This window comes from Chlorocebus sabaeus, chromosome 13, assembly GCF_047675955.1.
Source record: "Chlorocebus sabaeus isolate Y175 chromosome 13, mChlSab1.0.hap1, whole genome shotgun sequence".
NCBI lineage: Eukaryota > Metazoa > Chordata > Mammalia > Primates > Cercopithecidae > Chlorocebus > Chlorocebus sabaeus.
In genome coordinates, this window is record NC_132916.1 from 30,052,442 (window position 1) to 30,124,530 (window position 72,089).

A 72,089-nucleotide genomic window follows, 5' to 3' on the forward strand; every position below is an offset into this window, starting at 1 on the left:
GACGATAAGCCTGGTGTTTCTGCCACCACACCATCAATAAGCAGATTGTAATAGCTTTGGTTCTTCTAGCAACAGAATCTTCTTCTTTTTTTTTCTTTTTCTATTTTACTTTAAGTTCTGGGATACATGTGCAGAACGTGTAGGTTTGTTACACAGGTATACATGTGCCATGGTGGTTCGCTGCACCTGTCAATCCATCATCTAGGTTTTAAGCCCTGCATGCATTAGGTGTTTGTCCTAATGCTCTCCCTCCCCTCACCCCTACCCCCCGACAAGCCCTGGTGTGTGATACAGAATCTGTGACAATATAAACCTCTCATTCCTGGGAGGACCCTACTCCCCTACTTAGGAATGGACTTGTTATGTAGGATGTAGGTCTCCTCCATTTGGTTAAAGGATAGACAGACAGCTGATCTGAGTTGGGCCAAGCCTCAGTTCTCCCCAGTCCTCCTCATCTTTCTCTCCAGGAGGAAGAAGCTGTCCTCCTCCTGAGGTTGTGAAACTGGGAAGCTTAAGCAGCCTCTCGCTCTCATACTCACCAAGGGAGAAAGACTTTTAAAAAGATGGAGCCAAAAATGAATCATGTTTAAGCTTTTGATTCTAGCCATGTCAGAAGCTAGTTCTACTTTTGGACTGTTTAGTTATATTAACTGAGTAATTACTTTTATTGCTTAAGCTCATTTGAGTGTTTTGCTTTGTCTTTTTTGGTTTGGTCACCTTCAACCAAGAGTCCAAACCAACAGATGCCCAGTAGAAATAACAAACCTCAATATGGGTAGCTCAGAGAAGACCTCCTGAATGTACTACCTGGTTCCCTGCCCTCACCTTCCTCTTCCAGGTCCACACTCAGTGATGGCTCACTCATGCTGTGAGCAGCCTACAATCAGGTTATTTCAGGGAACTCTGGCCCCTCCTTAACCAGAATAACCAGAATGGTTTCTTCCTGCCTCTATCTTGAATTTTTGAGAGGCATGCCTTGGATCAAGTACCTAGGATATATGTTTCTGGGAGTCCCTTAGCTCTGGGAGATGGAAAGTAAGTATAGGTTGTGGCTAAGGTAGGTTGCACCCCTCAACATTCATGGAATCAGGGGGAGTGGGTGGATTCATTTATTCTTTGAAATAAACTCATGTTCATTTTACTCTTTTGCAGTCTTTCTGATAGCTTTCAGGACACAACTCAATAAAGCAGGGTCCTTCACAAGACCTCCATGAGGCCAGGAAGCCCTCTGAGAATTTGCCTATTGGGATCTTCAGTCCAGAACCCTTGGCCATGCTGCACCAGTGAAGGCTAGACCAGAAAAGGCTATGGCAAACTCTGTGCCCCTTCATGTCCCTCTCAGAGCTAAAGAGAGACAGCAAAGAGACCTAAATATGTTTTGCTTTTCCCACTTTTGACAAATAGACAGTGTTTCAAAGGAAATGGCTTATGTAAATACAATAACAAAAGCTAACATGCACATAATGAAGTTGAAAGAAAACTGTACCCTGTTTTACTACTGTAGCTTGCACAAATTGCTTCTTTGGAATGATCAATTCTGAGAAAACTGTAGCTATTTTGAGACACAAATTCCAGCCCTCCCCAATCAAACAAAGTATCTTTGATTTCTTTAAATAATGACATATATGAGGCTTGAGCCCATCCAAAGAAAAGCAAAAGCTGCCTCATTGCTCCCCAAGAACATGCGTCCCACAACCACGGTCTTCTTCCTGGCGTGTGTGCGTTTTGACTTGCATGATCTGGCCTCAAGAGCATTGCTGGCATACTGTTGTTTGTTTTACTCAGGATTAGCAGAAAATTTCTGTGGGTGTTTTACGTCACTGGAGTAGGAAGCACTGAAAAATTATACCCACTTGACTGATATTTCTGGAAAGAGAACTCTAACTTACTAGAGGAAGGGGGTGGGGTGGCCAGGAAAGAAAAGAATGAGTAAGACTCAAGAAAGCTCCATCAGGAAAGTCCCACTTGGAAAACTGAGTTGATGGAGATGAGATTTCTTGCATGAAGCAGCATTCAGCTCTACTTGGTAGGGAAATCAAAGTTCTTATTGTCTCAGAGGGGGGTGAAAAAAAAAAGTGTGGATCTCATGTCAGTGTCTACCAATTTATGGAACTGAACTTTGGCAAGCAACAGTGAGAGTTACAAAGCAGTATAATTTCCCTTTCAATAAACTACAGATTTGTATGTAATTGGGTGGAAGAGGCTGGTAGAGTTTAGTCTGGAAACATTTGGTACAAAGTTTGAGATTTTTCAGATATTCCAAAGAAGTATAACAGTCACAGAATAATGTCTAGTCCACATGTCTTTTTTTTTTAAGGCATTAAAAAAAAACTAACACTGCAATTTAAAAAATGGGCAAAAGGGTGCAATATAGTTTGTACAAGAAGAAATACAAATGTGAAGACTCAAACAAAACAAACAAGGCCCTGACCTCATTTATAATCAAAGAGGTGCAATATAAAATAATAAGGACCTTTTTTTTAATGTACTGCATGAACGAAAGATTTTTATGTAATATGTCTTCTTTGACTGGTGTCAGGAGGCAGGCACACATGTACTGATTCCAGGAAAAAAAACCATTAGGGAAAGTAATTTGCCAATATATTTTTTAAAGATATGCGCTTTGACTCCCATAAGTCTACTGCTAGGAATTTATTCCAGGAAAAATTGTGAGAGGTACACAAATATTTACATTCAGAGTCGCATTTATTAAATGTTAAAAAATGGCAAATAACTCAAATGTCTAATAATATGGGCTATGTTAATTTTTGTTTTTCTGTTTTTGGGGTTTTTTTTCTTCTGGTTTACATTCTCTCATGAAGGGCTAAATTAATTAAAGTATACTCATATAACTGAATATTATAAAAATATATAAAATTATTTTTTAATGTTATGAGAAAATCTTCAATGTAACAGTAAGAAGAAACATCTAATTATAAATTTGATTTAAAATATTATGTGATATATAAATGTACACATATATAATAAAAACAGCATATATATCTAAATTTATAGGAAATATATAGAGAGATAAGATATGGGAGGAAATAAAATTTGTTCATGGTAGTAATCACTGGGTGATAAAATTATAAATTTTTCTGAAATTATAAATCTGCAATTTTATAATGTTTGAGGTATGGGAAACCTTTTCTTAAAGCACACCTTAGATGTCTAAAAGAATATTTCCAGGCTGGGCATGATGGCTCATGCCTGTAATCCCAGCACTTTGGGAGGCCAAGGCAGGGGCATTGCTTGAGGCCAGGAGTTCAATATGCCCAAAATAATATCTCTAAGGTAACTAAGTAGCCAGACAGCCAGATAGAACCTGGCAAAAAAATTCCCCTTTAATATTTTATTGCATTCATTTTTTTAAAAGTGAGATAGATGAGTACTATGAAATAGGAAAGAGGGTATTGGACTCACAAATATGTTGTATGTGATATAAAATGTGGTTTCTTAAATAAAACATATCTGTGTACATTAATGTGACACACACATATCCCACACATGTCCCAAAAAGGATTAGACCTTCCAATGTGAAAAACAGGTAAGTTACATACATATTGCAGGAAACCTAGAAACCATTTGGTATTAAAGAAAAGTAAAAGTTTACAGAACCAGAAACATGGAATATATTTGTTTGGGCACTATATTTAACTCTGAGCTTCTTAGAAGTTAAGCCAAATGAGTAAACATAATGAGTTACACAGTTTTAATTATCTGATGAAAGGAAGAACACGAGTTCGTCTGGAAAGACAGAGTTCTTTTCCCTACTCACTTCCAGTAAACATTTCCATGTATGTCTTCATATAAGAATGTTTCATAGCAAAATGGACTTTGACAGAAGTTAAGGACATCAAATTAAAACAAAGTTCAATGAATATTTCTATAAGGAGTCAAGCTATATAGTCTTGGTATATTGTTTTTCCTAGTAAGCTCTCTTGATGCAGGAATACAATTTAAGGAATCCAAAAAGGATTCAAACTGGCTGCAAACAGACTGCTGCAGGCTGGATTTGACACACAAGATGTTTCATAAAAATTTTAATCCATTGTCAATATTTAAGATTCAGATTTTACATAAGAATCCAGCTTTCAAGTTTCATTTAAAAGACTGCATTTTCCTTTTCATTCTTTTTTCTCTAATCTTGTCTTCAAGTTTTATTTCATTAAGTTGATCTTCAATCTCTGATATCCCTTCTTCCATTTGATCGATTCGGCTACTGATACTTGTGTATGCTTCACAAAGTTCTTGGGCTGCATTTTTCAGCTCCACCAGGTCATTTATGTTCTTCTCTAAACTGGTTATTCTAGTTAGCAGTTCCTGTAACCTTTTATCAAGGTTCTTAGCTTCCTTGCATTGGGTTAGAACATGCTCCTTTAGCTTGGAGGAGTTTGTTATTACCCACCTTCTGAAGCCTGAATGAAGCTGGAAAACATCATTCTCAGCAAACCAACACAGGCACAGAAAAACAAACACCACATGTTCTCACTCATAAGTGGGAGTTGAACAATGAGAACACATGGACACAGGGAGGGGAACATCACACACCAGTGCCTGTTGTGGGGTGGGGGACTAGGGGAGGATAGCATTAGGAGAAATACCTAGTGTAGAGAAACACCTAGTGTAGATGGGTGCAGCAAATCATGATGGCCAGTGTATACCTATGTAACAAACCTGCATATTCTGCACATGTATCCCAGAACTTAAACTATAATAATAAAAAAGACTGCCTATATATATACATATATATATATTTTTTTTTTTTTTTCTGGAAAATTGAAATCACTTTCTGCATAGCCTTTGGCTGGCCTTGAGCAGCCACTGACTCCTGAGAAGGGTCATTTATGCATCATGGTCTCTGTCAGGAGGCTTCCTGCAATTGCCATATTGGCCTGGCCCCTGCAGACTTGTGCATGTGGGAGCCTAAATCTAGAAGAATGAATAGAGAGCATACTTTTTGGATGATATCTTTCTGATATAAATTGTTTCATTTTGACTGGATCTAGATGGCAGTCAATTTAACATTAAACTCTCAAATGGTACATTGAAAGGCAACATAATTGATTCCATGAACCAGAAAAAGTTCATGAAATAGCATGCCTGGAGCTACGATCTGATTCACCCGGGCACCAATGAAGCGATTGTCTCGAAGAAGTCGTGTGTTTAAGTCTGAAAGGCTTTGGAATTCCCACTTCCCCTGAAGATCCAGGTGGTTGGCACACAATCAGCCAAGCCTCCATTACTCCCTTTTCTCTTTTCCTCTGCCTCCTTTCCTCTGACTGTTCCCAGCACTGTCAGGAAGCATTTGTCTGAGTCTTCCCAGTTGCGGTGATGACTTGCACTGGCCCATATGCACTCTCACCAGTTCTCCCACCCTGCCCCCACACAAACACTGTGATTCATGTCATAAACTTGTAGAAAGACAAATGGGAATTCAGAGTTCAATTGGTGGCACAGAAATGAGAGGTGTTAGCTAATCCACACAGAGACAGCCACAAAAAAAAAAAAAGTAGCCTTGACCATCTTAGCCAATGTTATATCCAGCCAAGTCTCCAGCACAAAGAAGGAGAAATTTGCCTACTAGACCATCTTTGGTGATAGCAAGAAGGAGACATTCTCTTTAGTCAAGCAATCTGAGGTAGACACTGTTGGTTGCATGGTCAGTAGCCATTGCTTCTTTCTTGTTCATGGTTTTATGGGTCAGGAATTTGAGAAGCGTGGCTGGAGAGTTCTTGCTTGGGATTTCTCATGTGGTTATGGACAGATGTTGGCTGGGGCTGCTGTGATCTGAAGACTGGACATCCAAGACAGCTCATTCATGTGGCTGGAGTTGACGTTGGCTGTTGGCTGAGAGTTCAGCTGGAGCTGTCAATTAGAGAGTCTACATGTGGCCTCTCCAGCGTGGCAGTCTCAGAATAGACAGACTTCTTTCATGGCAACTGTCTTCCTCAAAGTGAGCACCCCAGAAGAACCAGTCAGAAGATGCAAGACCTTTTATACTTTTTATATCCAAGCCTTAGGAGTCACACAGAATCACTGCCACCGTGCTTTGTTAGTTAAAGCAGTCCCAAGCACATTCTAATTTCAGCAGGTGGAACCCAAGTCTTGCTTCTCCAAGGGAGAGGGTCAAAGAATTTGTAGACAAGTTTTAAATCATTCAAAAAAAAAAAAAAAAGGTGTAAATCTTCAAAGACAAATTGTGATGCATCCACACATTGTACTCTTCAAAAATAGGTCTGCATTCACAAAGTCAATGCTGTTCACTTTAATGCAAGAATAATCCATCCTGAATTTGCCAATTTTATGAGGGACTGTACGTGAAAGACTTCATTATCTGCCACTTCACTTTACTCATTATTTTTTACTGCTCATGGAGTAGTCTGGTTCTTTCTCAGGCTGGCCCAGTTTTCTCTATTCCTCATTTCTAGTCCCTCTTGCTTTTATTCTCTCTGTTTCTCTCCCTCTCCAACTTCAGCTGACTTTTCCTGCCCAGTATCTCCACATACACACAACTGAATTCTGAGATAGCCACCCCATTACCCTGACATTTACCCATCTGAGACTGAGGGCATTCTCTGGGTTTCAGTTCCATATTCCAGGATCCAAGCATCTTATTGGTTCAGAATGAAAGGACATATGTGCTGCTTAGACAGACCTGTTAGAGCAGACCCTTTGAGAAAGGGCATGGAAATTTAGGGATGCTGAGCTATTCTATTTGAGTAGCAGAAAACTACTTAATCCATCATATAAAAGGGTTCTAGTAACACAAAGTAACTCTTCCCCAAATCAGCATTCCCTTCACTGTGGCTTTCTACGACCTTTGACAAAAACAAAAAGTTGAATTTGTAGTCCACTTGCACACTACCTTCTGCATCTACATCTTCTGGTGATCTGCACAGGTAGCAATGCTTCAGTGTCCCTGCTTCCCTCACTTGCAAAGTTTGCTGATTCCAGACACAAGCTCCCAATTCTTACCAGAACACAACATTTCTACTCATGCAAAACCAATCCCAAACATCACTTACTCCAGAAATATAATTGCAAACAAACGGGGAGGTGGATGGCTGGACTCAGATATTCTTCCGCTGAAAGCAGAATGATCCTCTCTAGGGCCCCACTGCCTACGACCCATACATTCACTATTGACCACACCAATTTACAGGTGTCTCTCTTGTGGCAAAGTCCCCATTTGCCATTTCCTTACATTTGTATTTTTGTGTTTGTTTTTAGAAAGCAAAATGGAAAACAAAAATTAATCTAGCCTATATAATTCCATTTCCAGCATACAACTGTCCTAGGCCTGTGCAGCTAGGCCACTTAGTCATGGACGTTCACAGGATTTAGGAGCTTGGTTTTAAGTATATCATTATATAGGTGCTTGGGAAATCCATAAATCCTTTACTGCTTCTATCAAATAAAAAAAAAGTTGATGCAGGTCATCCTTGATTGTAGATGAAAAGGATGTTGCAGTAGCAGTAGTTAAGGATATATGTGGGTTTTGGTGGGATGGAGGGAAGGTGCTAGCTATTATGAACAAGAAATTGAAGATACCTTGTATCTGCTTCCTCTTAATGAAGAGGGGAAGAGATCACATAAGAATGCTGGCAATTTCAAAGAAGTGAGATACAGAAGTTTTAGAATCTGAAGATTATCAGCTGCCAAGTCTCAAGTTAAAAAAAAAAAAAAAAAAGAAGTGTCATAGTCAAAACAAGACCTAAAGAGTTACTGGGACGAGGATAGGGTATTTAATCCAAATGATTAACCTGTAAATATCTGTGATACCACTGAGCAATCCAAATCTGAAACATCTGAGCAGACAGTAGTAACACATTTTTCTCTCTTTATCAGATTATAAATCATTGTGCCCTGCTCTAATACTTTTCGATCAAGAGACTCAAATTGTTTATCTTCTATAATTTGGAGGTAACTTTAAACTAAAACTTTAACTTAGACTTATATAATCTCACAAGCAAGAGTGAAAGAAATCAAGGCAAGTCCAATATCCTCTATTTTCAACTCTTTTATTCCTTCCTCCCTTATAAATGAAATGTACACAGACAAGTCTTTACTATTAATCACATCTTTAAGAGGGATCCAGTTAACTAACAGCAAAGGTAAAGTTCTAAGGATCAGATACTTTGCAAGACATGCAGTCGTGGTTGAAGTGAAGTGGGGTTATCCCTGTTTCTACCTCTTTTTTGTGTTTGGTGAACCCAAAAGAACACCTGAATTTAACTTAACCAATTTCTTTACTTTATTGTGTCTTTAATTTCCTTCCAAAGATGGAAAAATTTTACTGACTAAATAGAATGAAGGATATCCCCTTTTTCCTATAAGCAAGACATTTTTAACACTCGATTATATCATGTTTTGATATATTATTGCTAATTTTCTTATATTCTCTCTCTCTGTCTCTCTCTCTCTCTCTCTCTCTCTCTACATATATATATATATATATATATAAATAAAATAATTTTTTTTTTTTTTTTTTGAGATGGAGTCTTGCTCTATCTCCCAGGTTGGAGTGCAATGGTACAACCTTGGCTCACTGCAACCTCTGCCTCCCAGATTCAAGCAATTCTCATGCCTCAGGCTCCTGAGTAGCTGGGATTACAGGCACTTGCCAGCACGCCTGGCTGATTTTTGTATTTATAGTAGAGACAGGGTTTTGCCATGTTGGCCAGGCTGGTTTTGAACTCCTGACCTCAGGTGATCCGCCTGCCTCAGCCTCCCAAAGTGCTGGGATTACAGGCGTGAGCCACCACGCCCAGCTTATATATTTTTTCAATCTCTTATTTCATTGGTGCATAGAGAAAACCAGTTAGTATATTTTGTCTCTTGGATTTTCTTCTGGAAAACACAATGTACTTCACCACCCCCTCTCCCCTCTGCCCCATTATATTCTTTTATTTCTGTAATGAATCTTTTGAATAATCCAGGTTTGTTGGGGATTACTGGGAGCTTTGGAAGCATCTGTCACATTCTTCAGCTTGTTGTACCTTTCCCTTGAGATAAGCCAGGGAACACATGATCTACCACATGAGCAAGCCACCAAGAAGAGGTGGCCTTAGGAACAGGATTGGCTAAAGGCATGTAACAATATGGACAAATAATGTGTAAGTAATACACAAAAGGTTCAAGTTTCATCTTAATGCAGGTACAAAGAGAGGTGGAAATAAGCATATAGTTGTCAAGAGTTCAAATCCTATGGTCAAAATCATCTGAGTTCAAATCTCAGTTGTGGGATCCTGGATACAACAAATAATCTCTTCTGGCCTCAGTGAAGTAGGAAAGCAAAAATTGGTACTCCATAACACTATAATATAAATCAAGTAAAATAAACTAGCACATTTCCTGTGCACAGTAAGCATTTTTCAGTGTATGCTGCTGTTACGTTATAAAAGGCAAAGTGAAATAATGGTTCAATTGTTCAAACAAAAATAGTAGGAACAAATAAAAAGTAGTAATATGTCATTCATGAAGATACTTTTCTCCAACCACCTTCCTCTTTCAAAGAGCACTGTGAACATTGTCTCAACTGCAAATATGATCTTTCTCTAAAAGATCAGTGTCCATTTGGCATAAGCATTGGATTGTGCCAGTATGACAACTTTCCTTGACTGCCACGTGCCTCTGCAGCTCACTGCCATATTCCTTTGCTCCTCTTCACAGGAAAATTTCTTAAAACAATCTTCTATGTACAGTGACTCCATTTACTCCCCTCCCATATTCTTCAGCCCATTTTCACCAGGTTCTCATCAGCACCATTCATTACAAACCTCTCATCGCAGTCAGCAGTGGCCTCCCATATGCCAAAGCTAACGTTCACTCTTCTGCCTTCTTCTGACTTATCTCTCAGCAGCACTGGACAAGTCCAATCCCTTCTTTCTTGGCCTTCCTCACTTTGTTAGGGCACCTTCTCTTTTGGTCTCGTCTCACCTCCCTGGCCAGTCCTTCTCAGACCACTTTGTCATTCTTCCTAGAGTTCAGTCCCCAGACTCCTTCTCTTCCATCTGTATTCACCCCCTCAGTGACATCTTCTAGTCCCATGGCTTTATATACCTGTCTATAACTTATGGCTTCCAATTTATATCTCCAACATTGGCCACACTGCTACCATCCAGATTTATGTGTCTGTTTTCCAAATGGATGTCTTCATCTAGTCATCTAATAGAAGCTCCAGACTTAAAATGTTCACAACTGCACATTTGATGTGGGTAAGAGCACATTACTCTACTCTTACCCAAAATAAGAGAAAGCTTTCACTTCCTTCAGTCTCATTCGTCTCAGCAAATGGCAGTTCTACCACTATCTTTCCAGTTGCTCAGGCCAAAGTCTTCAAATGGTCCTTGACTTTACCATGTCTAGTACATCTTATATCAAATCCTTCAGCAAATCCTGAAGGTCTCGCCTTCAAGCTAAACCCAGAATCCAGTCACTTCTCATCTCTTACCTCTATCACCCTCGTCCAGACCATCAAAGTCTCTAGGCCTTACTTTAGCTTCCCAACTGTATTCTCTGCTCCTATCTTTGCCCCAACAACCTCTTCTCTTGCGGCAGCCAGACAAAAGTGTTAAAGCAAGTCAGATCAATCCTCTGTTCAAAAACATCCAGTGGGCTTTCTTTTCCACTCAGAGCAAATGATCTGGCTCTGGCCACCTCTGCAAAATCAGTTTCTCACAGTTGTTCCCTCCTTGCCCACTTTGTTGTCTCCACTGGGCCATTGTAACAGCCCCCCAGTTTCTCTGCTTCCAGTCTATTTCCCTAGCCCCACATCTGCCTCTGATCTCCCTGATCTCCTTTCTGTTTCTCAAATACTCTAAGCCCTCCCTTCATTACAGGTTTTTTGCATTTGCTGTTCCCTCTGCCTAGAAAAGTCTTCCCTTAGATAATCCCATTTGACTTGTACCCTTCCTCCCTTGGGCCTCCGCCCAAACATCACCTTATTAGGAAGACTTTCCCTGACCATCCTAAATACAAAATCAGCTGCTACACTTCGTATGTTTGTACCCCAAGCCTCATAAAATTTGATCCCCAATGTTGGGCCTATAGTGAGGCATTTGAGTCATGAGGGTGAATCCCTCATGAATGGCTTGGTGCCATCCTCACTGTAGTGAGTGAGTTCTCACTCTGTAAGTTCCCTGGAGAACTGATATGAAGAAGAGCCTGGCACCTCCCTCCTCTCTCTCTTGCTTCCACTCTCACCATGTGATCTCCGCACATGCTGGCTCTCATTCATCTTCTACCGCGAGTGAAAGCAGCCTGAAGTCCTCACCAGAAAAAGATGCTGGTGCCGTGCTTCTCATACAGCCTGCAGAACCCTGAGCCAAATAAATCTTTTTTCTTTTTATTTTACCCAACCTTGGCTATTCCCTTATAGCAACACTAAATGGGCTAAGATATCACCCCCAACTTCTCTGTATCCTTTTAACTCACTTTATTTTTCTTCTTAGCAGATGTCAACACTAGACATGCTATAAGTGTTTGTTGTTTGTTTATGGCCATTTGCCCCACTGAAATGTAAGCTCCATGAAGGCAGGGACTTAATTTTAATTATTGATTTAGCACAGTACCTGAAATAGTGCCAGGCTGACAGGAAATGATCAGTTATTATTTGCTGAATGAATAAATGAATGAATGAATTGGTCTACTCAATACATAGTTGGTGGTAGGCCACTAAAAGGTTTTGAAAGTTAAAGGAGTAGATCCGACTTGTGCGAGTTGGAAAAATATATAGTGAAAAATCAGTGAAATTAGATTACTGTTTAATTGATACCATTAGAAGCAGATTTTTCCATTGCTGACATTTCCAGTGGAATAATCACCTCCTCATTGACTAAAACCTACCACCAGGCTGAGTCACATGGGACATGCTGCTGAGCCAGTTTTTCTCCTGTGTGCCTGAATGACTCAGGGTGCCAATGACAGTGTTGGTTTTATGTCCCTGGAACTCCACTTGGAAGTTCAGAATCAATTGTCAAGTCCATTCAAGTGTGTCTTGCTCAACCTGGTTAACTTGAAACTGTTTGTTCCTTGAACAAGATTGCTGTTTTATCTTTTGTCATCCACTTGCTGTGTGACTAATTTGAACGTTAACATTTTTAATCAAAAACCCTTTTTACTAAACAAAACCATTTGAAAGACTTTCACAATGTCTGGATATAATATTTTTTAGGAAAAAAAGGCAACTTAAAACTTGCTAATTATAAACTAAATATACATGATTTTAATTGAGTGTCAGGAGTCCAAACCTATTAGTTTAGCATAAGAACATCTTACCAAATGCTAAGTATTGTCGCATGCTGTTTGAATGTGTGCCTCACATACTAATGAACCACATATTAAACTTCTAAGGCATGAAAATTTCCTTTCCCCTACTCCCCGACGTGAAGCAAAATGAGTGAGGTGCCCAACCTGATAAAGAAGGAACGACTTTTATGATTATTGGCTATCATTCTTTTGTTTTAGAAAAATATTTTTGTTTTACTATTTAAAATGGGCTTGTCACTATTTTTGCACTGGATTTAGAAATCCATATTGGCACTAAAGGACTAGACGTAAATCTTTAGGATAAAAGGATTAAAGACTTAGTATCTCTAAATATTCTAAGGAAAACAAACAAAAAGAAAACAAGTGAAGAAAATGGCTTACATTGTCATGATCAAGTAGAAAAGAAAAACGGGCCTGGATGGCCTTGGGAAATGGTGTAAAATTGCATGCAAACTACTCTTGTATGTTTTTGGCCTTGCCTAAGAAAAATGACCAGCCTGTTCAATTCTCACTTCCAGAGACAAGGAAAGGTAGTAAGGAGCTTGGGATACCCAAGGAAACTTCTGAAGGCAGTAACTTCAGGTAGTTTCTTCAGTTTCTCCCAATCTGAAATATTGGTTTGCCACTTCCTGGAACATTTGCTTTCATATGTAAAACTTACAAAACTTATTTTAAAATTAGATCACTATTGACAACAATGAGCAAAGAACTGGACATAGTAATGCAGAGAGCTATTTTTGTTTGTTTGTTTGTTTGTTTTTGAGACGGAGTCTGGCTCTGTTACCCAGGTTGGAGTGCAGTGGCGTGATCTCAGCTCACTGCAACCTGTGCCTTCTGGGTTCACGCCATTCTCCTGCCTCAGCCTCCGCAGTAACTGGGACTACAGGCGCCTGCCACCATGTCTGGCTAATTTTTTGTATTTTTAGTAGAGACGGGGTTTCACCATGTTAGCCAGGATGGTCTCAATCTCCTGACCTCGTGATCCGCCTGCCTCGGCCTCCCAAAGTGCTGGGATTACAGGCGTGAGCCACCATGCCCGGCAGAGAGCTATGTTAAGCTCCTCTACAATATTAAGAAAAACTGTAACCTCCATTATGACCACTTTAAAGGGTGCCATCCAGTGATATTCAACTCTCTGGGTGGGTCAGCAGTTCCCTTTCAGGTAGTCAATTTATTTTTTTAATTCATTGATGGTATCAGTACAACGTATCACAATCTCCCTCCTACTTAGTCATAGAATCTTACAACTGCAAGGCTCACCAACTCCAACCACATTCATTCAACAAGAAGGTACTGATCAGCTACAGTGTAGTGCATTGGATACTTGGGGATCCAAAGACACAGTCCAAAAACCTCACGGGACTTTCAGTCTGCTGGATAAAACCTTTATCACGGTGCTACTGGAATCAAGGAAAAATATTATTACAATTGCAAAGATGGAGCCATAAAATGCTGCATGTGGCTTTAGAGGGAGAAGGTGCAGTAAGGCTAGGGAAAGCTTCCCAAAAGACTGACTCTTAAGTCTTTAAGAATGAGTAGGAGGTGAGCTGGCAGTAAGGATCTAGAGGTTGGGGAGAAAGACAAGGAAATGGAAAACATCTGAGCTCTGCTGTCCAGTACCATAGCTACTAGCCACTGTGCATATTTAAATTAATTAAAATCAAATAAAATACAAATTTTAGTTTCTCATTTGCACTAGCCACATTCCAAGCACTCAATAACCACATGTGGCTAGTGTTTATTGTATCAGACCATGCAAATATAGAACATTTCTAACATCATAGAAAGTTCTCTTGGACAGCACTGACTCTGAACAAAAAGAACAACAAAAGCAGAGAGACCTAAGAGCGAATGTTGGTATGAATAACTGCAGGTGGTTAAGTACAGCTGGAGAACAGAGTACCTAGAGAGGGAGAATGACAGCACAGCAGGGGCCATCCCAGGCCATCCTCCCATTGACTTCCTTTGCTGATATCACAAAACTTAGGAGGATTCAAGTCTTGGCAAATTCTGTCTCTCATTATCAACCAGTCATTATGGCACTGAAAAGCTGCATGGCTGAAACCTTTGAACAAGCATCTTTGCTTCACCAATTGTGTTTATGAAACCATATGTCTTATGGAAACGAAGGCAACTTACCACATCATGAATTCATTACTTTCCTTTGAAAAAAGGAGATTGAATGTTTTATATGGGCATCTTATCCCTCTTTTTATGTTTTATATATTTAAAAAAAATCCGTGTAACATTTTGCACTTACAAAAACTGGGGTTTTTTGTACATATAAATACTTTTGGTTCTTCAGCACACAGATTTTGGTAGAGCCAAGTATTGGATGAAGGAAAACAGGATCATGCTATTATGAATTCAAGAATGATTATAGGCAAGCTCCATTCAACCTCACCAACCATTTTTCCTCAAGTAATTAAAAAAGGATCACAATGAGGCTTTAAAAAAAACTTGAAGTTTAATAATAATAAATAAATTAAAAAATATATATATATATATATTGGTAAATTAAGAAATACACAAGATTACATCAATACTTTAGGATTCTCTATGCTACAGCTCTTGAGTTCCTTAGCAGACCACATGGAGGGTATGCGGGTATACAAGGGACTGGGGTCCCAAAACCTTTTCAAGCTGTTTCTTCATCTATAACACACTGTTGAAATGTCCTCTGTAGAGATGTGGCAGATACTAAGTGAGCTAATACATGGAGAGCACTTAGCCTATAGGATCTCTCTGTCTGTTTGTGGGGGAGAGTAGTGAGGATGGGGACAGCCATCCATCAAGTCATGCATATGTTTGACGGTGCTACAAACTTGTTCCAATACTTCTTCTGGAAATGACGTTTCCTGAGATGGGTTCTAAGATCCTTTACATAAAAAAATGCACATCGGCCGGGCGCAGTGGCTCACGCCTGCAATCCCAGCACTTTGGGAGGCTGAGGCGAGTGGATCACGAGGTCAGGAGATCGAGACCATCCTGGCTAACACGGTGAAACCCCGTCTCTACTAAAAATACAAAAAATTAGCCAGACGTGGTGGCAGGCACCTGTAGTCCCAGCTACTTGGGAGGCTGAGGCAGGAGAATGGCATGAACCCAGGAGACGGAGCTTGCACTCAGCTGAGGTCACGCCACTGCACTCCAGCCTGGGTGACAGAGCGAGACTCCGTCTCAAAAAAAAAAAAAAAAAAAGCACATCAGAGATTATGAAGTAACTAAACCACACACAAAAAATAACTCACATATATGCCAGACACTGACACTATATGACTTTTATGAAATGGGTGTTTATCATGGAGCTTCCCACGCTTTCTCATTCACAATATGCTTAACAACTCAGTAATTTATTTTTACAGGACTCTAAACCAAAATATAGGCTAACATTTTCATTTATTAAAGTAGTTATGGCCAAACAACATGCAAGGTCCAACAGATGTTATTGTGTTTCGTAAGAAAATTGAAAATATCCCACTACATCCCTGTGACTTCACTGTAGCACTCTAGCACACCCCCGTACACATTTGGGAGCCTTGAGTTTAGCATGTTATACTTTACAAAGCACTTTCACAGCTACTACCTTACTTATCTTCACTGCAACTACTGTGAGACACTATGTAGATGAGAAAATTGCACAGCCTGGCCAACAAAGCAAGATCCCATCTCTACAAAAACTTAAAAATAAGAAAATAAAAGTTTAAAAAATTAGCAAGGCATGGTGGTATGCATCTGTAGTCCTAGCTACTCAGGCAGCTGTGACAGAGGATGGCTTGAGCCCAGAAGTTTGAGGCTGCAGTGAGTTATGATTGTGCCATTGCATCTAGCCTGGGCAACACAGTGGGACCCCATCTCAGAAAAAAAAGTGACTACAACAGAGTGCATTTTAAGGTTTTATGGCTAAGAAGTTGCAAGTCAAGACACAAGTTTATTGGGATCTGACTCTAAACAATCCTCCTCCTGTTCTGTATGCTGTTTCTTCCTCTACTCATAAAGTCAATAGCATCTTTTATTAATCTTCATTGTTTTACAGTATTATTCCCTTAGTAAAGTGAGATATGCAAGAAATATTTCCATGTTATGATGCTCCTTTCAAATTTATATTTCAATTCCTTGACTAAACAGTTATTCCAAAATACTTTTTATAGTAGCTGAACCTACACACACACACACACACACACACCCCACAAAAAACTATTTCAGCAAGTGTGTGCATGCTGTAGAATAAAGCAAGGTACAGTAGTCCCCTATTATCTGTGAGGGATATGTTCCAGTAACTCCAGGGGTTGCCTGAAACTGAGGATAGTACTTGATTCCTTTATATAATGTGCTATGTTCTTTCCCATATATACATACATATGATAAAGTTTAATTTATAAATTAGGCACAATAAAAGATGAATAATAATGATGAATTATAAAACAGCAATTATAACAACGCACTATAATAGAAGTTATATGAATGTACTGTCTGTCTGTCTGTCTCTCTTTCTCTCTCTCTCTCTCTCAAGTTCTCATTGTACTCTACCTTGGGTAACTGAAAGCATGCAAAGTGAAAGCTCGGATAAGGGGATATTACTGTGCAAGAGTTCAGATAGTAGAAAAGCTGTCATGCAAACAACAGAATGATAAATAATAGCTAACAGTTCTTGAAATATTAATTTGTGACAGGTATCTTACTAAATGGATTACAAAATTTAAGCCTTTCTAATAATTCTGTGGTGTAGGTATTATTATTATCCACTTGTTAAAGGTGAGAAACTTGAGGATCAGAGGGAATAACTTAACCAATATGCAACTGAAAAAAAAAATTAGAATAGTCAAAACAATCTTGAAAAAAAAAACACTTTGGAGGACTCATAAAACCTGATTTCAAGATTTGCTATAAATTTTTACTATACTGTAATCAAGACAGTGTGATACTGGCAAGAAGCCAGACATGTAGATTAATGGAACAGGAGAGAGTCCATAAATAAATCTACAAAGGTCCCAATTTCAACCGAAGTGCCAAGGTAATTGAATACATAAAGCTTAATCTTTTCAACAAATAGTGATGAAATATCTATATGCAAAATAAAGCAAAAAACCCAACCCACACCTGGCATCTGAAACTATAAAACCTCTAGAAAAAAATAGAAAATCTTTCTGACCTTGGCAGACAAAATTTCTTAGAACACAAAAAGCAAACTTCATAAAAGAAAAATTATAAATTAGATTCTATAAAAAATTTGAAACACAGTTGAAAAAAATGAAAAGACAAGTCACAGACTAGAAGAAAATACTTGGAACACATACCTGATAAAGAACATGCATTCAGAATTTATAAAGAATTCTCTAAACTCAACAATAGAAAAACAAAAATCCCAACATTAAAAATGGGCAAAATATTTGAACAGACAATTCACCAAAGAAAATATAGAGATAGGAACTAAGCATACACAAAAATGCTCAAAATCATTTGTCATTAGGGAAATGCCAGTTAAAACCACAATAACTCACATTATTAGAATGGCTAAAAAAAAATTTTAATGGACAAAACTGAGCACTGGTAAAGATGTAGAGCAACTGGAACTCCCATACATTGCTGGTGGGAATGCAAAACAGTGCAACCACTTTGGAAAACAGTTTTCCAGCTTCTTGTACCGTTAAACATATACTCACTATGCAATCCCAGAGCCCCACTCGTATGCATTTACCCCTACCAAAACGAAAATACGTCTATACAAAGGCAAATGTTCACAGAAGCTTGACTCATAATCACCAACAAGTTGGAAACAACCCAAGGTCATTCAACTTGTAAGTGGATAAACAAATCATATTTCATCCGTACAACAGAATACTATTCAGCTATACAAATGAAGAAATAACTGATATTAACAGGGTGTCACTTCAGTAACAGTTTTTTAACCTTCATTTCTTACAGTCAGTTCTTCAAAGCATCCTTGCTGCCATTATATTTGTCATCATACTATTAAGTAGATTGCAACCTGCATCTTTATAATCACTTATATTTTCCAGAACAAATAGGCTAGTTGCCTGAATTGTATTGTATAAGTGTTCTAGTCTCCAGGACAGGATTCAGATGATGCACCGTAATCATCAGCAACACATTCACAAATTCCAGTCCACCAGGCTGATGGCATCCTTTAGGTATTGATTTTTGCAAGTTTTTATTTCAGAAGATGAACTTATCTTAGATGTATCTTCAAATTGGAATGCCATCTTACTGTAACCCTAAATGTTGGAAAAAAGTATGAGATGGAGTCCCTGCCACTGTCTAATCAGGGGGACAGAATTCATAACTTATCTCAGAAGAAATCAATTTCAGGTCATTTTATTCTTTGTGATAAAGTTGATTGATTAAATAATTTAATTGCTATTATTTTAATACCATGTTATATGAGTAAATTGGTATTTCAGATACAAATTATTCTATTTAATATGAGTCCAATTTTTCATGAGTAAAAGATGGACTATGTGGTATATATGATTTATGATCCATATAGCTCAGAATACTCTAGCCTCTTTTTACAAAAATAAAAGTATAATTTTCTATCAAAATCCACTTGAAGTAGATTATTATTTTGGTGGCACCCAATGAATCACTCCTCCTGGGATGCTGGGATGCATGTCTTTGTGTACTTCCCTCCCACGATGACTCTGGAAATGGTCATGTGAGTAGCAGAGGCTTGGTAAGTGCTCGCATACTGGGCTTTGTCCACTTGAAATTCCTCACTGTGGGAATTCTATTTTTTTTTTTTTTTTTTTGCTACCCAGACACCGTGATGTCATGAAGCTCAAGAAGCCACACAGAAAGGCACAAATAGAAAAGAACCCTTCTCTTCTTTCTTCCTGCCATCTTCATCCAGTCATGGTAGTGAACCAGATTGGACCATTCAGACAACAGTGCCCTAACACAGCTGTTTTAAAACTTCTTGGTCTCAAGACTTCTCTCCACTCTTAAAATCTATTAATGATGTCAATTTTTTGTTTATATAAATCACTTCTAGTGAAGACTATATTAGAAATTAAAACAGAATTTTAAAATATATATTTATTAATTAAAATAATTTTAAAACCATTACATAATATTAGTACCATTTTAATTAATATTTAATATTTTATATGTTAATATTAATAACAACTATATTTCTAGCAAATGAGCTTAGTGAGGACAGGGGTATTGGTTCATGGTTTTTGCAAATCTCTTTAAAGTCTGGCTTAATAGAAAACAGCAAGATTCTCATAATCCACTTAATGCATTCAATCTGTTGCAATATCACCTAAAACTTAGGCTCCAGAAAACTCTACTGTACACTCATGGAATAATGGAAGTGAAAAAAAGCAAATAATGTCTTAGTCTTGTTAAGAAATAGCTTTGGTTCTGAGGAACCACATGTTTTGAGAACCATGGCAATGGAATAGACTTCCAGGAAGGAGCCCAGGTGCCAGAATGGTTTCCTTTGGGGTAGAGCACAGCCCTCTGCCAACCTAGCACACTCATTAAGTACTACATTAAGGAATATCCTGGGGTCTCTATTGCAGGAATGTATCCCTACTAGGATCTTGAGAGAGAGGACTTCTCCCCAAGCATGGAAGCCAGGCCCTATTTAGCCGATTCAAAACCCAGATCCATCCCTTGGTCTCTCACTGTCTGATTTCTTGTTTCATGCCCAAATGACCATCACGTAAGCCAGAGAAAGCTCCTTTCCACCACGGAACCCACTCCTGGCTTCTTTAAGCTGCAGAGTCCAGATCAAACCCATCTCCAGCTCACAAAAAAGGAAGAATTCACAGCTCTGTCCCAAACAAGAACCTTTTTCTCTGAGGCTTTATCCTCTGCCCTAATATTAAGGTCTGGTCTCCCCCACAACTCATGATAACCATTACCCTTATCCACAAGGGTGTGATCAGACCCTTAAGCCTGCAAAAGACAGTCACTCAACAATTGACACCAATATATTACCCAAAGTTCAAGTTACACAGTCTTTACCATAGTCACTGTGTCAAATATCCACAGAGATACATAATCACAGCATTGACAAAGGCTAAACTAGTGATACAGACCATTTATTCTGTGCTATCAGACTGTAGTGATGGCAAAGATAAAGTGACACGTTTGTTTTTCATGACATTGAAGGAACTTAGTGTACCTAGAACAACATTTGTGTAAAGAAATAGAACAGAGTCATAGAATGGAATGTAATGGAATGGAATAGACCAGACCAGAGTGCAATCTGTATCTAGGTTCAAAATGGTGCTATTTTTACTAGCACTGACCTTGGGGAATGTGCTTAAACCTCTGCTACTCAGTGTCTTCATCTATAAAGTGGGGATAATAAGTTCTACCACATAGGGTTATGAGGGTTTAGTGGGTTAATACTTTTAAGGCGCTTAAAACAGTGCCTGGGACATACTGTAAGTATTTGTAAATATATTATACTGTGTGTGTGTGTGTGTGTGTGTGTGTGTGTGTGTGTTTGTGTGTGTGTGTGTGTAAACTGGGTTGTGATCAAAGTTTGGAAAAACTCAAAGCTAAAGGAGGTGAGACACAAACCTAACTTCAATAGACAGAAAGGACACAACTAAGCCAAAGAACCATGTGCGGCGGGGGGGCACTTTCTAGGGTAGGAAGCACAGAATGTGGGGATCTGGGTTTAAGCCTCTCCTTCCACAGTCTGGGGAGCTAGCAAGATGTGGGAGGGGAACGTTAAAGAGGAGAGAAAGTTGTTGTTTTACCTTATGTAGAATTCTTTTGTACTCAAATCCCCTTTATCAGGACCCAGATGTTTTAAAAATGATGCCAAGCTGTGATAAAAACAGACGCACATGCAGGAAACAGAGCACATCCAGCAAGGAAGACTGTTGGGTAATTCAGTTTATTAACGACACGTTCTATGTGGTAACTATTTGCAGATGATCATTAAAATATATCCCCGACAGTCATTTCTTTTGGTTGTTATTGTTTTCAAAGTTTCATCTCTAAAATCTCTTAAAACCACTTGCCCAGCTGGGCTGAAAACAACTTACAATCCAACAATTATTTAACCCTAAGCGGGCATGAGGAGGAAGGACAACATGGTTTGAAGGTTTCCGCTCCTATATGTTGGAACCCAGCACAAAGAGGGATGCCTGCTACTTCCACAAACCTGCACAAATAAGATCACTCTGAATTGGTTATGCCCATCTAACTTAGATCATTGGACAAAATCTTGAACCCAATAATCTTGACATGAGAGCTCACCTGATGATGCTTTATTGATGATATATTACTATTCAATGACCTGACTTACTCCTGCACAGGAGCAGGACTGGCAGGGAGGTGGGGGTAATCAAGGTGGAGGCAATCAAGGTGGAGGCTGATTATATTCAACTGTATTAATCTCAGTGGCAGTGAAAGGGTCCTTCATTTGAATCAATTAAAAAAAAACCTGCAGGGAAGAATGAGACCTTAAGGAGTCTTAAAATTTCATCAGTCAAGCAGGCTGTCTTGAGGTAGGTAATATGCTATTATCAGCCCCCAGTCTATAGATGAACCAACCAAACCAAAAGAGATTAAGCAACTTGGATGGTGATGCTAATAAAAGAGAAGGGAATGTAGTGACCAAACCCAAGAATCCCAGAGTATTCTCGGTGCTGTACTGCTTGGGGCTTTCCTCATCTCCATTTCTATTATTCGAGAATATAGTGTGTGTTACAAGTCAGGTATCAGATGTGTAAATAGGTATTGTGCCTGAACGAAATATGTCCCGATGACCTGTAGGACTGGATTGTCTGAATTACAGTCCTTCCGACTGAATCCAGTTGTCGTGATGTAAGCATAAACTCACTCCACGTTTCATGCATAAGCTTAACAATAACAGAAAATACTTTCCTTCAGATTGCCTGGTGATTAAGGTAGTGGACATCGACCAAACTCAACGCTCAGGGAGGACAAACAACAGGTTTGTCAACATTATACTTCACAGAGTGTCAGTCACGAGGTTTTCACGGAGAAGCCAGTTGGTTTGTTTGTTTTTTTAAATGACAAATTTTCATGTAGTTAGGAAGGGGTGTGCCCATTCAGAGCTGTGACTATGACACCAGGAAGCGGAGCATTAGAGTGAAACCCATGAGACAATGACCTTAAGTACAGGTGGTTGCCACAGTGTCTATTATTAGGATCAGTGAAATACAGTCAGAAGTCATGTTGCAAGATGGCAGGATGGAAGGCCAGTTTCCCCTGACAAAGGGCAAAGGCATGCTATAAACACTTGCATGAACAAACAGCCTTAGCAGCAACCACAACCAGGAGAAAAATCAGAGGACATTTTCCACAACAAAAGCAGTATTGTTTTCCTGCGGTCACTCTGAAATTCATCCTTTGTTGCAGAAGACGCTGAGGCTCCATCATGGAACTGTGGCATCCCACCCAGCATTCTCCCTGTGGGCCGAAGCAGTGGGATAAATTGATTCACAGTGAACTGTTCCTTCTGACTAGGAATCCCACATCTTCCGTTCAATAGGAAAAGAGTTCTCCAAAGAACAATGAGGTATCGTGGGCCATTGCCGATAAAGCAGACGTGGTACATCCAATTCTCTCAGGGGCTGGGACCCTGGCTGACCTAAGCCAGGACGACTACCTCTGGGCTCCCATTTCCTCATCTTCATGGTGGGGTGCCCCATGCTGGTCCTTAGTAATGATAGTTTTACTATATAGACGCATATAGCACTTCCATAAGGCATCTTCTAATTTTTTATTTTTTAAGGTATGGAAGCCAAAACCTGTTTGCTAAGGGAAATGGAAAGCTTGCAAGAAAACACATTTTGGTTGTGTAACAGACACGGACAATGCCAGACAACTGTCTGGGTTCATGTAAAGTCAGAGGGGGAATTACACAAACAGGGATAACAGGGAATCTCGGCGAAGCCTCCTGCCGGAGAGGCCTCCATCATTCTATGACTCTATAAATGCTCTCTCCCCACCCGCTCCCGCCCCCAGTGGGGAGGTGAGTCATCTCTGCCGTTTCACCAAGGTGTGCCTGGACTGATTTTTGCCTTCTCGGTATCAAAGTACATGTGATTCAAGAACATTTGTTAATTCAACAAGGTTGTGTATGAGTCTCTTAAGCTCTCTGGCACAATGGGATGGCGCATAAAAAAGTAATACTATTATAATTTAGTAAGCTCTAACAACATGCTAGACACTGAGGGTATAAAAGGTGAATAAGACCTGGACCCAGGTTTCAAGGGGCTCAAGATCTAGTGAGAAGCCTGACAGATGAACAGATCACACAGGGTCAACGCTGCACTAGAGGTAGCCGCAGAGTGTGCAGAAGACACAAGACATTGCCTGCATTCCAAACGCATGTTTATGCCATTTCTGCCATCTGCTTTTGGACCGGCAGAAATTCTTGAGAAAAGCATGTGGTTTTCAGAGGGTCCCCACCCTATTCCCCTTTACCTGGTCAGGTAAAAATGAAAGAAAATAATACAGGTGGGGTTCTGAGTGACACAATTTGCTGTAAGTTCAGTTAAGCTAGGAAAGCTCATTTCTAAAGAACTTCCTGTAAACAAGATCCGTGACTGTCTCCAGCTCATGATGAATAAATGAAATAATTGATCGCAACAGACACGTTGCCTCAAAGAAAGTGTCTCACACAACAATATGTCTTTTATTTTTCCTGTTCTGGGGTGTGGTTAGGTTGACTTTCCCTTGGTTAGGGGACTTTTGGGTCTGACTACAAAAGGTTAAGTGCAGTTGCAAAGTTGAAAGGCCCCAGCCAGGAAGTATTTGCTATTTGATAGGTAAAAGGAAAATCCCTTGATGTTACAAAATTAAAACAAAACAAACAAACAAAAAAACAAAACAAAAACCTGGGTGAAAACATTTTTAGCTCATGAGCTTGAATTTTAAATCTCGTGATGATCTCCCCCTTTCCCATCCTTTCTCATCCGCAGATATTGTATAACATACAATTACAATAGAAGATACTATGTGCTGCTTTACTTGCCACCTCGTTTCCAATCCAGAATACTGGATGCATTTTGTGAAACAAAGCCATAGGAATACAGAAATGCTCATTTCATTCTCCTTTTAAGCGTCAGCCATTGAGACCTTCCAAGTACTTACAGATGGAGGTATTGAACTCTGCAAAATGGTTTTCTCTGCTATGATTTCTTTGCTATGTTTTCATCTGCTTAGAAGGATGAAAACTCACCACTTTCCTTCTCTCTCGGATTTTCATAGATAAATTCAAAAACTCAATCTGAAAATGAGCTTTCAAATTTAAACCTGAACCTCTCCAGTAGAAAAAAGGTAGGGCCAGAAGAAGACAGACCTGGGAGAGGAGGAGAGACCTTCCCATTCCCAGTATTCTCCCAAATTCAGTTCACTGGCATTCCTTTTTCTTCTTACTCAATTTTAATTTTTAATTTTTTGGGTACATAGTAGGTGCCTATATTTATGCAGTACATGAGATGTTTTGATACAGGCATGCAATGTGTAATAATCCAATCAAGGAGAATGGGGTATCCATCCCCTCAAGCATTTATCCCTTGTGTTACAAACAATCCAATTATACTCTTTTAGTTATTTTGAAATGTACAATTAAATCATTAATGACTATCATCACCTTGGTGTGCTACTAAATTGTAGGTCTTATTCATTGTTTCTAACTAATTTTTTTTGTATCCTTGACACTTCTTTTTCTGAAAAAATAAATCAGTTAGTTACAGGTGATGAAATTACGAAAGTGATAAAGATACAATGACCAACAGTCCTTTTCAAATTGGGGCAGAAGTAGAAGAAAGAAGGAGGTGGGAACACCTCAGGTTTGTTACTGCTGACTCTACAGTTGCTTTATTGTGTGCGCTCAAGAATAATGAGAAAGGACAGTGGGGGGAAATGTGACAAATTGGAAAATAATAAGAACTAATGCATTACGAAGTGCTTGCTCCACCCCAGCACACTTCTAGCACTCCATACTTATTAACTCATTTACTTCCCACAACCCTGTGAGACTAGGAGGATTATTAACCACACTTTACATGAGGAAATGAAGCACCGAGAGGTCAAGTAACCTACAAAAGACACACAGCTAGCAAGCTTATCTGGCTGTAGCGTGTGTATTTGGCAGTGTGGCTCCAGAATCTGTTTTTGGTTTTGTTTGTTAAACACTAGCCAGCATTGCCTCTTTATATTTTAGCACCTATTTCACAAGAAATTATCAAGTTGAATATGCATAGCAGCACGAAGAGGGAAATTAGCAGGGAGAGTCAAGGAAGTTAAAACAGGAAGTGGCTGAGGCAAGAAGCACCACCAATTAAGGACTCAGGGGCTGGTCACAGATTGTCCAGAGCTGCCCATTCAGATAGTCAGGAAACAACCTCGAGACAGAGCTTCCAAGATCTTATTTTCTCCGAGCTGGAAAGCAACACGGTGTGTCCCCAGGGAGTCTCCTTTGGGAAATCAGCCATCTGCATAGGGTGGCCTGTCCTGCTCCAGGCTCCCTAAGTCACACTTCTTGAGCTCAGGAGCTGGATGATCCCGGAGCTTGCCAGTTCCCCCCCTGCCTTCAGCTTTTGCTATTGGACCATTTCTTCCAGAGCAGCACCCACATCAGAATCTGCACTGAGCCCCTCTGCTTCTCTTTCCACCGTTCTTATGTTTGCTCTCCTGGGAATACATGTGCTTCTCACTTCACGGAACAACCCACTGTCAGCTTTGGAAAGGGCCTGGGTGATGATCCAGTTAGGGGTGGGGGTTATTGAAAAGGACCATGCGCCCAGTTCGGGGAGGGAGAGCACAGGATATTCTGGTATTTCTCAAAAAGGGGTGTCTTTTTTTAATGTTCAGAGACGATACTCTAGTTCCATTCTTTCATTGGGTAGCCAGGAGGCTGCAACCTGGATCAGGGAAATGACTTAAGAGTGGGTCATAGAGCTAGTAAGAGGCAGTTGGTAAACTCAGACCCAGATCGGCTGCCCTGGGGCTCACTGCACCTGTGCCCACCACTCACTGAAGGGCAGTGCCCTCATCCTCCATGGCCTCTTATTCCTCCTGGACCTGTATGGAGACAGTCATCAGGGAGTGTTTCTGTCGAATTCTGCCTTCAACCTTCACTCTCTTAGACCATAAATCCCCTTTTAACAGGTGAAAGATCAAAAGTTGCTGATCTCACCCTTTGCCAGATGCTTATTTCTAGCTTGCTTTTCTGTTCCACCCCCGACCTGGCTACAAATCTTCCTCCTGTAGTCTTCCTCTCATTGTCCTCTCCATTTCTCTCTGCATTGGATGTTTTGCATCTAGCTCTTGTGAGCTCTCAGGCTGCTCATGGGGATGTAGGTTGGACCTATGTTCACTGCACCTGCTTCTTCACTGCTGGCTTTTCACAGCCTGCCTTTGGGGGTCTGATCTCACACCCTACTTTCCATTGTCCAAGAAGTTAATGGGTGGGCTGTGTGCTAATGCAGTGTCCCTGCTGGTGGCCCATGAAGTCCAAGCCGGCTGCATTCTGCATCTAGCCATCCGGCCCCTCAACACCTACATGGAATAAGTAAGCAGTTTGTCTAAATGTTCTCCCCAGACTCTTCCCTCACAGGCCCATGTAGATCTACCTTCAACTCTCCTGTTTCCTTCCCTACAGAGACGTTGAGACACAAAGGAGCTTCCACAGCCAGCATTTCATTCAAAACAAGATGCTAACAACCACCCTTTAATCAATACTTGCTATGTGACAGGAGTCTTGATAGGTTCTTTGCATATGTGATCTCGACCTTCATAAGAAACCTGTGAGAGGGGATTATTATCAGTATTTTGCAGATAAGGAAGCTGAGCGATTTTAAGCAATTTGTCCTCTCCCAGATATAAAATGCTGAAGTTGGGGCTGAAACCTAGGTCTGTTGTGGACAACACTGCCCAACCTCTTTCCACCACAGCATCCATATATTTGGCCTGATGTTGTATTTCGTTCTAATATCAGGCATTATCCTGGGAGAGCCTTCTGGTGAATTAATGTGTCATACTATTTCAATATGGGGATCTGTTTCCTTTACCTCTCAGGGGCATCTATTCTGCTCACACGTCTTGCCCTGAGTGGTACTCTGCCATGCCCTGCCGCCCTTCACACCCAGCAAGGTTCTCCTTTCCTCTGCTAGCTTGGGCCTTCCTTCTTTTGTTCTTCAGTTTGTCTAGAGGAAGTCATTAAAACTGGCCCAAGACTAGGCACTTCCTTCTCTGTTCTTGCTCTCCCCTCTCTCCCCACTGCGTCTTGTTTTCTTCACTGATGGGGTTGTCCCAAGCCTTTTTCTTCCTCTTTGAGCTTGAAATTCAGGCTCTCTCCTCAGGTACTTCAGTGCAAAATCAGCTCCTGGAAGCTGTTGCTCTGGCTCATGATCAGCACCACAGCTTGCCTTTTTGCCTGCTGGTTTCTATTCTGCCATCATTGAACAATATTTGCTGGACAATTCTCCTTCCAATTAAACCTCTCCTGTCCCTCCCAGGCAACAGACAACTTAGCTTGAATCTCACTGCTAGTAGTTGGTGGGACCAGCAGTGTGGGCAACGGTTTTCAGGCAGGAGTAGGGCTGAGACTTCATCAAAAGCAACCAGGCTTGTTAAGAACAGAACACTGACCAGAATCTCAACGTGAGACAGAGTAGGGATCTTCTAAGGGTCTAGTAGTGTATCCATTACACCAGAAGTTCTCAAACTTCTCTTCAAAAGTGGAACTGAGTTGGTGTTTTACTAAAATAAGATAATAGCGATCTTCTAACTTACAGAGGGAGGAAAGAAAGGCAGAATTTTATCACTTTTATTTGTTTCACTAAATTTTCTAAACTTTGATGGTATCTTCTACTGTTTATCTGAAAAAAATTAATAATTCACATCAAAATACCAGAATTTACAAATATATCTTTAAATATTTGATGGCATCTTACTTTTTTGACTATTTTGCATGTATGCATATATAATTAAATGACAGTTTCTACTGGTAAAATTACTACTTCCTGCAATGGAATTTGTTATATCGATATGTAATTTCATGATTTTCCCATCAGAACCATGACTACATTTCCTAAAGGGAATGGTGGCTGGGGGAGAGGCACCTAAGCCTTCTGCTTCCTCATTAGATCATTCAAATGCATGATCAGCCTTGGGCGGTTTGGAGCAGAGAACCTTCCCTGGCTGCCACGGGTATGAAGCTTCCTCTGTGTTGCAAGCGAAGGATCTACCCAGGGTGGGAGGAGACACCCTGGAGGAGCCAATGTAGGGAGAGGAACCCAGAGCTGGCTCCCTGCAGACAGTGCCACTCCTCCTGCACTGTTACCCCTTCTGCTCCAAGTTTTGATTTACCTCGTGCTCGATGCCTTCTCTACCTTTTATTCCATGAGGTTTCCCCAGATGAGGATTTCATTCAGCTCCCACTCATTGAAATGCTGGGCTGTTCTCAAAAGAGGAAGAGGTGGCATGTCGCTGTGATGGGCCAGCACTCTGCGCCTTACAGTTTGAAATCTCCTACTCACGTTCCATGATGCCAACACCTCTGGCATAAAAGTGGAAAGAGCAAATAACAGTTGCCTGGGCACACAGAGTGTTTTGATGTTTTGTGGGTAGACTTCTTTAGTGAGTTACAATGATATTGAAAACATTCACAAAATAACCACCTTTTCTTGCAGTCAATAGTGAAACAGCAAAGGCCTCTGGCAGATTTCAAGGCTGAGGTTTCCAGGTATGTTTTATTCACGTGCAAATCTGACCACACCTGCCATCTGTCACCAGGCAGGAAAGGAACATGATGAAGTGGTACCCAGGAATGCTCCCCATTTAGGCCTCCATTACTAGGTTCCCCCTGTCTTGCAGAAATACCCAACTTGTTTGCAAACCTACTTGATAGCAAATTGTCTCTTCTTCCGGTGGTATGAAAAATGAGAAAGGTCACCCACTGATTTCAGTAGTGAAACTTCTGCTCATGGAAGGCCAGGCGTGTGGTGTGGCGGGCAGCACGCAGACAAGCAGGAAGCCATGTGTCATGAAATTACTTGTCCTTCACGAAGCCGGAGGTGCGTGGTCACTTGCCTTGAGGGGCAGTGTACTCTCTGCCCAACTAACTCAGCAACGTCTTCCTGAAAATCTGAAGCAAGGCCTGTGATGGATGCTGTCTCTCCTATAGGGCTAAGAGAGCAGCTTAATTTGGTTGGAGGAAGAAGAGAGCAAGGGTCTGAGAACAGAGCATGGCCAGAGCACGCTCTGGTGTGCATGAGAACTAACTAGTGTGATGCTCACAGCATCTCCTCCCCCAGTTCTAACTTCACTGATAGGGGCCAAAGTCTTGGAATTTTGCAAAGCAAACCCAGCAGGTTGGCATGGGCAACCAGCACTGAGAGCCACTCTCCTGGTGCCCTGATCTCTTGGACACTTTGCTCAAAGCCTCACTCAGAAGCATGGGGGCCCTGTTAAGAGCAACACAAAAGCACCTCCTGTCACTCATTTGGCGGCAGAGACCGTGTCCCCGATGCCTCATATTAGACATGTGCTCTCGGTACAGTGCAGCCCTTCAGGAAGATGAAGCCTGGATTGTGAGAAAGCATCAACTCAGCCACTCACTGGGCTGGTGCACAGTATACGACACAAAAGACCTTCAGCTCAGAGACTCAGAGCGAAAGCTCACAGTCCCCAGGCAAGTTGCTTAACCTCTCTGGTCTCATCATCCTCACTATAAAATAGAGTGCAGGACACACAAGACAATCTCCAAACTCCTTCCAGTTTAACAATGTGTAAGTTGATGGTGTTTCATCCCATGCATCTGATCATTTCAATCTGTACTAACCTGTTCTTTCCATCTACAAAATAGAAATGAAATACATCATCTTCAGAAAGACTGATGTATAAATACTTAGTTTTAAGTGCCAAAAGATTTTAAAGTTCTCTTTGTAGCTACATTTCATCTTGCATGTAAAAGTTGAAGTGAATCAAGTCTGGTCAAGGCTTACATTAGAGAAAGACTCAGCCCTGCTTTGACATGCCTAAGAATGGCATGTTCTGAGGAAGGGATATGTGGCCAGGGCACATTTCATTTCTCTTTTTGAGTCTTAAGGAAGGTATATGAACACTGATTTTGAAAGAACCTGTTAAGCTCTTCCTGATGTAATTCTCCCGAGAAATTGATAAAGAATATGAACTTCCTACGGCAGATTTCAAGGCTGGGGTTTCCAGGTATGTTTTATTCATGTGCAAATCTGACCACACCTGCCATCTGTCACCAGGCAGGAAAGGAACATGATGAAGCCCTAGGAATTTAAAATTTGCAAAAGTGAAACTGTTAGTTTTCCTTCCTGTCTATGGACATGGATTTCCTTTCTGAGTCATTTCTTCGTAGAAAGAGTAATTAGCTTTATTACTAACATTACCTCTGTTACTACCTTTGTGCAAACTATTAACAGCTGGCTCTATCACTTAACAGTATTTCGAGTACTTGAAACACTCGTGATTGATAAACTGACAGATGGATAGATAGATATACACAGGTATGTATATGCACGTGTGTATATATATGGTTTTAAACGTGCACACGCAAACACCATCATCATCATCAGCAGCAGCTATTCGTTTTATAGAACACCTGCCACAATCCCTGCCCTTGTGGAGCTTGCAATTTAACGAAAGAGAAAATTCACCATCAAAAGAGGTGAATAGCCCAGTAGAGCATAAACTGGCAGTTCTCAAAGTATGGTTCAGAGGCCTCTGGGGGACACTGAGACTCTCCCAGGGAGTCTACCAAGGAAAAAATATTTTTATAATAATACTTAATGATATATAATTATGTTGTTTGCTTTTAATTTGCATTTCTCACGAGTGTATGGTGAACTTTTCTAGAGGTGACATGATCTGTGTTATTGCATTGAATGCAGAAGCAGACCAGGAGTCCAGCTTTCTCTTATGAAGCCATAATTATTAGGCTATTTTCATTTACTAAAAGTGAAAAAAGAATGCCACTCTTCTCACTCATATTTTGGTTTTGAAATATTTTTTCATTTCAAATATGTTACAACATTAATATGCCATGAGCTTGTTTTTTAATGAATTAATAAAAGTATAGGCTATCGGCCTATTAAATTACAAGTTCTTGAAAGATCTTTGCCTACTTTACCTTTGTGTCCTAAAAACTGATAAATGAATGAATGAATGCTGAATGCCAAAATAACTCTTTAGACATAAACTGTATAGGAGTCCAAAGGAAACACCTATCCTGAGGAAATTTGATGAAGAAAGTGAGATTTGAGGTGGAGCTTAAAGACAGGGGAAGGCTTCCACCAGGAAAATAAAACTAGAATGGACCCTTCCAATGGGGAAATAACACGATCAAAGGCACAGAATTAGGAATTTTTAAAGTGTACTAAAAAAATCCATAGAAAGATTAATGCTAAAACGGGCATTAGTAAGATTCCTATGAGGAGGTGCAAATGAGCAGAAAAAGAAATCTGGACATTTGGATCAAGTTTTCTTTGTAGACTTAATTTGAAGAAATGGTCATATAAAGCCTGATGGTTCCTGATGATGAGGAAAGAAGTATTAACATTCTGTAGCTGACTTCCTACTGTGGATACTTGGCACTGAAGGTAAAAACTAAGCCAGAATTTAGTAGGGAGGGGTAATAAATGAAAGTCACTTCCTACACAGATCAAGTCAACTCTGGTCTCGTGTTAAAAGGCTAAATGTTTAGCTAGCAAATACCTCACACACTTTCCTAAAAATAACAAGTTTGGGTGTTGAGGTGTTTATAGTTTTTTTTAAATTGCATTTTGATTTTGTAAAAACTTGATTAAAACAAAGTCACTAGATGTCATAAAAATGACATCTAAATTTTTTTTAAATCTCACAAAATAATTATTTGAAACAAACACGTTAGGCATTTCAAAGTAATTTTTTCTACTAAGTGAGCACCTCTACTTTATAAATTATATAAAGAATAATATTTTATTCATATAAATTATTCATATAAGAATTATATAAGAATAATGTTTTCCTAAGCGATACACCACAGTTTCCATTACCACACAAAGTTTTACAAAAGTCTTCATTCTGAAGATTCAAAATATTTAAAACTGGTCAAATATTTAAAACCGTATAAATAATTCTATAGAACAGTCAGGTTTGATTAAAATGTAATTTCTTTCAGCATGTTTCCAACACATTACTAGTTGGCCAAAAACAAAAAACAAAGCAAAAAACAGAAAGCAGAAAAGGCTAACAAACTCCGTGGAGTAGATTTGAAAGTTAAATAGGTAGAGCCATGATCTCAATTTGAGAAATGAGGAGGTGGGATGAACATATCACTCCTAGTGGCAGCCATTATCCAAGCAACTAATCTGCTAATCTGTCTAGTATGTTCTATTTGTTTTGTGCTTGTTTTGATAAAGTAACAACAACAATAAATGAGGATGGAGTTGTTTAGGTGAAATATGAACCCGTATGGAAATAGATGCACATTTGCTACCAGTAGCTGAATAATAGAGTTATGAACTTGTGAGTTTTCTTTAGCATATTTTATACATAGGAAATAGTCATTGCATATTTAACAATTAAGGAAAACATTTCCTGCACAGCATCATACATTATAGACATTTTCTTATAAACAACTAATCAAAACACTATTTTGTTAGAGGCCCTGAATCCATAAAGAAAAATAAGCTTATAAAGTCATTTGTCCTATAATCCCCTCAATGTAATGGAATCTTTTCTCTAAGTTTTCATGGAGTGCTTCTTTTTAATTTTAAGTAACCATACATATTTTATAAGCAAACATATGCTATTTTTCTAAACCAAAAGACTTTGAAAGTTTTTCCTAGATTAAAACGACAACAACTCTGCATCTCTGCACTGGCATCCATCTGTGTTGGTATGTGTTGTACACACACACACACACACACACACACACAAAACCATGACACACAGGCGGCAGAGGGAGGCTGAAAAGATCCATGGATGGAGAATCAGAAACCTAAGGAGTGTGTTATGATTCTGTTTACCTAATTGTGAGACATGAGCAAAGTCACTTAAATTTTCCTGAACCCCAATTTTCTTTTTCATAAATTCTTTCTAATAATAACATCTCTGCCTGCCTCAGCAGATCAGGAGATATTTCAAAAAGATGACATGTGGGAAAATACTTTGTATGAAGATATGATTTTCACAAATATTTAAGCACATTTCTTATGCTGTAAAGGCTCAGTTTCAATAACAACTATCTTTGTTAAGCAAAAGCTGAGTTATGAAACTAAAAGTACAACTTTCCAAATGATGTGGGATTTCCTGTTCTGTGTTTTGCAGGGCCTTGTCCCAGATGGGCAACTATTTATTACCATATGACCAAGCCAAGCCTTGATTACAGTTATTAGGGCATGAAAATATTGGCAGAGCCAAGGTCCCTGTTGTGAAAGATAAGGAGCATGAAAATCTAAAAAGTCATGGCCATGATCCTTCACTCGTGGGTTCTAATAGCTACGGAGGCTGAGGGCAATTTCAAAAAAAAAAAAAAAGAATAGAGCTAAAAATAGAAGGTTAAATATTACCTTATTGATGAATGTACCAACTAGACTTCCCTGCTGGTATTAGGAGGTCATGCTGAGGCCTGGACTTTGTTGCAATCGCAGGGCTGACCCAAGGCAAGAGAGAAGGAAAGCAAGTTCTCCTCCCTGTGGCACCACCCCTTTGTGCTGTTAGGCTCAATTTCAGGTGCCTGCCTGCTCCATTGCCCTGGCCCAATACCTGTGTGATGCCCAAGGCCTGAGATGGAACCTCCCTCTAGAACCTTGCCCCTCTCAATGCTTTCAGACTTATCTTCACTCTCAAAGGCTTTCTCATGTCTGTGAAATTGCTGCTTTTGGAGGCAGGTTTGCTGTGTCTTCTACAGGTGACAGTCAGTTGATCAATTGAATCCAAGGGGCTCACACTGAAATGACCAGCAGGGCCAGGCAGAAAAAGTAAACGGTAAAATGGGCCAGGTGGGGTCTGTCACCCTGGAGAGTGCCTGAACCACTGCATGGGAACAGTGACCTCTGAGCTTCAGCTAGGTGTGACCTTATAGAAACAGAGATCCCAATGTGGCCAGAAATTTTCATGAAAAACTGGAAATCTAAATTTTTATTTAAGATCTTGACTTTATATGTGTTGCCAATTAAATCAAAGTTATGTTCTTAGTTTTTAAATATGAGTTTGTTTTAAACTGGAAGTAGACAAAATAAAACATATCCACAGGTCATATTCAGCCAACAGGCAGCCACATTTTCACCTCTTATTTAATGGGTGCAAAAGGGAGAAATGCTAAAGGACAGTTCACATATATGCCTTATGGGAACAGCCTGTTGATGACCCATATTTCTTTGTTGTAAATCAAAAGGATCCAAGGATCCAAGAGTCTCACGCTGAAATGACTACACACTGCCTGATGCCTGCAGTCATGTCAGTGGGAGACCCTTGGATACAATCCATCAGTTGAATGTTATCTGTAGGAGGCACAGGAAACCTGCACCCAGAAGCAGCAATTTCACAGATGCAAGAAACCCTTTGAGAGTGCAGGGAAGTTTGAATCTAGTTCAGACTAGATTGGAGGAAAAAGTGATGCATGGCACCTGTGCAGAGGAGGAAAAATTGCTGGAACTGGGTCCTAGAAACTCCCTCTCATCTGCTCTACTGACAAATCCAGCTAACCCTGCCCTGAAATGTCCTTTTGCACTGTAGCGACAGCAGACACCTATTGTTGCCCCACAGACGCTTCCAGTCCCTCCCCCTGGCTTTCTGACAGTCTAGAGTCTCCAGTGAAGGGAGAAGAATGTACACCAGAGGGCAGGAAGTAGACACACAAGCCCAATGCCCAGAGGAGGAAGTCATTTGCCCAGATAGGTCATTTGGCAAGTTGTTAACAAAAGATTGACATAGAGTTCATTTCCAGCTAATCCAAAAGATCGTCACTAATTCAGAGAATCCTATTTAACCTAGGAGGGACTTGGAGATCATCTTCCCTTGCCTCCCCAGTTTTCAGATGGGAAGATCAATACCTAGGGAGTCTTCTAAACTCAATAATATCAACACCACCTGCATTGTTTACTGTCCAGGACCAATGCATCTGGAAAATGTTTTCCTACCACCCAGCCTCCTCCATGTAAGTGCAGTTTGCTATACATGGCAGACCAGGCACTTCTCAGAAACGGGAAGGTCAAGTGATATTATCAGTGGTCAATATATTACTCTATTGCTGACTATAATATGAACACCCAATAATTGTCTCCATTTCAACCAGGAAACTGGTTGGGTGTGACAAATGTGCCCTTGTTACTCAAGAGGTCTTTGGGAAGCTTTGCTCTGCCATTCATGGCTTTTGAAAACCAAAAAATGACTCAGTTGGAGTTGATTGAATTACCTTACAGAAACCACCTTTGAGGGCCAGGCATGGTGGCTCACGCCTGTAATCCCAGCACGCTGGGAGGCGGAGGTGGGCGGATCACCTGAGGTCGGGAGTTCGAGACCAGCCTGACCAACATGGAGAAACCCTGTCTCTACTAAAAATACAAAAATTAGCCTGGAATGGTTGTGCATGGCTGTAATCCCAGCTACTCGGGAGACTGAGGTAGGAGAATTGCTTGAACCCAGGAGATGGAGGTTGCGGTGAGCTGAGATTGTGCCATTGCACTCTAGCCTGTGCAACAAGAGCAAAACTCCATCTCAAAAAGAAAGAAAGAAAGAAAGAAAGAAAGAAACTCCTTTGAAACCAGTGAGCCTGTGAATGGCAAATAGGAACTCCAGCAGTCTGGAAGGAGGCAGGAACAGGCTTTCCCTAAAGAGAGCCAGTCTGTCTGCGGCCATGGAGAAAGCAAGGTCTAAAGTTCAGGGACCAGTTCATGAGATCTGCCTGGCAGTGTTGCTGCGGCTGGGGAAGGAGCCACTCTTCTTATGCAATGGGAAGCAGGCTTACAACACAAGCTACCAGGAGTGGCTTCCAGTGAAAGCGACCTGCGCTCTGCAGTGGCTGTCAGCCATGGGAACTGGTTTCACAGTCAGGTCCTGCTGTGTTGGCATCATGCTTCATGAGGAGGGCTTTATAGATCTTTCATTATTATTCCAGAAAGAAAGATTATTAATCAGGTCAGCACCAGTCCTCCCATTTAATCACTGGAGAAACTGGGGTGAGCATTTGCCAGTTCTAGCTCCATTCTAAGGTGAGTAACTTTGAAGCATCCTGCCTGGGATGCTGTGACCCAGCCCCCTGGGCACAGCCAGGGTTCCCTAAATTGTGGCGAATGGTAAAACGTAACAAGCAAGGGAGACACACTCCAGATCTGGAAGGAGTTCATCTTTCGGTTTGGGGGAATTTTTTTGTTTGTTTTTTTGTTTTTTGTTTTTTTGTTTTTTTGGTGCTGGGAAAAGGGAAGGGAACTGGGGTGGTCTCTACTATTTCAGAAATGTAGATTTTTTACCTTAAATTGTGTCAACCCAGAATATTTTTGCATTTTTAAAAATTATCATGGGGCTATATTCTGCATTATGAACAATTTCCAAGTGTGACTTCAACTGGAAACTTTATTAGCTCATTCAGGCATGACTTGTGTCACTTAAACTGCTTCTTCAGTGCAGGAAACAAACGTACTTTCAGGGGTGCACTGCGTCTAACACGCACAGGAGCTCTTAATTCTGCCCACAAGGAACTGGCCTATTACTTATTATCACATGCTTAAAAGGAAGGTAGCAACTATTCAGGTCAAGTTTTGCAGTGAAGAAAAATAAAATGTGACTTGCCCTATAGAATAAAACTCTTCACATTTGTATCATAGACATCTAAAAAGCATTTTCACACAGCACAAACATAATAATTTTTACAAAAGCATTTACTTAACATAAACTAAAGTAAAATGCTTGCTTAATCTAAAAAAGCATTTTCATACAGCTAATATAATGCTCACAACCATCCTTGTTTTACAGATGAAGCACCCGAGCCTCCGGGGTGGAAAGTAACTTGCCCATAGCTTCTCAAATGCTCATGTGAGAGCCTGAACAGTCCTCAACTCCAGTGCTCCTTCCTCCTCACCTCCACTTCCCCAATTAAAGAGGGAGTCAGGTTTTTTCCAACTAGTACTCATCTCTAATTATGAGACAAAATGCCCTCATCCCCCTTTCCCCAACAAGATCTTCTTCCCCTGCTCTGAATTTTTGGTGAAATCATAATTCCATGATGATACATCTTCTTTCTTCACTACTCTCTCCCCAACCAAGTACGGGGCCTGTCTCCTATTGCAACGGACATTTGTGAAAGGAAGGATAGAAGAGAAGAAAGAAAAAAGAGGGGCAGGGAGAGAGGGAAGACATCTTTTCTCACTACCCCAGCAACTAACCAACCCTAAGTGTTTTGAAGCACTTAATAGGTGCTCTGTATTCTGCTAGAATATAAGAGAGGTGTCAATCAGCGATCCCACCCTAAGGAAAATTATAATATAGCAAAAAGATAACAAAAAATGGATCAAGTAGAGAAGAAAACAATGTGAGACAGACCATTCGATGGGGCGATGAGAGCTGGAGAGAGGAGAGGAGGGAGCCAGGGGAAGGCACGGCAGGGAGGGGCTCTGGGGCAACATGAGGCTGCCTGGGTCCTGCCTAGGGCACAGAAGAAAGTGCAGAAGTGTAGGCTGACACAGGATCAACTTGATTCCCTGTGTTTTACGTGCTCTGCGTGAGAAAGGCTGAGAACCCCAGAAGGTGACACTTGCTGCTCTGTAGGCATGAAGCGACTCCGTGAGTCATTGCCAGAATGTCAAAGGGATTTCTTAGTCAGGAAGCAGTCTCTGCCTTGTTGTTTATGATCAACAACTTAGACAAACAGAAGTCTAAAGAGAAAACAGGCCAGCACTGAGTCCCGGCCCCTCAGACCAGGCCGTACCCCATTTACTGTAATTGCCCTTGGCCACACCCAGCCTCTCGCCAGTGCAGTGAAGCCTGAGACTCCTGGACCTACGACCCTGCTCTTTGCCCAACATTTCACTCAAGGGGAATTGACTGACACTGATCCAAAGCACAATGCACATACTATGATATGTTCAAATAATAATAGTAACTTGTGGAGTGGATTTGTCATTTCCAGGTAAAATATACAAAAAGCTCCATCCACAACACACCACGTAATTCCCATTAGGCAGAATATGACAGGCATCGCTTGAAATTTAAAATGACATTCTGCATTGGAGGAAAGGTAGCTTTCATGATTTCGACAGAAACAGTTTTAACAGATAATGTTTATCTCCTGTTGGACAAACTTGTGTCCTTGAGTAAACGACTTCGTATTTTTGGCCTCAATTTTCTCATGAGTGTAGTGCTTAAGCAGGGGGTAGGAATAATCTCTACGCTTCCTTCCAGCTTTGAGAGTCAGTGAATCTAATCTCTGTATATCCCTGAAGTAGAAAACAACACTAAAAGCCGTGTAATCTACTCATGAAGAGCATTCAGGTCCCTGAATATTTGGAATGACCAGTAAGCAACATCAGCCTGCTTCTCAGAACTCTCAAATGGTAGACCATTATCTCTTTCCTTATAACTGAGATCAGTCAAAAGACCTGGAGAGTTCGCAATGCTGTGGGAGGGTTATTTTAGTAGTGTTTGTTTTCCTGAAGTATTATCAAGTCATTTTTGCCCTAAAAAAATCGTCATATAATTCTGCAACCAAACGTTCAAAGTATCGGCAAAGAAAGAGACAGAGAGAGACAGAGAGAGAGACCCAGTCATGAAACTAGAAGACAGATTTTAAGCCCACTTATTACTCAGATGACCTTTGGTTCTCAATCTTCAGGACCTCAAAAGACTTTCTCTCTTAAAAGGGGGAAGGAGGCAAGAAGAGTGCCTTACATGTCTAGCTCACAGGTTTGCCTGAGGGAGACAGGAGATAGTTGGTGTAAAAGTGCTTCATAAAACTTAACGTGTTCTACAAATGAAAGGGATATTTTTTATTGCAAACCATTGTTCTTGTGACTGGAGGAAGCTGGATCTATAAGCACAGTAATCGCTTAAACATGTGTTATAAACTTAAGCCTAAAAGTTAATGCCTTTAGCAAAGGAAACATTATTTTTATTATTACCATTATGGAGAGGACAAAGAGAATTCAGTGTTAATCTGAAGGAAACTCACCGTGGGAGCTCCACCCTGTAAGGATTATTAAACTTGTGACAACACAGGTAACCAGACAACTACAGCACCTCCTACTTTGAAGCAACACTGGTGATGATGGCATAACTCACCCTTTCCTTAGTATCGGGTGCAGCTGGCACCAAGAACAACACCCATGCCCAGGTGACAACTGCGCCAACCTGGTTCAGCATCTCACTTCCTCATCAAGAGCAATCCCAGGACAGAGACCTGGAATGCCAGGGTGAAATCTCTACCCGAGGGTCTTGGTCGGCCAAGGAGATCTGCAGAAGAGCTGAATTCAACAGCTATTTGCTCTCCCAGACCAGAAGGGAATTTTTCCACACAGAAAGGAATACCTCTGTCATCTGAATTGGAATACTCATGACAAGTAGCCTGAAGAGTCATCAGTCAAAAACAAGGGTTGGGCTGGGTTACTCTTGACTTTCTGCATGTCTTGCAGGGCAGAACTTTTCCTGAAAATCCTGATGTTCAGATGTTTACAATTACAGGCAATGAGGCTCAAAGAGCCAGCCTCATGGATCACTTGTGTTTTATTTTTGGTTTTGTTTTCATTAGATGCAACACTGAGCTGAGCCATGAGCCTTCCAGGGAGTTGCACAACCTCAGCTTTTAGAGATTGTGTTTCATGGTCACGGAAAAAAAAATAATTGGATTTAATAGGTTTTCACAATCATATTATCTACTTAACCTTCCAAGATCATTACTCATTTAATTGTTAAGCCCCAAGGAAAGATCATAGGGTAGGGGTTATGCTAGTCAGTCATTACAATTTGAGAGAAAAGCAGATTCTTCACGATTGATGTAAAATCTGTATGGAATATCAAACGTTTTAAGTGTTCTGATTTAAACCCCTTTTATTTGAAAGAATTGGGCTCCTTTGATACTTGTTCTCATTACAGAATGAAAACTTGCATGTTACATATGATGCTTATGTTTTTGCACATAAATATATATTTACATGTGATATTGATATATCTGCTTATGCATAGATTATATAGGTCTAAAATGACAAAATACAAGCCTCAAGCTGTGGGTGACAGGTTTTTTGTCTGTTACTCTGTTGTATACCTTTGCACTCTCATCCCTTATAGGAGAGGAACTACAACTAGGGATTTTAGGGTCATTAGAACACTGTGTCCCCTTCCCCAGGGTGGATAGCACACAGAACACACAGTATATATAGGATAAGGATGCTTCAGTCCTGTAGGGAGTAAATTCTTTGCTTAGCTCTTAGAATACCACAACAGGTCAATCAGGTTGTAAGAAGCTTTAATTAGCTGTTCTACAAATTAGAGCATTCTTCAAGCTCAAAAAGATGTTTTCCATCTTGACACCATCTAAAGGAAAATCTTGAACGAAAGCCTCACTCTCAATCTGGTTCATATTCTCTCATTTACTTCTATGGGATTAAAGCAAAACAAAAGCACTTTTTAAACTCCCTATACAGAGTGTACTATAATTGGATTCCTTGTTCCTGTTCCAAGCCAAAGCACTGGCTCTGCATCATTTCTGCCAAGTTTTTTCTCCACGCTGCAATGTCCTTGTTTGTGTTCTCTCCCAGTGTTCCAGGTTCTACTGTCAACCCAGCTCAGGCTGTCCCACATCCTCCCACAGAGGTCTTGCTTTGTTTTGAGAAAGGCTCAACAGAAGGAGGAAGTTCCATGTGCGTATCCATGGTGCAACTGAAACGCCACCCCAGGAAGACTAAGGCCTCACGGTGGGTGACAGCCAAGGTGACAGCTGAAGATGAGGCTGGCTGAGGGAGGACAATCCCACCAAAGTGTAGCAGACACCAGCAGCCTCTCTAGGCTCCCAACAGTCCTAAGGCTGAAGAGGACTTTCCACATCTAGGCCTGACAGCTTTCCCTAGTAGGTCTGCACAAAGCCTACAAAGAAAGTCTTAGACCTTAGGTTTCCCTGCAATGACTTTCTGCAGTAGGTGGAGGAAGGGAAGAAAAAACCTATCTCCGTGGAAAAACCACCTTATAAGTCTTTCTATAAATTGCAGTAGAACAAAGGAAAAGTATATGTTCCTGATTAACCATTTCTTTCAGAGGGATGTGGAAGAGTAGGAAGCAGTATTGTAATAAAATCAAAACCTTATTTATTCTATGAAGATTACAAATCCATTTGACATTAGATAATTCCTTAATGAGGTGGTCAAAACAAAAACAAGTTGGTTAAATTACTGTTCTAATTTTCAAAAGAATGCTTTCAGTGAAAAATTTCTCTATGAACACATAATACGGTTGGTGTTTTGTTACTTGGTTGATACAACTGAAAGAGCACACCAGAAGATTCTGTACACCCACATCAACGGTCACTGCAATGGCTGAGGATAACCACAGTGTGTTCCAATCATCATCTCCACCCTACCCCTCTCCACTCTCCCCACTCTGGCCTATGGCCAATACTGGCCTAGTTCACTTTCTTTGTCGCTTTTCCAAAAGCAACCGACTTTTCTCAGTGTGCCTCCCAGAGCATCATTCCAAGTATTACTCCTGATCCTCTCATCAGTGTCCCAGTAACAGAGTCATAACCAAGAGATCTCATCAGGACTACCTGCTCCAGGGCACAGGCCAGGCTGAGGTTGGCAGAGACACCCTATAGAGGCCCAGAGCTTCAGGGGCTTCTAGAACCACTCTCCCCTCCTGAGGCCCCCACAAGAGGGGAACACTTTCCATCTCTGTACCCACCACCCTCATTCACATTCACATGAAATGTTTTGGAACCATTTAACTTCTACTCCCCCGACTAGTACCTAAGCAAGACAAAAATTGACTTTAATAACATGGGCATTCATTAAAAAAAAAAAAAATCTATTGAGAACCTACTCTGAAAAGCACTGTGCTAGGTGCTAAGGATACAGAAATGAAGACAAGTAGATCAAGGTGGTGGGTGTTAACCATAGTCACTAAGGTCATGCCAGTTCCTTTGTTCTGACTCTGATCATTACTAAACTCTTAGTTTTATATGGGCTTTAAAACACTTAGACAGCCTGATCTCACTTGATCTTCATGACAATCTTGTTGGAAAAGGATTGTTCACTGGTAGATGAAGAAACTGAGGCTTAAGAGGTGGTGAGTGATTTAACCCCAAGTCACACAGCTAGTAAGTGGTAAGATTGGGAATGATACTTGAAATTTTTAACTATAAATCCACTGCTTGCTGCATGCATCATCCAGCCTCTTTAAGGTCAAGGTGAGAAGTATTTTTCCAAGAAATATTCTGATGGTAACACAGCAACAAACAAGTCTTGAACACCTACCATATGCAAAACCTGTCTGGCCTCTGGGAAGAACATGTCACAATACAAAGATGAATGCAATATTGTCCCTACTCAAGGGAGTTAAGTGAAGGTGAGAAAAGTCACTGGCTGTGAACAACTAATTCAAGAAGTTCATGATGTGGGGGAAAGGGAAAGAGAAAGTATTGTGTGGAGGTCGGAACCTAAAGGATCCAGACTGAACTCTGGCATTATGTTTTGGAGCTGCTATCTTTATAGCTCTTCCCAACTACTCTCAGGCCAAAAAACAGAAAGCAAATATATGGTTTTCCATGCAGACTTTTCTACAGTAGGGAAAGTGTGCAGTCCCACTGACACACATAATCTGACTTATAAGAATTACCTCCTAAATTAATAAGTTAAAAGAGTATTTTAACAACAATGAAAAAAAGTCTTTGAAATTTGGCAACTGTGTATGAGTCCTCAAGAACCTAAAACTTCCAGAGAAGTGATAAAGTGAAGTGTTTTTACCTGTAAAGCTAAAAAGTGGATTTTGGACCATCATGATCATCTATGAAATTCTACATAAAATAGTCACCTCATCTCACTTTGGACATCTATTCAGCTTTGAAACTTCACAGAGGGAAGCAGGACAAACTGAGGTCGCTGTCGTTTCTTCTGGAGGATCAGGAAGAATTCAATGAGAGTTGACATTGGCCATCCTGGATGGCTGAGAAAGTTCTGCTCACAGCCAGTGGCAGCAAATCTGGCAAGAAAAGAGCTCTAGGGCAAGTCAAATGCTCCTTAACACAGGAATATCAGGATAGCTATTGAGCCAGAAGGAGGGTCAAAATGTATTCCCCTCATATGGGATTAGATTGTGCTGCTTCTGCAGACAACCAGTGCTTTCTTTATGTAGGAATATTGTCCCTGTGAAAACTCAGCCATGCTGTTCTGTTCCCTGCTTGAAAGGCCAAACAGGAAACAGGGTACCCCACCAACTCAGAGCCCACCCTGACCTCTCCTGGCTGTGAAACCCAAATGAAGCCTCCATTAGTGTCTGGCATATGCTGAAGACAATGGAGTGGCAAGGTACCTGAAGACAGGTGCTGTACTTCCTACAGAAGAGGAAGCTAGAACCTACATCCTGGGAGGTTTAAGAAGGGGAACAGTGTGAGGAGAAAGAAGACTGAGGAGAGGGAATGAAAGAGAGGAGGAGATATGTGACAACCACTTTTGGAAACCGTCGTACCCTTGCGTAGTAGAGGGATCAGGACGTTTCTGATCATGTTCTACTGACCTGCTCTGCTAGGTGTACTAGATCTTTGAGTAAAGCACTGTGCTTACCTGCTTCTCTGTACAGAGATCTAAAAAAGAGAGTCAGCTTTCCCTATGGATTATCAGGAGTATCATCACTGGCTATTAGTCTTTGATTTATTTTTAAGCTACCCAGGATTCATTTAAAGCATTTATTTTATGCTTAAATTAATCATAGTTACTTTCTGTTGCTTGCAACCAAAGGATTCTAGCTAGTCTCTCCCTAATTTTTCCAACATTACACTTCTAAACTCACCTAGATCAGGATCTACATTCTTCTTGCCTTCTTGTTACAGTGAAAGGAGCATCCTCTCTCAATTCCTTGGTGGACTCTAGCCACTACCTACTTCCACACTTTCAGGAACCTCATTCCTTGGGTTACCTTCTCTTTTCTGCATCATCAGTCTCTCCCTGCCTCCTAGATCACTCCCACTCCTTGCTCCTACATTCCCCATAATCACCACTTCTTCTCTCTACTTCACTTCATAGCCACTCTTCTGTAGAGAGATGTCTAGACGTGCTGCTTCCACTTCCTCACTTCCCAAGTCTCTCTTCAACCCACTCTTGTCTGGCTTTTACCTATAACACGCCACTGACACTGAAACCACTCTCACAAGGTTACCGGTGGCCTCCGCATTGCCAAGTCCTTTGGATATTTTCCTGTTCTTGTCTTATGAGGCTTTTTGGTGGTACTGACCTAGTTGGCCACCCCCTCCTTCTTGAGGGCTCTCCTTGTTTCATGAGCAGGCTGATCTTGCTGAGAACAGCAGCCATGGGAGCTGTGAGAGCCGGGGAGCCAGGAGACCCAGTGGAGGTAGGATAGAACCTCATCCCATTCTTAAGAGAGCAGAACGTGTGGTCTTGTTGAATATTTCAGATCGTTGCACTCGCCTAAGTAAAATCTTTCATTGACATCCCACTATTTGGAGTGAAATCCATACCCTTTAAAATATCCTCAAGGAAAACCCCAAGGAAACTGGCCCTATCTACATCCCCAACATCAAAGGTATTCTCTTGATTTAACCAATATCCCACATATTCGTTTTAAAACAGGAAGAGGTGCTAAAGAGTTGTTTTCTTCTGGTTTTGTTTTTGTTTTTGTTTTTGTTTTGAGCTACATAAAGCCATTGTCGTACTTAAAATAGAAAGCAAGGGACAGAAATGTTATCAGCAATTGAATCAAACAAATATTTATTCAGAACTGTCTATCACTACCAAAAAGATTTGGGACAGCGCAGGCCCATTCTCATCCTGGGAGTTTGCTGGTCTTTCAAGCAAACAAAACCATAACCACCTTCTTATTACTCAGTGCTTTTTTTTGGTATTGTCTCACTATCCACAGTCACCACAACCAAAGATAACATAGAAAGCCTGTCCTGACTTGTAATATATTGGGTAGACAACATCTCATAGAGTCTAATGTTTTATCCATGTAAATTAAGATGAAGTTTAAGCCAGTGGGTGAAATTGTTAGATGCCTAAGAAATGTGATGAAGTAATTGACTGGAACTAAAAACAACAGTTAGCATTAATGCCAGACTTGTCTTTCCCTTTTTCCTCATGCTATGAGTTTTTGAGATGTGACTGCAATCCTGAAAGTATATACTTCTGGTTTATTTCACATTTTTGCCTTGCACCATTACTCCCAGGGATAAATCAACATCCGTGATGAGATTCATACAGGAACTACCCCACCACCTCAGTTTGTATTGTTTTCATGTACAGCACAGACTATGTCCTTTTGAAAAGTTTGTAAGCAAAATTGCAAACTGCCTTGTTTGGTTCTGTCTCTTGGTAGAGATACCCACATACTCATAGATCAAGAAAAGAGTGGCTTTCTTTATGACATGGAGCTAAAAAAAAAAAGAAAAAGAAAAAGAAAAAGAAGAAGAAGAAGAAAACAGTGCTTTCTATGAGGTAAGTAGGTGGACCAAGGGTAGTGGTTTTCAAAGACCAACAGAATTAAAATCTCTAGCTTTCTAATCTCCTGTTTTTGCCTCCTGTTTGCAATGGTCTGTGTTGGGGACCAAGATGGATGACCTTTTTCTGGACAGGCATCACTTGACAAAGTTAACCCAGCCAAATATTCATCTGGATTTTATCAACTTGATGTGGTTAGGAAAATAAAAGTGATTTCAAGAACAAAGTACAAAGTCACACAATAACTCCCTTTTTAAATAAAAATAGATTTTTTAAAACTAAATGACATTTTTTCATCTTCTCTTTTTTCTCTTGAGTTAATTTGCTTTGTTATTTTATCTTCTTCCAACATCTTCTTCCCCATCATCTGGGTGTAACTGAATTGAAAGATTCTTTCTTGGTTCCTTTTTCTGAAGAAGGTGCATGTAGATGTGACTGGCCTAGGACAGTCTGAAACAGGCACAGAGCCTGCTAGATCATTGGCATTGCTACATTATAACAATTTGCCTTCAAGTAACTTGAGCTTTAGCTTTAGTAACTGAGTGAGTCAGAGGAGATCAGAAAGAGATTCAGCAGTATTCACTATAGTCAGTCAAAAAATGAATCAGTAGGAATTTGCTAAAAATCCCTAGGAGTTCGGCAATCATTTTAGCACTATAAGATTTATAGAAGAAAAACAGCTGACCCCTTCTTCACAAAGCTTGTGACCTAGGAGAGGAAACATGATCAATGGCAAATTTTCTTCATCTTCTTCACCAGGTCAGTTATCAGTTACGTGTTCTTAGGAAAATTTACCACTATTGAACCTTAAGATAGGCAGAGATTTAAAATCAGCACATGTCCCTATATAAATGTAAGGATCTGGTTTCCTAGGGCCTGCTATTTAATTACCAGCACACAGGCAGCACTTACAATTTTCCAACGTCTCCCTATTCCCTTATGTTTTCTATTATTTGAATGTTGGTCTCTCTTCCCACCTTGGGGGATGGTGGTAGGTGGGAGTGCGAAGATTCCCTTTGATTGTTGGAATGACTGTAGCCATCACCAACTAGACTTCAACATGGCACCTGACACATATTGGCACTCAAAGAGCAACTGTTTGTTTTAAAATTTGAAACTAAGAAAGAGTAATGAACAGTATGGAGGCCTCAACACCCGGATGCAGGGGAATGATGGGAAAATGCAGTGTTTAAGAAAAATGCGCCAATTGAGAGTATGAGATCCGATTGGAGGGCGGGAGGCTGGAGTCAGGCAGGTTAGCCAGGAAGGGGCTGAAAACAACCTGTCCCTGAGATGATGAGAGCCCAGATTAGAAAGTGGAAAGAAGCTCAAGAAAGTAAGAGAGGCTTAGGGGAAAAAATCAGAACTTGATGATTATCAGGCACGATGAAAAAGACTTTGGAGCAACCAATGATAAACACAAAAGAAACATTAGAGATGACTTCAAAGCTTTGGGTGGGAATGACCGTGAGACAGGGGCACCATGGCAAAAATGAGAAAGTGGGAAAAGGAACTGGTTTTGTGGGGGAGATGATGAGCTCAATTAGAGACTGTTGGTTGAGTCTGAGGTGATGGGAAGACTTTCAAGTGAAAATGACCAGTGGGCAGTCAGAGATATGGGAATAAACCTTGAGCAAAGGACAGGACATGAGCTGTAAATCTGTGAGTCATCAGCCCTCGTGTTTGCAGCCATGAGAACAGAGTTGACCTCTAAACATGGTGGTGTCCAGCAAGAAGCATGGAGGACCAAGGACTGAATCTTGGGTAAGAGGGGGCATGAAGAAGGGATCAAGAGACATGTGGAAAGCTTCAGAAGACTTGGAAGGTTAGCAGGAAACCAAGAATAGTGTAAGGGCAGAAAGATGAAAGAATTAATAATTTCCGAGAAGAAGGGGGTGGAAAATACAGTGAGAGCTGCAGAAGTCAGAATGACCTTGGGAGTTACAGTGGCAACTGGTGACTTCTAGGGGTCAATTTGGGTAAACAGTTGGGGGTGAAAATCAGATTTCAAGGAGTTAAAGAGGGATGAGGAAGAGAGGAAACAGTGACAGAGAATATGAACCACATATTCAAAAATATTTATTAGTGAATTAGAAATAGAATCATGGCTAGAGAGGACAAAAATATACACTTAATATCTGTGGGGAATTTTTTAGAAAATATTTTATCATATTTTATTTGTTAAAAGTGATATTTAATTCCTACATCTTATCTGACATGGCAAGTAGATGCTCACATGGACTTTTATGATCCTTAAAGTAGAGCATAATACTCCTTCCTCCTTATACACATACAAATACACACACACACCCCAAACATATATACATTATAAAAGTTCACAGACCCCTTCCCACGTCACAAGGAGTGAACTTCCCAGTATTTTGGCTCCAAGATAAAATCAGACTGGAACTTGCCTCAAATGGGCTATGTCGACCTCTAATGACATCAAGGCTGGGTAGCACCAACTGCCCAGGGCTGCATGCCCTTCACAAGAATGCTCTTATTTGGGCATTTCATCTTGGCCTTTTGCTGTAGTGTTTGCAGTGAACTTCATGTTCAGTGTTAATGTTTATTCTTTAGCCTAGCCATATTAGGAGTTTTTCGAAAAATGGCTAATTCTGTCATTCTTGAGTGGTCAATCGTACCATGGTTTCAACAGAGTCCTAGAGAAGACTGAGAAACCTAAAGGACAAGCTGCTAAGCCTGTGCCAAAAACAGCAAGAGTGCTCTGATGAAATTCCTCACGGTTCACACAACTGTCATTTGCCTAAAGACCAACCTGCCTCCTGTCACCCTGCCTTACTTTGTCCAAAAACATAAGTACCCTACACCTTTCCAAAGTTAAGGAAAATGTGACATGTGAATCTGGAATATGTATGTACTGTGTAAGTATGTAATATTATTTCAAATCTGGTACCCATAATGTTGCCTGACACTAAGCCAAATTTATATTTGAATATAGAATATAAACTTCCATAAGTTTAGCTTGGAAAATAAAAACAATTTTCCCAAAACGTGAGAATAGTAAAAACAGATGTCCTCGGATAAGAAAACAGAATGAATCCGTAATTTTTATTTCAGTAGTTAAAATAAAAACTATTTACTACATCATAACATATACACAGAAAAGTATACAAATTGTAAGTTTAGAACTTAATGAGTTTTCACAAAAGGAATACCTCCATGTAGCCGGTACCTAACTCAGGAAATAAAATCAGCCCTTTGAGAACCACCTCTCATGGCCCTTCCCACTCACTACCGCCCTGCAAAGGACATCATTACCCCAACTTCTAAAATCGAGTATTAGTTTTGCCTGTTTTTAAGTTTTATAGAAATGGCACATTAATCTATATATTATTCAGTGTCTGGCTTATTTCACTCAACCTTCTGTTTGTGAGATCCAGATTCATCCATGTTGTTGTAGTTTGTCATAGTTTGCTCATTGTATAAATATACTGCAATTTTATTTATTCATTCCTCTGTTGATGGCCATTTGAGTTGTTTCCAGTCTGGGGCTATTGTGAATAGTCCTGCTGGGAACATTTTTGTATGCCTTTGATGCACATATGCATCTGTTTCTCTTGGGTATAAACGTAGAAGTGGAATTGCTGGGCCACAGACTCATCTTGGGGAGATGGTGCCAAACAGCTCCAAGGTGCTGTACATATTTAGCCTCTCGCCAGAATGTATTTGAGTTATAATTGCTCCATATCATCTCCAGTACTTGGTATTGTCAGGTGTTTTAGGCTTTTTGTTTGTTTTGTGTTTGCCCATCTGATGGGTTTGGCATTTTTTTAAAGTTTCTGCAGAGACTACAGTACAGGGAACAGCACAGTCATTCCTAGTCTAAATTAGTCTAAATGAATAATACCAACATTGAGAGCTCCCCATTTTAAGAATTTATCATTATGAAAATTATCTTTTCTAATATCTAAAACTTATTTTGCACTTCCATTGAGTGAGAGTTTTGCTGAGTCTTTAGTTTAAAAGTCATAAAGATCAGACTGCTAGAGTCCCTCAGCCTTCCTTTCAGAAGTCATAAAAAGCAAACAAAAGATAGGAAGAAGGAAGGGAGGAGAGGAAGGAAGAAAGGGAGAAAGGAAGAAAAAGGAAGGGAAATAGTGAGGGAAAGAAGGAAGGCATGATTGATTCTCACTAGCCAAAGTGATCTCATGAACGTGACTGTTTTCAACAGAAAAGAGAAAGGGACAGATTCTACAGGAAAATATTTGATTGACTTTAATTCCCTCACAAGTATATATTCTTTGGGGATGATCATGTAAAAAACTAAATAAATAACACACACATGTACATATTTATATACATGGAAAATAAGGTATAGATATACATGAAGTAAAACATTGACATCTACAAGAGGATATTCCAGACTGAACGTCTTTCCAACATGTTGAATGTTGCTTGGTTTGGAGGATGGTTGCTGGGAATGCCCCTGAAGTGCCTGTCATCTTCACAGTCATCTCTTGAATTAGTCATGCACGACTCCTCAAAAAGAACCCCCAAAAACTGAGGAGCAAAGACAAAGGGAAAAGGGACGAACCACCTGTTACCTAGTCCTTCACTTGGTTTCACACCCAGTGTAGATACCTCGTAGAAGCCAATTCTAAAGCCAAGCCTCTAAGAAGACTGTCAAATCACTGTTGCTGTGTCTCCTGGAGCTCCAAAGTGCAGGAGGATTGAACAAATGGGCTCCTCCTCAATCCTCCCAGGCCATGCTGCTTTCACCCTATCACAACCTTGTAGTCCACCTAGTGTCAGAGCCTTGGTGTGCCTATATGTATCCCTTAAAAGGTTGTGGAATTCAGAAGCAGAGAGCCCCGGTCTTACTTATCTTTTGAGTCAGCCAGAGTCACAAGTGCCTTGCAGGCCCAGAACAATGCCCAAGAAAACGTATTAAATTGCACTGACCCCCAAGCCAACTCTGTATACACTGAGAAAGGTGGGCTGTCTATAAGTTAAAGCAGGTAAGTGTTGTTTCTACAATGTAGAACCATTTAGATCATGTTCCTATCATTTTGGATACTTTCACCCTTCTAACTTGTGCATGCACCCACGCCTGCATACACACACACAGACACACACACACACACAACCTTCCTTCCTCTCCCACACTCTCCCTGTCTTACAAAATGTGCATAAGCACTGCAAAATCACTCTGCTTTCACTGATTAATCACAGCCTGGCTAACTTCACACCATTAAGAATGAAAGTACAGCTGGAAATGGTGTGGTGGAAAGGCTAAGACCAGCAGAAGCAGCAGATAATTCCACTTCTATTGGGCCACTACCCGGCTGTGTGACCCCTGCCTTTTGGGCCTCACTTTTCTCCTGCTGTCGATGGACTCTGAGTTTCCTTCAATGATATTGCACAAAGGTGCATGCATGTCTCCATAATTCCTCAGAAGGAGGAGCTTCCATTGATTGTCTCCCAGTTTGTACCAGGACACTGTCAAAGCCAGAGCAATATCTGATTTTCTGTTTGCGCAGAGTGCAAGTTGGTTTATTAAATAAAAGTGTGGTGGGACCGCTTCCTGTCTGTTTTGGCAACAAGACACTTGGAAATAAGAACACAATAACTGGACTTTCAGCGCTCAACACTCACTCTTCCTTTTCAAACTGAGACTACCTTGATAATTTTGGGAGGGAAAGGAGACCCTTCAAACAAGGGCAACAGATTGCACAGTAGAAACCCAGCAGGTAAAGAATTGTATAACTAATTCAGCAATTCTTTGTATAGCTGAAATACCATAATTTCCCAAATTACTTTCTTTCACATTGCCACACATGAGAGCAGTTGAGGTCTTGGCTTTCTCTTAACCCCAAACAGGTTACATCTTCACAAGTCTAAGGAGATTTTCACCTTGAAACTGTCTGATCCACCATGAGGTCTGTAGTTATCCCCTGTATGTGAGACTGTTTGCCTTTCCTCCAAAAGCCAAGACCAAAGATGTCACTCTGGGCAGGCAAGACATATTTAGTAAAGTTTATTTTTTCCATTGCAAAGTAAAACCCAGGATGTGGAGGCTGATGGACTGTGGACCAAATAAAAAATCAGTGGAACTGGTTTCCTTCCCAAAAGCATGAGTTTACAGGTGTGCTTGGAAGTTTTAACAAGATACCTGGTGGGAATTCCAAAGCGCTTCCTCTTTTGGAAGAGTAAAGGAGAGAATTAATTCTGGCTCCTAAGATCAGGACTGAGACTCTTATCAGAACATGACTTTTTGGGAGTGCTCTCTAATTCCAGGCTGAACACTGCCAAGTACCAGATGTTCAGAGTGGTAAACCGTTGGAGTTCTCTGCAAAATCTGTTCATCTAATTGCCCTTGGGTGGTGGTTGTCGCTGCTGCTCTCCTGCTCCCACCCCAATACCATGTGGTTTTTTTTTTAAGGTTAAAGTTCAGCCCTAGCTAAAGCTGCATTCAGAGAGTGGGAGTCAATGTCTGGCCACAGAGCAGAAGGAGGTGGGGAGGGTGACTTTCTCTGCAGTTCTGTGTCCTAGATTTTCTGAAATGATTACATTCTGAGGACTCAGAGGCAGCTCACACTTTCAAGTCTGAATGCTGACTCATGTCCTCCCCTTCAGGGCAACGGAAAGGAAGGGTGGAGTTGGAGGATCTGGGGCTGTAGGGTAGGAGCAGGCAGAGGGTTGGTGGGGAGCAGAAAGAGGGAGTGAGGACACTCGCAAGTCTCTGCTCAACAAAATCCTTCTGACTTTCTTCAAGACTCAAGAAACCTGCCAGTGGAGCCTATGCAACTGCCCAGATGGCACTCTTTTCTGTTTTGTTTTTTTTAGCCCACTCCTTTCTTCGTCTTCCTTTGAGACCTTCAGGACCTACAGAGTTAGTTAAGAGGCGGAGGAATGTCAAGTGAAATGAGTCAAATAAATGGAGGAAAACAACAATAACAAAAACTCCGCCTATAACTTAGGGTAATTTAGAAAGGAACCTTTGCTGACCCCTAAAGGGGCCATTTCCTCTAGTGACTTCGATGGGTTCACAAAAGTTTGGGTCATTCACTCAGCTGGCCGTTCACAGGACCTTTGAGGAGCTTAATCTTTTAGCTAGTCAGCAGTTTGATAGTGTCATTTATCTGGCCATTGACAGGAGTTCACACACTCTCGCTCGTCTCAACCGCTAGCCAAGTTCCTCTATCAGGAAAGTCACCTGTGGTGGGCCCAGAAACCAATATACCTCCAGTGACCCAGGACAGGTTTAAACCCAGCTTTTTTGTTGTTTTTGTTTTTGGTTTTTGTTTGTTTGCTTGTTTGTTTTTGAGATGGGGTCTCACTGTCACCCAGGCTGGAGTGCAGCAGTGTGATCTCAGCTCACTGGAACCTCCGCCCCCTGAGTTCAAGTGATTCTCATGTCTCAGCCTCCAAAGTAGCTAGGATTACAAGCATGTGCCAACATGCCTGGCTAATTTTGTATTTTTAGTAAAGATGGGGTTTTGCCATTTGGCAAGACTGGTCTCAAACTTCTGGCCTCAAGCAATCCGCCTGCCTCGGCCTTCCAAAGTGCGGGGATTACAGGTGTGAGCCACCATACCCGGTCAAAATCCAGCATTTTATGTTACACTTCTGGTGTACACAGATATGTCTTCCACAGAATTGCTGGCTAACAATTTTTTAGTGGTTTTCTTGAATCAGATAATCACTTTGTGACCACTGACTCATTTGTTCAATGAAAATCCATGCCTACCAAGTGTCAGACCCTTAATAGGAGCTGAGGATATATGGAGCTCTTCTCTACTGGGGAGTCAGAAAATAAGCGCTGACGTTCACACACATCCACACACAAATGCATACATTTAAATCACACATTACGGTGGGTGTTGTGCAGGAGATGAACAGGCTGCAGTGGTAGAACTGAAAGATGAGGTACAGTCTGCTATGTAAAGAAAAAATGATCAACTCCACAGATTAAAGTGCGGAGATGGGGTCTCTCATCTTTAAACCCCTGTGCCCAGCCCAGTGGGCACGCAGTGGACATTAATTGTGGGGCCCTAAGCTTCACCCCCATCACTACAGATGCTCTCGGGGTTGACATTCAGTCAGAGGGCACTGGCTGTCCCAGTTGTTCAGCTACTACTGCTTGGTGACTCTGAAATACCCCGCCTCACCCACTCCCGAGATCTCCTCTCACTCCATCCCCAAGACCTACCCTACAAACTTAGCAACTGAAGGGGAAAGCAGTCTCCAGCAGGTCTGGAGCTGTCCTGTCCTGGCTGTTAAATATTTCAACTGTTAAATGATCCAGCCCTTAGAAGTGGGGGAGGGTTGTGTGTTAGTGTGTGCGTGCGTGTGTGCGTGTATTTGAGAGGGAGAGAGAGAGAACGTACATGCCCAGCTGGCTTAGAAACAGCCTGCTGCCTTAGAGAAATTGCTAGGATTTTGACAGTACTGTCCCTTTTACAGTTTCATGACCATATCAAATAGTCTCTGTAATACCTCCTCCTGCCAAGTTCTGGAACAGAATGGTAGAGAAATTAAACAGACATGGTTTATGCCCTTTAATATTAACATATACACCCTGGAATACTATGCAGCCATAAAAAGGAATTAGATCATGTGCTTTGTAGGGACATGGATGGAGCTGGGAGCCATTATTCTTAGCAAATTAACACAGGAACAGAAAACCAAATACCACATGTTCTCACTTATAGGTGGGAGCTGAACAATGAGAACACATGGACACAAGGAGGGGAACCACACACCTGGGGTGGGGGGTTAGGGGCGGGAGAGCTTTAGGAAAAATAGCTAATGCATGCTGGGCTTAATACCTAGGCAATGGGTTGATGGGTGCAGCAAACCACCATGGCGCACGTTTACCTATGTAACAAACCTGCACATCCTGCACATGTACCCCCAAAATAAAAATATAAATAAAAATTATAAAAAATGCTACAGACCTAAAATGAATAACATAGCCCATGTGCAAAAAGTGGCATTGGGTATGAGGAGATAAGACATTTGTATTATGTTAGCAAGTTTATTCTGGGCAAGGACAGTCATATCAAAGTTGATGGCTTCTTCCTCAGAACCCTATTTGACATTGTGGTATCTGCTTATGATAAGTCAGCCATACAGTCAAACTCTTCAACTGTAGGTACAGGGAGAAGCAGGAATAGAAAAAGACCTATGAAATTATCCTTCTCCTATAGAAACATAAAACACATGTGTCCATGTTTAATATTAAAAGCACGACTATTAAAGTAACAGAAAAATACTTCCTAAAGTTTAGGGGCTTGAGATATAATTCAGAGTAAATTTGTGGAGATCTATAAAAAATCACAAGTAAACCATCTTGCTCTCTCTGACCAATAACTACTGAACTGAAGTCTGGTTTTTCTTTTTTTGATTTAAGAAAGTTCTTTCCAGTCACTGCTATTTCTTTCCGCTCTCATCCAGAGCATCACAATTCCTTTGGACCTCAAGAACGCCTGGGACCTGCCAGTCCTCCCCAGCTCTGCAGCCTCTCCTGGGCCTCCCTGGTGGAAAGGAAAATCTCTTGCCTTTCATGGGGCTTAGCTGAACCCCATTCCTGCTTAGTCCCTTGGCAGAAGGAGAAAAACAACAATCACAACAAACCACAAGATTGTAGCCATAATGTGCATTGTTCCTGGTGGCATCTTTCTTAACAGGGAAAAAAACAACAATGAACTTCTCTTCTTCTACAGTCCATCTCTCCAGTTTTGCAGAAGCCAACTCTGCCTTTAAGGCTGGAGTTCTCGGTATGAAGCTGAGAACGAGTCCACCTGGAGTAGCAGGAACGAGCCATCTAGTGGGGCCCGTCTAGCCTGGAAATAGCTGTTGGTGGCACTCTGCCCCTCCCTATTGTATGTGTTTTCATCGCATTGATCTTGCCTTCCCTAGTCCTGTTTCTTTTTCTCTTCCTCTGCCTAGGCTTCCACCCCCTAATAGGACTGAGTGATTCAGTTACTTCAGTTAATTTCAATTCAACTCGTATTATTAGGTATGAGAATCTCTGTGAAAGCACTGTGTAACAGGTGAAGTGTTTTACAAATACAAGCTTTAACTAAGCACTAATTATCTTATCTATCTGGGGTGTAGGTAGGAGAGATGAATACAAAAATGATAAAAAGGCTTGGCCCTAGAGTTCCAGGATCCTGACATCTAATAGAGGAGATGGAAGACGCTTAAGAAAAATATGAGGACTGAGGCAAGAATTACAGACTGCGGGTCATGACAGTGTTCTTCCAAACCTACCGTAGAGGAGGGAGTATTTGAACAGACCTAGAAAGATGTGTGAGACTTCTGTTGGCAGAAACAGTGCGGACGTTGGAAAAAACACAAGATACATGATGCCTCTCTTTCTCAGGGAGTCATATACCACAATAGAAGTGGATCCCTTCCAAAAAGAAAGGGATCCCACTAGACCAGTGATAATCCTGAGGCAGAAAAGATGAACGAGGACCCTGGTCATTTAACCATATCTTCAATCTTCCACAACATTAAATGTAAGAATTAAATGTCCAAGCTACATCTCCGTTTTGGAAGACGTCAAGTTACACTTGACATACTTGGATAAATATGACAAAAATTCACTTGCGCACAGAAAGGTGCCAAGTCCCCTTCAGCCTGGTGAGGACTTGAAGAGATGAAGTTTCTTTGAGCCGTAGAGAATAGTCTGGAAGTGGGGGTAGGAGGTGGCATTCTTTTCCAGCCAAAGGTACAAACACCCTCTTAAAAAGAAAGGTGCATTTAGAAGGAATGTGGTCCCCATACATCACCTGTGATTAGCTTTTGGGCAACTTTCATGGACAGGAAGGCTTCCATTCAGGAGCAGACAATTCACTCAATTACCCTGAGGGTCTTAGGTCACCCCCTGAGAATGGGAACAATGTCCCTCAGACCTGCTGAGGAAACTCAATCAACCAACTCAGGTGTGCAATGAAGCGTTTGAAGAGTCATTGAAGGTGCTATTTACTCTCATTGGGTTTTTTTTCTTTCTTTCTTTTTTGGATGGAGGTAGATAACATGTCTTTTACTAGAACCTTCATCTGGGAGATTTTTTGTTTTTCTGTTTGTGGCTTTTACCAGTTCTGTATTCAAAGACCAACACAAAACCCCTATTTACTTTCTGTCCTGGAAAATGCTATCAGCTCTGTGTGGAGCACTTCCTAGAAAGCCCTCCCCTCCCCACTCCCCTAGCAGGGCTCTTCAGTTTGGCTTCAGGAGGATGTTTACCTCTCACACTTAACGTCGAGGTTCAAATCTGGCCAACCTTTTACCAGCCTTGAACACATAAAACCACAGTCTTCCAAGAGGGGCAGTGGGCTCTCCTGGGTGCATTTCAATGATTTCTACCCGCTAACTTTTGCATTTGGAAAATTGCAGAGAACCAGATTATCATGCCATTTGAGACAATTTTGTCAGCTGTGATTTTCCTAAAGTAGGAATCCATATTCAAATATGAGAGCAAGAGGAAATTTTAGCCTAGACGTTAAAGAAAAAAATGAAAAGGGGTGAATAATCTTAGAATTGCAGCAAAGTTTTAGCCTTTCAAAGGGAAAGTGAGGACAAAACTATATCTAATCAAATTCTCACATTGTAAAGAATCTTCTGATTATTCTTTTTTCCCCTCTTTTACACGCATCCAAAATCACTGCTTCTTTGGTGAAGTTTAAAAACGGAATATTTCTGACATATGCTCTCACTGAGTGATTAAAAATGGAAGCCAGAGGGGGAAATACTCTCTGATTTGCACTCAAGCAAAACTAGCCACCAAGGTACATGAAAGAATAGTGAGTGAAATAAATCTCTGTAAGAAGTAACAGAAAGGGAGTGAAAGGTGGGCACTTCTAAAACTTCTCTAGATCAGCAACTCAGTGGGTTTAGCTGGCTAGATTTGCAAACATAGAACCAAAAAGACAGCAGGATCAGACGGCATGGGCAAGTGTTTTGGTGCCAGAAGACCTTGCAGAGAGAGAAGGTTTGTCATCATTTTCAAGGAGTGAGGGGAGGGCAGAGAGAAAAAAGACAACCCTTCTGGTATCCACCCACACAGAAAATTTTTGTACTTCTTACCATGGAAATATTAACTTAGAGGAAGGGAACAGACCCTTGGGGACTTCCATCCTAAAACCTTTCTGAAAGGGTAATGCCCAGAAGCACGTCCGAAGGAAGAGACTGGCAAATGAATTTGTACAGAAACACCAGCAGGATCAGGACACCCGACTTTCCTGCACAAGCTGAACTTACTCACCAGGGAGTCAGACTGCTCACTCTCTCACCTTGTGCAACACAGCCATCCTGGCCTCTCCCAGTCCAGGACCCACTTGTGCAGTCCTTGGCAGAGCCCACGATCTACTGAAACAACACATCGCTGTGTCTATTCCTACTCAAAACACGCAAACTCCCTCAGCATCCTTCGGCGTTCATCTTAGTGCCCATACTTAACATCCTCTTTAAGAGGGGGAGGGATAGCATTAGGAGATACACCTAATGTACATGACGAGTTAATGGGTGCAGCACACCAACATGGCACATGTATACATATGTAACAAACCTGCACGTTGTGTACATGTACCCTAGAACTTAAAGTATAATAAAAATAATAATAATAAAAAAATAAAGTGATGGTGAAGAGAAAAAAAAAATCCTATTTGAATCCCCTGAGGACAGGCACCAGGCACTAGATCCACTTGGGGACCCTGATTATTCTGAGTTAAAATCCCTTCACCATAAAATAAATCTCCAAATTCCTCTTTCTAATGTATCATGAACCAGCACCAGTTGGATGGGTAGCTTTGGAAGACTGCTAAAAAACTTTCCCTACTGGCAATATCTCCCTATTCCTTCTTCCTTCAAAGAGGGGAATTCATAATAGCATTTGCATAAAATTATATGGAAAATATTAAATTCAGGATCCATTCCTTTTGCATTGCAAACACCACCACATTCACAGTAGGTTGACGACTGTTTGTACTGTTAGAACACTCTGCCAGTATAGTGATGTATTTTCTTCAGGCCCCAGGTGTCCATATGCTCCAAGTTTATAGTAAAGTGAGAGACTGGAAAAGAACTCACAAAATATGTACTCCTTCCCCAGTTCCAGGACCGCTCAAGTGCATGGTACTGCACAATCATTTAAACGTTCACTTACACATGGAGATGAACAACTTTTGCTATTGTAGCAAAATTTCATAATGCTTTGAAAAGAGATTTGTTCTAAAATGAAAAGCACTAAAGAAATACAAAGAAAAATATTTTTTCCTGTTGAGGAGTTAGGTGAGAATGTTTCAAGTCCTGAGTTGCAAGACCAGCTTTGCCTCTCACTAACTATCGCGGAAGTTTTTCTGGATACAAAGATTTCATCTGAAACATGAAGTAGGTGAACTAACAGATTTTGAAGGCTCCTTTCACAACTAAAAGTTCATGACCAATGTCTTCATTTAAACACTCACTTATCCACAGCCACTCAAACTACCCTCTCTCTATTACCCAGCCCACTGCAGCCACGGCTGTGGCAAGTACCCAAGCCCAGAGGGGCTCCCAGCTGCTGAGCACTGGGACTTGCTCCAAAATCACATTAAGCTGGCTCTCGTATTTTTAGTTGCCTGCCTCTCTTCTTCCCCCTGTTAGTACAGATTACCCGGAGTTAACTCTCTAGTTGATTCGGCCAAAACTCACCTGGCTGTACAGTGTGGGTGGTTTGCCACACATACAACAATAGGACATTAAAACATCAAAGAGCCCTTGAAACTATCAAGACGAGTGGCCTCCATATAAGAAGATCCAGTAGAATTTAGGGAAAATATTGGATCACTTGTTTCTTTACTTTAACATATGTCTTTTAAACTTCTATTTTAGGGGTGTGTTTTTTATTGTACATAATATATTAGATCTTTACAGATGCGTATTTATAAAATAGTATACATCCATTAAGCATACATGCTAAGTTTCGTTGTTGTTGTTACTTATAGGAGTATGTAATCAAAAACTAAATTCAAACACTAATCATCTAAGACAGCGGTCCCCAACCCCCAGGCCACAGACCAGTACTGGTCCATGGCCTCTTAGAAACTGGGCCACACAGGTGGGCGGCGGGCAAGGGAGCATTCCTGCCTCAGCCCCGCCTCCTGTCAGATCAGCAGCGGCATTAGATTCTCATAGGAGCGCGAACCCTATTGTGAACTACACATGTGAGGGATCTACCCTGTGCGCTCCTTATGAAAATCTAACTAATGCCTGATCTGAGGTGGAATATTTTCATCCCTAAACCACCCCCCTCAATCTCCCCCGTGGAAAAACTGTCTTCCAGGAAACCCGTCTCTGGTGCCAAAAAGGTTGGGGACTGTTGATTTAAGATGCTGAGCCAAGTTCTGTCCACCACCTGTTTCTGTAAATGAAGTTTTATTGGGACATAGCTACGCCCATGCATTTACATAGTATCTTTGGCTGTTTTGACACTACAATAGCAGAGTTCAGTTGTTGCATCAGAGAGGGTATGGCCCACAAATCCTAAAATATTTTCTGTCTGGCCCTGTATGGAAAAAATTCACTAACCCTTGATGTAGACTAATCCCATTTTGATGGGTGAAGGAATTGAAGCCCAGAGATGTTCAGTACATTACCAAAACAGACTAGAACCAGGGCTCTCCTTCAAAGCATTCTTTAGCCAGTGCTTTGTACACATAATCACACTGTCATCCTCAAACCTCATGTTCTTTCAGATCTTTTGACATCCAAACTAAGATACTTTTAGGCTAAATTTTATTTCACCCACAAATGGCTGCTTCTACCAGAGCTCACCTCTCGGCCTTCCCCCTTCCCTCATTCTCCCAGCTGGGTTGCTGCAGCTTCCATAGTGGGTAGCCTGCCCCTGCCAAAAAGTGCTGTACATATTACTCATCTGCTGTTTGTACCAAACAGAAGATCACCTGGGTTTCTTCCTTTTCTTCACACACTATAATGACTATGCTGTATTTCTTAAAATACTTAGAAATGCAGCGACCAATAACATGTTAACTTATTTGGAATATCCAACACAGGCATTAGTACTGGTAACATAATGAAAATCAGTCAATGTCCACCTCTTTGACCATATAAACTTTATAGAGTCAATAAGCAGTTGCTGGTACAGGAGGTCTTCCATCATGGGGAACTAATTTGGGACTGAGTTTCATAATAGAATTAGTTAGGGTAGCAGTTTCCCAAGTGTTGTCTCATAGCAGCAGCAGCACCAGCAGCAGCAGCAGCATCACCTGGGAACTTGTTAGAAATGCAAAGTCTCAGATCCTACCCCCAAACTCCTGAATCAGAAACTCTGGGGTGGGGGGTCACAGGTATCTGAGTTTTAACAAGTCCTCCCGTTGATTCTTATGCTTGCTAAAGCTTGAAAAGTATTGATGGGAGGGATTTAGCATCACAACTAAGGACCAGGTGCCAGAAGGATAGGACCTTTTCTACCATAATCACTCTTCCCTAAAGTCTCCATTCCTGCCACCATTCACGGCATGTTTCTATTTGCTGGAGCTCCAGGAAGAGATACCACTTCTTTGCCTTCCATGGAGCAGTAAATATAAGAGTGACCTTTGGGCACTGAATGGAAAAAGAAATTCCAGCTTGCTCTGTGACCATTGTTCCTTCCCTCAATTATGATCATTTTACACTGCAAAACTCATTGCAAACTAATTGTATTTCTAAAGGTTTATCAAGGACCTACTAAGTACAAAACTCTACATAAACATGAATCCTGTACATCGATCTCAGCGAACACTGAACCAGTACTATGGAGTATACAATCAAATGAAGGAGATACGTTTTCAGCTTAAAAAAAAAATCACATGCAAACAAATATTAGGAAAATCCAAATCGAGTGCTTTGAAGCCAAGAAACAAGTTGCTACATGGATGTGTCAAGAAAAGAACTTGACCAAATGGGAGAGTTGGGGATGCTTCCCTGGGGAGCTGACATTTCAGCCGATCTATCTGCAGACAAGATTTTAAAAAGGGAGAAAGCATTGTCCACTTAGAGAAATAAGTAGGTGCAAAAGCCCTATAGCAGAAGGATAATAATATTTTAAAGAACTGAAAGCAGACCAGTGAAGCTGAAGCTCAGAATGAGGATGGAATGGCATAAGAGGAGGTAGGGGAAGTAAGAGGCGCCCACATTAAAGATTTTGTTTATTGTTCCAACAGTGAGATCACTCTGGCTGCTGTGTGGGAAACTGGAAGGAAGCTAGAATGAAGTGACCATTGTAGTTTTCCAGGCCAGACATGAAGGTAGGTTAGGTTAGGGGAAAATGGAGAGAAGTAAATAGGTTTTGGAAGACACTGAAGCAATAGCAACATAGAAGGTTTGGTGACATTGAGTATGAGAAAGAAGTGGTCAAGGATGATTACTTAGTGTCTGGTGTGGGAAACTCGATAACTGCTCACAGATATAGAGAGCAGAGGAGCAGGTAGGGTGAGATTAGGGTAGGTGTAGGAAATCTGTGAGGTCTGTTTTGAATGGGTATGTTTGAGGTTCGTTGATATTTACAAATGGAAAGTTTCGGTAAGCAATAGCAGAGTTATTAAGGAGTGCAGAGAGAGATATAAGCTGGACATATAAAATTGATAATCATAGGTATATAGATAATAATTGAAGCTATAGGTTCAGATAAAATTACCCATGGAGAACATATAGAGTGAGAAGAGTGAGGCAAACTCTGCGGGAAATACACATAGTCAGATATATGATGGAGAGTTTCCTCTCAAAAAAGAATGAAAAGAAAGACTGGAGAGGTTGAGAGAAATCAAAAGAGCAGGCATTACAAAAAGCAACTGAAGAAAATGTTTCCAGAGGGAAAACGTGTTCAAGATCTCTACTCCCAGGATGGAACTTCAGGAAGTGTCGCCATTTTGTATGAGATATGGCAGTAAACGGGAACCTTGGCAAGGAATGTGCTGAAGCTAGAAAAATTGTCAGAATTTTTTCAGGGGAAAAAAAAAAAAAAGATTCTGCTCTGTTAAAACTTATCACTCAATTTTGAAGATTCCAATCTTTTCTAAGGATTAAATCAGTCATTCAAATTCAAACAAACAAAAAGAAATATTTGATTACATTTGTTTCTGTATAGTAAGTGACATGCAGAAGCCTCTATCACCTAAGTTTTCTTCCCAAAGGCTGCATTAGGGACTCAGATTTTTGGACAGTAATGGAAAGCTCCTTTCTTGGTGCTAGCTAAGACAACAAATACAAATGTCTTGACTCTGAAACCACGCCATAGGAGAATAGTGTCAAGCAATGTCAAATACAGCTCAGTGAAAGTAGGAATTGGCACAATAGCCGAGTTACTGCTTTAGATTCACAGAGTTCCTTTTAATAACAGTTTCTAAAACTTTCCACCTGGTCTGTTGATCATTACCTCCTGTCAAACCTACTCTATACCCAAAGAATTAACACAGACAAGTGTAATGACTTGGCCAAGATAACACAAGTCAGGGAGGTCTTGAGGGCAAAGGTAATCTGCCAGGGCAAGGCTTATATCTTATTCTTCTCATCAATGTAAATAAAAGTTAGAATATGAGCATTTAGGGGTAGTTATTGCCTGAGAAGTGATTTGAGGAAGTGGTATATACACAGAAAGAGTAATTGAGCAGTACACTTAGAACTTGTATACTTCACTGTATATGTGTTATACTTCACCAAAAATAAAATAAACAGGAACATAAATACTATTTGATTTCAAAATATTTACCTGGGTTTGCCTGACCTGAGGCTGTCACCAGTTGTACCAAACCATTAGCTTCATTTTCACTTAATTTTGCATGATTATTTTGGCCAGAATAGTGGGTAGTGGGTGTGATTGTCCTTAAAGGCCTGAACCTGTAACATATCTTCTGCATTAGGCTACCAGGCACTTAAGACACATCTATCATATTTAGTCATCGCTTAAATCCAGTGAGGTAGTTTATATTGTTCTGATTTCACAGATGAGGAAATTGAGATACCAAGAGGCTAAATAACTTACTATATGTATCTGAGTCCAAAACCGTGATCTTTTCAATAAATCCAACATGAAATAAAGAAATATTGCCCAGGAAGAAGTATGACCAACTGGCAAGCTCCATCAGTAGCCAAAGTGAGGACACAAGGAAGACCAACCAAGAAGGAAGGCAGAAAAAGGGAACGGACCCAGACTGTGGGAACAAAGCCTGCATATGTGTGGGAAGCATGGCAAAAGTTGTTATGCAGAGGATATTTTTGAAAAAGTAAAACACGTAGAAAGAAGACACAAAGAGATAATTTTAACTGTTTAAAGAAGATTACATCAGTCTAACTTTTAGCCACTTTTGAACCCAAAGAGGACAGTCAAACTAGAAACGTGTTTTATTTCTAGACAAATTTTCTGCAGCTGTTTTAACAAATTATTACACAATTATTTTCAAATGAGTCTGTCACATCATTAATTTGGCTTTTTGGTCACCTTTTCTAAATGTTTTCCTTGGGTCTGGTCACTTGCTGAACTCTCATTTAGTTGCGATAAATGATTATCTTTCAGTTTTTAGGTATACCATCATATAATCCACAAATAAGGATAATTCCACTCTTTCTTTTCAATTTGTATGCCTCTTATTTGTATTTCTTGGCTTATTGCATTGGCTGGACTTTCTAGTTCAATGTTGATTTGTTACAGTAATAAGAAATATTCTTTTCTCTAATGGAAATGCTTCTAATTTTACATTTGTATCCTCCTTTCCTATATTTCAAAGTCTCTCTTGTGTTCCACCTCTTTCTTTGCTTTTACTGTGCTTATATCTATCTTGTAGAAAAATATTGAAAAAACAGTGAACTAAGTTTCTGGTCCCATGGAAAATGAAGGCTTCCAGCCTCCCAGCTGGGTTCTTGAAGCACCTGAATCCAGGGAATCCCCAGAGCACAGGGGAGGGAGAAGGTGAACATAAGCATACACCATCACCACCCACGTAGAAGAGGCAAATGTTCACCTTGTAAAGAGTGGAGAAGCCAGGATGGGAGTCTAGGAGAGCCTGTGTGCCACATGGTCCATGTATCAAGGGGCCGGCACCAGTCTCTGGTTTCAGATACAGGATCTGGGCACCGATTTGTCTGTTCATTACCATGTGCAGAGGTCACTGGGCATTTTCATGTGAACCAGAGTTTGTCATCTATTTGGATTCGTGGACTAACAACGAGACCTGACTCTAAAGAGATGTTTCCTGCATTATGAAACATGCCATTAATAATTAAGAGGAATTTTGTTTTCCTTATTTTTTTTCTTTTGAGATGGAGTCTTGCTCTGTCACCCAGGTTGGAGTGCAGTGGCGCCATCTTAGCTCACTGCAATCTCTGCCTCCCAGGTTCAAGCAATTCTTCTGCCTCCCAGGTTCAAGCAATTCTCCTGCCTCAGCCTCCTGAGTAGCTGGGACTACAGGTGCCCACCACCACACCCAGCTAATTTTTATATTTTTAGTAGAGACGGGGTTTCACCATGTTAACCAGGCTGGCCTCGAACTCCTGACCTCAGGTGATCTGCCCGTCTCAGCCTCCCAAAGTGCTGGCATTACAGGTGTGAGCCATTGCGCCCAGCCTAAAGTCGGTTATTAATACTAAACAACTTTTCTGCCTCACAGCATCACCATCACTACCCTAAGGATTTGAAAAATCAGAAGTATTTCCCTCACTGAGGCAGGAAGTCTTTAATCACCTCTGACTTCTGACCTCCCATCCATTACACCTCTCCTTTGGCAGAATATGGAGACCAACAGAAATGCTTCAGACTACATAAGAATCACAGTCTCCTGGCACATTGAGAAACTACAGAACAGGAAAAAAATTCTTTTACAGCTTTTATCAGTTGCTACTTAGTAATATATTTACAACATTCAAAATATGTATACATGAGGAAATTGGGCATAAGTATGATGTAATTTAAATATATATATACACATAATGGTTTTCTTGATTTGCCTGAGATCCTTGGCACATGCATAGCAACTATAACATCTAAGAAGTTATAGATTTAAGTAACCCCAAGCAGAATCTGATTGCCAGGTGCCCCAGGTTCCCCTGAGAAAGTTTCGCCACTGATGAATCAGACATCACAGATATGCATATACCAATATGTGTATATATACCAATATCTTTTTTAAAGAACAAAGAGTTTCCCTGTCTGAAAATCACTACTGCATTGGATGGCTGTGATGATCCCACTGAGAGACAATGTACTTCAGAAGACAGTTCTCCCATTCCATACTCCAGCTCCTCCAGTTCTAGGGAGATCTGCCTACCTTTTTCCTTCCCCAACATCCAGACCAGAAAAGGCAGTCAGATTTACAGAAGGAAATCAGAGGTGGGTGCTTTAGTTTTTGACATCTTAGATTGAGAAAGGAAGAAAAGGGGAAGAGAAATCAAACTATGCCTCCAAAACCAAGAACACAAGAATAATAAGAAGAACAAATAAAGCATTTGATACAGAAAGAAAACAAAGCAATCTATGAGGACCAGTGCTATCAGCTTCTTTAAATTACTGAGTGGAGAGTGAGAGGTGGTTGTCCCATAAGCAAGTGGTGAAGTGAAGATACAAACATAGCGGGGATTCCTGAAGAGTCATTCTCTAAGACAAGACTTGGCCCCGATGGCTTCTTACTAGCAGTATTTTCTTTTTGAGTCATGACTTTGCTTTTATAGAAATAGTCACAGCCAAAATATTTTAAAAGTTAACCATTTGAAGAAGAACAAAAACTTTCCTTTATCCACTCTATCTCCTCATCTTAGGGAACTTTTAAAAGTTAAAACTTCAGCAAGTTGGATGTTTTTCTCCCTTTTTTTTTTTAATTGAGCTAAAATATATACAGAGAAAAGTACACATTTCATAATGTACAATGGGAAGAATCGTCGAAAATTAACACCCCCTGATAACTAGCACCCAGTTTAAGAAACAATGTCACCAGCATCCCTCTTGCCCCTTTCCAGTAAATAATTCAAAGGCACCCATTATTTTGACCTCTACCAGCATTATCTGATTTTGTCCTTCAAAAACAATTGGATTATACTGTGTGTACTGTTTTATCTGTCTTGTTTGTGAGCTGCACTCACATTTTTGTGTGTGGTTTTAGGTCATTCATCTTTATTGCTGTGTTACATTCTATTATGTGCATATATCACACTATAATTGCTCCAATTTATTGTTTGTGGGCATTTGTGTCCACAACTAGAAATTGTGGGCATTTCTAGTTTTGGCTTTTACAAATAGTGCAAATAGTGCTGCCGTAAACACTCTAGCACATGTCATTCAGGGTACATTTTATTCCAGCCTTTAAAATTAAGGAGAATACCATTGGTGAAAAGGAGAAAAATATTGTATTAGAATCTAAATGATGGATACTTAAAATATCAGCCTTATGATTGCATATTTGAATATAATTATGAAAATATGCTTCTGAAATTAAACTCTAAAAACTATAATCCTATAATAATAAAATAAGAATTCTACTGAAAAGGAAAAGTTAACATCTACTTTTAAAACAGCAAGTACAAAAGGATAAATGTTTGAGGTGATGGATACCTCATTCTCCATGATGTGATTATTACGCATCACATGCCTGTTTCAAAATATCTCATATATCCCATAAATATATATACCTACTATGTACCCAGAACAATTAAAAATAAAATTTTTTTAAGTAAAATACTTTTTCTTTAAAAATAAAAATAAAATAACAAATGCATGTGCCAAAGTAATACAAAGAAGCTAATAGTACAGGTCTTTTTCTTTTTTTCACTTCTCATACTTATTTATTTCCATTAAGAAATAGAACTACCAAGAACAATTAAAAATAAAACTTTTTTAAATGAATAAAATTCTTTTTCTTTAAAAAATAAAAATAAAATAACAAGTGCAAGTGCCAAAGTAATACAAAGAAGCTAATAGCACAGGTCTTTTTCCTTTTTTAACTTCACATACTTATTTATTTCCATTAAGAAATAGAACTACCAAATCCACAGCCAATACCCTTTGAAAACCACCACAAGAAAAGGATGCCCTCTCTCACCACTCCTATTCAAAATAGTATTGGAAGTTCTGGCCAGGGCAATCAAGCAAGAGAAAGAAATAAAGGGTATTCAAACAGGGAGAAAGGAAGTCAAATTGTCTCTCTTTGCAGGTAACATAATTGTATATTTAGAAAACCCAATTGTCTCAGCCCAAAATCTCCTTAAGCTGATAAGCAACTTCAGCAAAAATCAATGTGCAAAAATCAGAAATTTCCCACACACCAATAATAGACAACAGAGAGCCAAATCATGAGCGAACTTCCATTCACAATTGCTACAAAAAGAATAAAATACCTAGGTATAGAACTTACAAGGGATGTGAAGGACCTCTTCAAGAAGAACTACAAAACACTGCTCAAGGAAATAAGAGAGGACACAAACAAATGAGAAAACATTCCATGCTCATGGATAGGAATAATCAATATTGAGAAAATGGCCATACAGCCCAAAGTAATTTATAGATTCAATGCTATCCCATCAAGCTACCGTTGACTTTCTTCACAGACTTAGAAAAAACTACTTTAAATTTCATATGAAACCAAAAAAGAGCCCATATAGCCAAGACAATCCTAAGCAAAAAGAACAAAACTGGAGGCGTCATACTACCTGACTTCAAACTATACTTCAAGGCTACAGTAGCCAAAACAGCATGGTACTGATACCAAAACAGATATACAGACGAATAGAACAGAACAGAGTCCTCAGAAATAATACCACAAATCTACAACCATCTGATCTTTGACAAACCTACAAAAACAAGCAATGGGGAAAGGATTCCAATATTTAATAAATGGTGCTTGGAAAACTGGCTAGCCATATGCAGAAAACTGAAACTGGACCCCTTCCTTACACCTTATACAAAAATTAACTCAAGATGGGTTAAAGACTTAAACATAAGACCTAAAACCATAAAAACCCTAGAAGAAAACCTAGGCAATACCATTCAGGACATTGGCATGGGCAAAGACTTCATGACTAAAACACCAAAAGCAATGGCAACAAAAGCCAAAATTGACAAATGGGATCTAATTAAACTAAAGAGCTTCTGTACAGCAAAACAAACTATCATCAGAGTGAACAGGCAACCTACAGAATGGGAGAAAATTGTTGCAATCTATCCATCTGACAAAGGGCTAATATCCAGAATCTACAAGGAACTTAAAAAAATTTACAAGAAAAAAACAACCCCATCAAAAAGAGGGCAAAGGATATGAACAGACACTTCTCAAAAGAAGACATTTATGTGGCCAAAAAATACACGAAAAAAATCTCATCATCACTGGTCATTAGAGAAATGCAAATCAAAACCACAATAAGATACCATCTCACACCAGTTAGAATGGTGATCATTAAAAAGTCAGGAAACAACAGATGATGGAGAGGATGTGGAGAAATAAGAATGCTTTTACACCGTTGGTGGGAGTGTAAATTAGTTCAACCATTGTGGAAGACAGTGTGGCAATTCCTCAAGGATCTAGAACCAGAAATACCATTTGACCCAGCAATCCCATTACTGGATATATACCCAAAGGATTATAAATCATTCTACTATAGGCACACGTATGTTTATTGCAGCACTATTCACAATAGCAAAGACTTGGAACCAACCCAAATGCCCATCAATGGTAGACTGAATAAAGAAAATGTGGCACATATATACCATGGAATACTAAGCAGTCATAAAAAAGGATGCGTTCATGTCCTTTGCAGGGACATGGATGAAGCTGGAAACCGTCATTCTCAGCAAACTAACACAGGAACAGAAAACCAAACACCACATATTCTCACTCGAAAGTGGGAGTTGAACAATAAGAAGACAGGGACACAGGGAGGGGAACATCACACACTGGGGCCTGTCAGGGGGTGGGGAGGCTAGGGGAGGGATAGCATTAGGAGAAATACCTAACATAGATGACAGGTTCTTGGGTGCAGCAAACCACTATGGCACGTGTATACCTATGTAACAAACCCATTTGCTTTGCACATGTATCCCAGAATTTAAAGTATAATAAAAAAGAAAAAAAAATAGAACTACTATATGATTCAGCAGTTTTATTACTGGCTATATATCCAAAGGAAATGAAATCTGTAAGTCAAAGAGATAGCTGCACTCCCATGTTCATTGTAGCACTATGTATGGAATCAACCAATGAGTCCATCAACAGACGAAAAATGAAAATATGGTATATTTACAAAATGGAATACTATTCAGCCTCAAAAGAGAAGGAAATTTTGTCATTTGCAAAAACACATATGAACCTGGAGGATATTAGTTTAAGTGAAATAAGCCAGGCACAGGAAGACAAATACCACATCATCTCACTTATGTGTGGAATCTAAAAATGTTGGATTCAGACACAAAGAGGAGAATTGTGATTAGTAGGAGCTGGCAGAGAGGGGAGGGGGTTGGGGAGATGTCAGTCAAAAGATACAAAATTTCAGTTAGGAGGAATAAGTTCAAGAGATCCATTGTATAATACGGTGACTCTAGTTAATAAAAGTATATACTTGAAAGTTGCTGAGTAGATTTTAAGCATTTTCACAGCAGGCCAAATTTTTATGAGACTCTTAAACCTGCATATTATGGCCAGTGGAACTTAGCTATTCACAAATGTGAGGTGCTATCATTAGGAATAAATTTTTGTTTATAAATCCCCTTATATTTGGTCCCCAAAACACTCATTTATTCCCACCAGGAACAAGCACTCAAACCACAACAAAGTATGATATTCAGAAGATTTACTAGCTGAAGAAAGTCAGTCAGTCCAAGAAATGTGTATGACACCTTACCTCTATCTTCTCCTGGGTTCAGATCCTTAACTCGCTAATTCACTGTAATGGGAGTTAGCAACCCATGGCCCACAGGACAAATCCAGACCACAGTCTGCTTTCATAGAGCCTACAAGCGAAGAATGGCTTCCCATTTTTAAGTAATTGAAAAAAATCAGACAAAGATTTTCATACTATATAAATTATATAAAATTATGTTTTATAAAATTATATGTAAATTATTTAAAATAAAAATCAGTGGCCTTAAATAAAGTTTTCTTGGAAGAGAGCCACACTTATTCACTCACTCTTTGTCTATAGCTGTTTTTTGCTACAATGGTCAAGTATTCTGACAGAAACCATATGACCTGCAAAACCCAGAGTAGTTCTCTCTGACCGTTTATAGAAAAAGTTTGCCAACTCCTGCACTGCATAAAGTCTGGCTCTTTCCATCCTACAGTCTGAGAGCTTCATATGTCATAATGTACTCGGTATAATTCAAATGCAATATCGTTAAAAAGGACAAAAGCAAACATTTATACTGGATTTTGTGGGACAAACCTTATTTGAAATGTTCCGCCATGCTGTCTATATGTAATATTCTAATGGTTGGGTAACGCCAATACTTACAAGCAATATCTCCAAATTTCCTCTTTCATCTAGAAGAGACAAAAATTCTTGTTCAGAGAACGCATGCCTTGATTTGGGGCTAAGAAACATGCTCACTGAGCCTTTGGTGCTCCTTATACTTGGATTTAACCTGAAGGTAAAAGTCTGACAGAAACAAGTAACCAGAAAAGCACAAACATTGAAACACTCTCGGAAAATCTCAGCCAATTACATGTTTCTTTTAGATTGGTAGAAATGATTCAGCTCCTCCAGTAACAATTTCTTTTGCCATGGGAAAGAAATCTACTCCACCTAACTGCGAATGTTTTTAAACTAAATTTCCTTCTCAAAGGGTTACCACATCTACTGTTACAAACATAACTCATTGTAAACTGTTTTTAAATCTTTTTAAATTTATTGAAGGTGGGGGGCAGGTAGGGAGGTTAGTCTAGAATGTAGAAAAGCTACATTCTAGCTAAAGAGGTTAGTCTCACCTAGCCTTTCAGTTGGTCTAGAATGTAAAATGGCAGCCATAATGACAAGTTGCATTGGATCTCAATAGAGACCTAAGTGCTTTGCAAAACAAGAATGCCATTTCCAAAGCAGCATCCTGAAATGTTTAGATGTTGATGATGGAAACCACTCGCATCCTCCCCAGCGAGTTTCTCAGAAGGGGCAGCTGGAGAGGGGGAAGGGGCAGCTGGAGGAGGGTAAGAGGGGACAGCTGGAGGAGGGGAAGGGGCAGCTGGAGGAGGGGAAGAGGGGACA